This window comes from Cynocephalus volans, chromosome 13, assembly GCF_027409185.1.
Source record: "Cynocephalus volans isolate mCynVol1 chromosome 13, mCynVol1.pri, whole genome shotgun sequence".
Classification (NCBI taxonomy): Eukaryota; Metazoa; Chordata; class Mammalia; order Dermoptera; family Cynocephalidae; genus Cynocephalus; species Cynocephalus volans.
In genome coordinates this window covers 27,636,485-27,708,573 of record NC_084472.1, presented here as the reverse complement: position 1 = coordinate 27,708,573, position 72,089 = coordinate 27,636,485, and the positions used below count along the sequence as shown (strand labels likewise).

Genomic DNA, 72,089 nt, shown 5'->3' with positions numbered 1-72,089 from the left:
CAATGTGCTTAGTTTCTTTGAGTTGGATTTCCTAGAGTTCCATCTTGTCTTCATCTTTTAAGGCCCAGTTTTCAATAACCTTCATACCCCTCTTTGTCTTTCTCATCAGCAGCTCTTTCCACTTCCTGCAGATTTTGCAGGGCAGTGGCCAGGCACTCCTGAGCACAGTCCAGCTCCTCTTCCACCAGCTGGATCTTCTGGTTCAAGGAGGCCATCTCAGCCCGTTTCTGCCCCCCTTTCTCTTTCCAGTCTTCTCTGCAGCATTGGCTGCTGCTGCAGAACCTGGATCTTGGCTTCACCCCCTCAATGGTGGCGTCCTGGCCACAGTGCTCATCTGCTTGAGCCCCAGCTCCTGCCTCCTCTGCTAGGCGTTGCAGCCACTTCTCACCCCTCCTTAGTTCAAAACACCCCTCCTTAGTTCAAAACATTATTTTGTGCAAATAATTTGCTTTAACATCTAGATATGTTTGAAATTGAAATGATGTTTCTGCTGTTGACAGGACTGGCGCCATTTTAAGAAACCCCCTCCATTTTGTAAAAACTCACGCGGGAAAAACCCGGGTGGGAAAAATCTGGGAGGAGCCACGCTAACCGCAAAATTAGCTTATGTACTGTTGGCTTGCTTGCATTGGCTAATAACTCCTAGTGTGGTGATTGGGCGACCAAGTTGCTGCACTTGCAGCTTTAAAAACTGAAAGTAAAAATGGCTCGGGGCCACACTCTGAATTGGCTAGTGCGGTCCCAGCTGCTGGCAATAAAGTTTTATTTTTTTTCCATCTCAGTCTCCGAGGGTGATTTCTCCCAACACCTATAACATTTGGGGGCTTGTCCAGGATCACCATTACCCCTCGGGGACTGACGCCACAGTGCTGGGATTTTCCTCCACACTACGAAGTCTCTAGGGGGCAGCTCCTGAGAAGACGTACCTCAGCCCCAAAGACACAAGATCTTCTGCTGGCCAGCTTAGGATTTTCTGGGGCCTCTAGATTTGGGTGAGTTGACTCTTTTGGTGGGGATCAGGCCAGACTGGATGCAGTCGCAATGCCTCTTCCCGGACCCAGTGAGACGTTGCTGCAGTCCACTTGGTGGCCTCCCTTGGTGGCCAAACTTGTGTATTGTCCTGGTGTTTGTCTTTATATTAACCTCATGAGTTTATGTTATTGTGAGTCTTGTTTTGCATTTGGGTATCAGAGCTCTGATTTAGGGACTTTGTGGAAGGCTGGACACAACACTACTTCCCAAGTCCAGGACTCCCACAAGACATCGTTGGGTCCTTTGGTTTGGAATTGTTTGGAAATTTGTTGTGGCCACTTGTCTTTGTCTTTTGTGTGTTGTTGGGTGTGCATATATGTTTTGTAGCTTTGTATGTCTTTAACTGTGGTCATATGTAATGTAATAGTGAGGCATGATAAGTATCTGCCATCCTGTGTCTCTGACTTTTATTGTGCTAGTTATCCATTTCTATGACACTGGAATCTGAGAGCCTAATTTAATTACTGGCAAAAATTGGAAAGCTTTGGGCACCAGAGAGGATTCCAGCTGCAAGAGGCAAGTGGCCACTAGGATTATTTTGCTCCCATGTCTCTGCTGCTGGTAGATCTCTCCTGGAGTCCCTGGCCTAAATTCTGATAAGGAAATGCTTTTATCTTTCTCTGATTTTCTGAGCTCTCTTCTGTTTGGTTGGATTATATCCACTTCTGTTTAAGTGCACGCTGGAGGGCTCCTGGCTAGGCTTTGTTTTTCTGATTTAAATCTGGTTGGTACTTTTCTTCTTTATGCTGAAAACAGTGGGGAGAACTGCTTTTATCAACTACTGTTAATGGAATAAATTGGCTCTGCTGATTGGGACTAAGCTGAACTGGATGAGCCCACTGCTCCTTTTTTCTCTTTGTTTGTTTGCTTGGTTAGATATTTAGTTGAGTACCAGCAATCTGAATAAGCCCTCCAATCCTGTTGGCATGCAACACAGATGCCCTCTATTCCATGCTGTTGATTGGTACCATAGGTGTGGAGTATGACAAGTTACAACTTAGACCAACTAATTTGGTTGAGACATCTCTTTGGGATGTATGTGTGTGCATATGCATGAGTGTTTTGTCTGTATATATGGCAACTAATTCTGGCTGCTTTTCAAGCTACTACTTAGGGGTCACAAGATCCAAATTGTCCCTTTGGCCTTAAGATCACTGGGAAAAGGCAATGCCAAGGTGCAACAAATCAAATGCTCAACTAAATTACAGCAAAATATTTGGGAAGATTTACTCCGTTTTATCTGGCTAGAGAAGACGTTCTCTGCATTTCTTTGAAAAGGCTTGCTTACTTGCCTTGCAGTGTAAATTTGTCTCCTTGAAAAGTCCCATGTACTTTGCTTTGCAATGTAAATTTGTTACCTTGCTTTCTCTAAAAAGATAAGCTTTGGCATTTTTCAGAAATGCAATTTAAAATCAACTGTCCTTTTTGAACTAATAAGTTTTCTATTTTATCTGTCTCATTAACATTGTAAACAAAACCTATATTAATTAATAAAGGTGTAGCTTGATGTAAAAATCAGACAAATGTAAATGGGTTAAATGCTTATAAATAAAATCATAATTTAAAATTGCTTCTCAGGAATTTGAAATCTTAAAGTGTTATATTAATAAAATACTAAAACATTAATTATTACATAAGTTTATGTTTATATTTTAATGTTTTGTTTTTATATGATACGAAAAACCCCAATATATTTGAATCTGTTAAAATTAAAAACATGTCTCTTCAGAAGTTAGAAATAGTTTTTTATCTACAAATATTAATATAAAACAATTCAAAATTGCTTGCTTCACAGGTTTGTTACTGGAAAATTGGAGCTAATGAGTCAATTATAGTCAATATGCATAATTCAAACTGCTAGGTATAAAGACTTTTTTTTTTTTTTTTGTCTTTTTCGTGACCGGCACTCAACCAGTGAGTGCAGCGGCCATTCCCATATAGGATCCGAACCCGCGGCGGGAGCGTCGCTGCGCTCCCAGCGCTGCACTCTCCTGAGTGCGCCACGGGCTCGGCCCGGTATAAAGACTTTTTAACCACACACACACACACACACACACACACACACACACACACACACACACACACACACACACACACACACACACACACACACACACACACACACGGGGGGGGGGAAGAAGATATAACAACCACAATTATTTGAAGTTGATACGACAAGCAAACAGAAAGGACATTGTTGGGGGGGAGGAGGGGAGGGAGAAGGGAGGGAGGTTTTGGTGATGGGGAGCAATAATCAGCCACAATGTATATCGACAAAATAAAATTAAAAAAAAAAAAAAGAAAAAAAAAAAAGACTTTTTAACAAAATATTTTTTATAAAGATACATTTTGGTAAAGATTGTTAAAAACAAAGGTAATATGGTTTTTGTTATAATATTTTTGTCTGAATTAAAAATAAAGGGTTTATAAGAACTAGTAAAAAGTTTATAATAATCTTGTGTGATCAAAATTCACTGAGATTAGATTTGTTTATAAGTTATGATTAAAATTAGCTGTAATATTAACAGTGCACTGGTACAAAAAGTAAAATTTGTTTTCCTTCTTAAAATTTTCCTGTAATATTAATAACAGATAATAGAAGGTATTTTCTATAGCTCATGGAAACTCAAGATTGCTGCCTCATAACTTTAACCTTTGTTAGAGACCTTTGGAAGTACTTAATAAACCAAGTTTCTGGCTGGAAAAACCATAAATACTTATTTGGTAGAAATAGCTGAGACTCAAACTGGGCTTTGTATAATCTGCCCTGACAAATGGACCAGCATTTACTAGCCTGAATATATAAAAATGTTTTTATCAGTGTACATCTTTGCCTGGGTTTACTAATCAAACAAGATTATATTTGTCTTTGCTAGAGGCTTTTAATTAAAAACCCAGCAAAAACCAGAAAAACCTTTCTCTATGTATAATTTTTAGGCAAATGAGGCCAACTTAATGTTGATAAAAAAAAATAATAATAACAAGTGTGTAAAACAAAGGTGTTATAAAAAGCTATGTCCTCCATCATGTCAAATAGTTCCATTCCACATTAACCCCTACTGCTCCCTGAAAACAGCTTGAAGCAGTCAGATGAGTCGGCCCATTCCATAGAAATGGAAGGAACTGTTGGCAGTGGGGAATTGTTGGAGTGAACAGGACTGAAGCCATGTTGGGACCTAGAGCTGCCTGGGCAGAGGGGGGGAGGATTTTCAAAAGGACAGTTTTCCTCTCCACTCTTGCTTCCCATCCCCTGACTTTCTTATCTTGCTTGCTAAGTAGGAAAACAAGGCCAAGAAGCTAATTAGTACTTTGAAAAGCTGACAGTTCTTTCTTTGAGATTTGTAAAGTTTTGAGAAATGATCAAGACCAAGTGACTGGAAGCTGACCTTGGGCACTAGCCAAGTACACCGGCGCAAATCAAAATCTTGCAGGGTCCTGAGATAACACCAAAGATGAGAACAGAAACCAGATGAGGCCTTGGCGAGACCTTGTACCTGGCTCACAGACACAGACCCCTTGTAACTCACATCTCCTGCTCTCCTGCTTTTCGCCTCCCACATTCCATTCCCTCAGCCCTTCCTTTAAAAAAACCCCTAGCCTACCATCTCCTTCAGCGGGATACATCTGCTTTTCTAACTACAATTTTTTTCTTAAAAAAGGGTTTAATTACATAAAACTGAATTAACTGATAAAAATTATAGTTTTTTACAATTTCTTTATTTTGAAACACTGCTGATTCTCTTAATGTTTTGTTTTCTAGATCTAAGAAAATCTTTTAAGGTATAACAGCTTGCTAAAGTATATGTTTATGAACAAAAATTAAAACACTTACCTTTCTCTCTACTTGATCCCTCCAAGATTAAAAAAAAACCCCCAAAACTATTCACAAGTTGTTTTACAGCAATACAGTTATTTGCATAAGTTCAATAAGAATCTGTTCTTTTTGTAACAGGACAAAATTGAAAACACTGGTTATTTTACCAAGGCTTTGATTGGAATATTATACCTTCAGACATGACCAGACTGCCTTAAGGAATTAAGGTTGACCCTTTTATGGAGCCAATAAAAAGCCCCTTGGAGAGACTGGCCTGATACCTTGTCTACATAATTACAAGGTTCCTGGTCTTCCAGTAAGTAAAGAATGTAACTTTCTGACAGGCCAGAACCTTGATATTTTGGGACTTCCAGAAGAGAGGAATTCACCCAACTCACACAGGTAATCAGAGAGTAAGTCAAATCCTTGGCTTGGCTTCCTAAGACCCGAGTGGCATTTGAAGGTCTAATCTGAGATTCCTTATGAGTGTCCCAGCAAAGCCAACTCAAAAAAAAAAAAAAAAAAAAAAAAGAGCTTACATGATAAGCCATTACTCTTGCTGCACTTTATGCAAATAATCTGGCCCAAAACTAAACTTATTTTGCAAATAAATTCGTTTGTCATAGGTACCTTTGGTAAATTTGGGAAACTTGGAGAAAGAATTATTTTTCAAAAGGAAACACTAACACACCTATTATCCAATTCTAGCCCTGTATTTTTAATCTGTTTGTAAAGCTTGTACCTTCCAGGCTATAGTTCCATGTCAAGATGGTGATAACCCAAGGATTCCAACCCAACCTTTCCTGAGAGGAACTAAGTCCCTATAAATCATTAGATCACCCAGTGAGAGATTTTACACCTCCAAAATGCAGGCAGGGACTACGCCCATGGTCCGCAGGAAGTAGTTTCAGAAGAAAGAGACCTCCAGCCCCCTTTACCTTAAGAATAAGGAGGATAAAATCTCTCAGGGGGGAATGAAACAATAAGGCTAGGCCTGTGAACCAAACTGTTAGGTCTCTGAATCTGAGTGAAATCACTAAAGACAGACTCTGCCCATGGGGATAAAAGCCCAAACTTATGCTTGGTGGTGTGCAAAACCAAGGACTTTATATAAAAACTAATGATTATGAGCTTGAAAATTCTATAACCCTCCTCCAAATTTCCTTGTCTTCCCTTTCCAAGGTAGTCCTCCAAAACCGTAGAGAACTTGACCTCCTGTTTCTACAACAAGGGGGACTCTGTTTGGCATTAAAGGAAAAGTGCTGTGTATATACAGACCATACCAGAGTTGTTAAAGACTGCATAAAAAATTAAGAGAACGCATTAGACAACGGAACAAGACCAAGCTCAGTCCTCAGGCTGGTTCGAATCCTGGTTCAATTTTTCAACTTGGTTAACTACTCTGGTTTCTAGCCTAGTGGGCCTCGTAGTAATTCTCCTCCTACTCATGGTGGGCCCCTGCATCCTCAACAAACTCACAAACCTTATAAAGGAGAGAATATGAACTGTTAAACTCTTAATCTTACAGTCTCATGATCAAATTCCTCTAGAAGATCTAGATGACCTTAAAGATCTTAACTGGGGTCCAGATATCAATCCATGAGCAAGGATTGCTCTCATAGTTAAAAAAAAAAAAAAAAAAACAGTGGGGAATGAAATGATGTTTCTGCTGTTGACAGGACTGGCGCCATTTTAAGAAAACCCCTCCATTTTGTAAAAACTCAGGCAGGAAAAACCCAAGCGGGAAAATGTGGGAGGGGCTGGGAGGAGCCATGCTAACTGCAAAATTAGCTTATGTACTGTTGGCTTGCTTGCATTGGCTAATAACTCCTAGCACGGTGATCGGGCGACCATCGGGCGACCAAGTTGCCGCACTCGCAGCTTTAAAAACCGGAAGTAAAAACGGCTTGGGCCGCACTCTGAATTAGCTAGTGTGGTCCCAGTTGCTGGTGATAAAGTTTTATTTTTTTTCCATATCGGTCTCCAAGGGTGATTTCTCCCAATACCTATATCAGAAATATCCCCCCGAGTTAGTGGTTTACGGAATATGTTGCTTTGCACATACACACAGGCAGGACTAATCTTCAAGTGTTTAGCTCATTAGAATCACCTCTTAATGTTATCTAAAACATACGATTAAAAAAACGGTTTCATAAAGACCAATAAAAGTTAATGTATCCCTTTTCTGCTGTCACCACTTCCGAACTCCCAATACATCTCAGAATTAAAGATCACTTTATAAATTGACAATTCTTGACCAAAGGTCTGATAGACGGATGGCCATTTAATACCAGTGAAAATCCCTATGAGTACATGTATTAGAATTAACATTTGAGAGGTGAGAGCTAAATCTGGTTATTAGTCTATGAAAATGCCTTATCATTAAGTCACAGAAATGTGTGGCTGTTATAAAAAAAGTTTGTCGTGGTTAGGAGGTTTACTCATACAACACTGATTAGCAAAGTGTACATGGACATAAGACAAAATATGAAATACCTCCACGTAGTGTGAGAAGGGCAATAAAAGGAAGAATTTATTTTCTATTTTAGTTTCACTAACTTATTCAACATTTACTTTGTCCCTGTTCAACAAACATTTAATTTGCATTTTAGTGAGGATGAAAAAGTAAATAAGGATTCCTGCATCCAAAGAAACAAGGATAGATACTTATAAAATAATATAACTTTAGTTACTTATAAAATAATGTGACTGCAGTGGTAGAACTATGTGTCAGGTATAATGTGAACAGTGAAGAGTGTCCCAGGCTCACAGTTTGGACCATGGGATTAGAGAAGGCTTCTCAGGAAAGGTGTGGTGAGCTGATTCTCAAAGGATGAGTAATTGTGAACGAGACCTTGAACTTGCCAGCTCAGAGTAATTCAAAGCATAAATGCTGTTGGTGAAGAGTCAGGGTCTTCAGCTTTATCTGTGAAGAAAGCTTTTTATCCCATTGACACAAACAGGGAAATCAGAAGTAAAAACTTTTCATTTGGTGAAAATTTGTTGAATTTGAGATACTAGAACAATATCAAATTAGAAAAGTCTAGTGAGTAGTTTGAAATGAGGAGAACCGGTAAATTTGGGAGTGAGAAACAGTCACCTAATTTTGTTCCTATCTCTCCGGTGGTTCTTTTTCAGTCCGTTTCTTATCCTCTGTCTGCTTTTAAATGCTTATGTCTTTTGAGTTCTATCCTTTCCTTCTGTTCTTCTTACCTGGGAGCAAGTGTGATTCTGTCGCCAATCCCATTGTGCAAATCCATCACAGCTTTCTTTCCTCAGCTTCAAACATGGGACACCATCATTTGGATATTTCATGGCAACCTCAAATGGCCATAATAATTTTGTAGGGATATGAACCTTAACATAGTAACAAAAAAGACTTCCCCATTCCTTTCCTACTCTCCAGTGCAAGTGTGCTACTTCCTCATCTGCCTAACTCAATGAATGGCAGCCTTGTAAACTTGGCCACCCAAGCCAGGACGCTGAGTGTCATTCTCAGTTCTCCTTTCTCCATACTATCCATATCCAATTACTTACCTCTCTTTCAGTTCTCTGTGACCCTGTTCAAAATGATTCATACCAGGTGTATAAGAGCAATCACATTGTGGTTTATGGACGTTTCATCCAGGTCTACTACTCCACCCATTTCTCTTTCTCAAAACTGTTAGCACCTTGAGAGCAGAGGCCATATGATATTCATCATGGGCCCAGCCCTAGTATCCAGCACATATTAAACCAACAATAAACATTTGTTGAATCAAGTCCACACACTGGAAGGAATTAATTGTAAGTGAAAAATGAGTGTTGTAGAGCAAGGTGTTTGGAATATCCACTGTGTATGAATTAATAGTGGATCTGATCATAAAACGTTGGTCTGTGATATGTGTGTGTTTGTGTGTGTGTGCACATGTGCACATGAACGCACACACATGTGCATGTGTTGGTTTGTGTATGTGTGTTTTCCCCCAAAACACTGCAGCTTAGGAGCAGAACAAGGATAGCAGACAGTGGGTGTGAGTCAGGGTTGTAGAGCAGCCTGGCTGATAGTTAGGAGCTGTGAGTATCAAGGACATACGTGGAACTGAGTGTGGCCAGTGGGGAGATGGACAGCGTGAAGCTGGAGGAGTTCAGGGGCCAGGTGAGAACAGAGTTCATTACTTGGGGATGGAGAAATGGGTGGGGATTCCCCTTGATCCTGGAGAAGGACCCATGGTCCTATTCCATGGAAGCCAAAGCATGAGTGACATCTCAAACATTAGGCGTCAGGATCTTGAAATTCTCATGGACTCTCCAGTTAGGTTGACTAAGAGTGGCCTTTGCCTTTGGTGGTGAGAGAAGAGTATTTGGCAGACTTGAGGATGGACTGACCTCTAATAACAGAGTGGAAAAGCTTTGTCGCCTTTCTGATTTAGAATGTATAGAGCGATAATTAAAGCCCAGCAGACTCCAAGTCTAGCACAGAGAAGCCAGCACATTCTAAATAAACAGCCATGTATTCTGGGGTGGGGGGGAAAGGGGGGGCAGAAATCACCCTAAGAACACAGCCACACCCCACCGACCCCCTGCAAGAGTGAGGGAGCCCCAACACAGTGAGTCACAGTGTTTCACTGATCCCCACACACTCCTCCGTGTGAGTCAGTAGATGAGGACTAACTGCTTTGGATGCAAAGCCCCTGAGTCAAAATGTTTTAAGGAAATTGTGAACAGTGTTCATGGAGTAGAGGAAGAATTTGGGGAAGATACAACAGTTGTAAAATAGGATTTGGTGCAGTAGAGAAAACAAAGTGATCTGTTCTTGGGTCTAAGTATAGTGCCAAACAAATCTTAAGCGATTTTTTGGAAATAAGTTACACCAGTTGTAGAATGTGATCAGAATATAATAATGCTGGGTGGAGGGGTGTACAAAACAGGCAGGTTCCTGGGAAACACAGCGAGGCCTCGAGGCCCCAGCAGAGTGCCTCTGCCTCCCACTGCCTAGTGTCTGAATTCCTTTAGCTGCAGGCTCCCTTGGCTGTTACATGCATATTCCTGGGAGGGTGGCGTGTTAATTCATTGTCAGTTGTTTACATCTTGGTCTGACACCACAAACAGACCAGACGTTCGCCACCTCAGAGCCTTTGTACTTGCTGTTCCTTTTCCCCAGAAGGTTCTGCTCCAGAAATGTGCAAGGTTCACTCCGTTATTCTTGACTTTTTTTTTTTTCCCCAAATGTCACCTTCCCAGTGAGGCCCTTCCTGACAAATGATTTCAAAATTGTAATTACTCATCCTCCTTCCCTGTTTCATTTTTCTTCTTGGTACATCACAATCTATAGGACTGTACCCACTTGTTTATTTTCTGTTGCCATTCCCTAGAACGTAAACTTCATGAGGGCTGGGGTTTTTCTCTGTAAACTGCGATCTATCCAGCACCTAAAACTATGCCTGACTCATTGCAGGCCTTCAGTGAATATTAGCTGAATATGTGAATAAAAAAATAAGGGAGTAAGTTTTCAAGGTTATTTTGGAGGATAGGCTGTGTATGTGTGTGTGGTGTGTGTGTGTGTGTGTAAATGAGAATAAAGGGGAAAAAAGCTAGAGAGCATTAGATTCCTGAAAGGATATGAGTAACTGTCCCCAGACTAGGGCTGGGGTGTGGTGGGAGGCCTGGATCCCTGTGGACAAGATTCCCTACTTCACAGTTTTGTCAAGGGTGGACATGGCTAAGACTGCCTGAGCTGGGTGAAGGTGGAGGAGTTCAGAGGCCAGGGAGAACATTTCTGTGTTCTTCCTGTCCTTTAAGACTCCCTTCCTTACAGGGGGAACCGAGAGAAAAAAGCAGCATCGGTATGGAAAACCCCCTTTCCCTCTGGAGATGAACAAAGCTAGTATTTATTACAGGAGTGAGACACTTGGGAATGTTGATTTTATCTCCTCACCATAAATCTATGACTTTGGTTTCACCCTAGGATTTGTTTATGGGAATTCTTGGAAAGATAAGGGGGAGGAAAGACAGGACGGGAGTATTTGGTTGCTAATGGCAGCCCTGGACTGGAGTCCATCACCAGCATGACAGGGCTCTCAGGGTTTTACAGGCAGGATCAATTGCGTTTAATGCGATTGTCACACAGAGACCATCACGCTGACCCAATGTGACATAAGCCTGGGGAGATACATAGAAAGCACCCTCAGAAGACAGGAAAAAAATTTCCAGTTTCTTGGCAGTTATTTTATTCATTTGCACACAGACTAGTGACATTCTTATGTGTAACAAAAAAGTGAAATAGGAGCAATGCAGTAGCTTTGGAGAGTGAACCTGGAAGTAAAATATTAGGTTTAAAGATCTTTCCAATATAATCTAGAATGATGATCATAAATATTTCAGTAGAGAGATGCAGAATCCCAAAAATAAATAATTTCCATTCTAAAGAAAAAATAAGGAGTCAAAGAAATTAAATTATTTTAATTTACTTAAAAAATTAGTCTTTTCAGTGGTATTTTTTTTTTTTTTTAATTCAGTACCATACCAGTTGATGTGATAATTTGTTAATAAGCTTCTGAAATTTGGGAATGGTTTACTTTGTTAAAATGATTGGAGCACACTGAAGGTAATTCAATAATGATGTTACTCATTTGCATTCTGACATCCCCCTCAGGTGGAGAAAGGGGGTGGATTCCATCAGGGAAGGTGGAGGGAGCCTCAGCTGTCTGGGGGAGCTTGTCCACGGGAAGACACGAGCTTGTGAATGTCGTGTCACACGTGTTGTGCAGAAAAAATATTGGGAAACACTACTTTGGAGGACACACTTGTATGAGCTGTGATGACTATAATTATAATATTGTTGTTTGTGAATCTCCAGTTAAATATTATGAATGGCCAATTATTTCTATGTAGTGACTTTACTTTTGTAGCAAAAGTAATTGAAAACTTCTTAACATGATAAATAGTTTAATCAACTCAGTCACATCTCTACACACCCAGGGAATTGGAAAGTTGAAACAGTCTTTCAGGTATTGCAAGAGAAGAGAACAAAAACTATGTCTCTAGTGTCTAACATTTTAGGAAAATATCTTTAAACCTATTTTGTTTGAACTGTACGGTTTTTTGTGTGTGTGTGTGTAGACCTAGATTTAGTTATGTCTCCTAATTCTCACTCAACGTAGAGGTTTTATGAGGAAGAAATATGTCCAAACATTAAGCAAACCAGTTAAGAAAAAGTTTGCTCTGGATAATTCAGATTTAATGATCACAGTGAGTCTTACCAGCTTGTCTGAGGACATTTGTGGATAAAGATTAAAAAAAAAAATCATAATGTTCATTATTAACATTACTATATACCTTGAAAACTAATCTCTTATTTAGCTAGACAATTGTTCGTGTGCTGTATCATGTTTCCTCCCCATCCCACCCCAGTGGACCTCTCTCAACTTCTGTTCAAACAGTATGTGAATGACATCATAGCTTTGGAGAGAGTCACACCCATTTCATGCAGAATTAGCTACAATAAAGGTAAGTCAGTCAACAAAGACTTCTTGTGACTAATTCTCCTATGAGTGTAAAAGAGGAAGAAATTATATCATTGTATTTCTTTCTTAACTTTGGGATAAGAACATTCATCTGAAGTAATCAGTAAAACTGATGACAACTCAACAAGTTAAGCAGAGCAATACTACAGGGAAGACTTAGAGCTGAACGAAGTCAAATCCATATGAAAGCTTAGGTAAAGAATTGCTCTATGGTTCTATAAAAGTGCCATGGGGAGTTTCCATTAGTTACCACTGTGGGAGAATTAGTCTATACCTCAGAATTTTCAATAATTGCAATCTTAAGTCCACAGAGTAGGGTTCATTGTTTTTCATATCCAAGTATGAATAAATCCTCTAAAACCAATCAGTCAGTCAGTCCAATCAGAGGATGATTGTGGCTTCCAGGCTTTAAGCAATAGTAAAATAATGGGACTTCTATAGAGCATTCTTTTTTTTTTTTACTTTATTTCTTGGAGACTAGATGCATTAGGTCAATTGGTCAGATTGTGAGACCTGAGTCCCAGGTGTGTTCATGCACACCGAGGTGGTCCTACATGAAGAGATGCCAAATATGTAATTTGAGGGACACTGGAAAATGCCTGTTCCCCAAATGCTTTACCTCCTGACTTATTGCTTAATGTTAATGAAAATTCACTTTGTTTACTGAGTTAAAAGATAGTCTCAGTATTGAAGACATGCGATACAAGGAGGAGTGATGAAGTGCTTTCTGTGATTTATATCTTACTGTGAATTAATTTCTCAAATGATAAAAAAAAAATCAACTATTTATGGCCAGTTTTTAGAGGGAGCAGACAGTAGTGAATATGAGGAGAATAGGCATATAATGTGCTAGAAATAAGGAAAAAATCATGCAAAGGTAAAGACAAATTTCACTTTCTTCCACTTAAATGTTGGGTCTTCCAGATTTTGCAAATAAACCCTTTCCCACTTGGCTAGCAACTTAGCACCATAAACCATGTAGAAACTGAATGAGGGTGGTCATTTTTTCATGAAGTTAATCACTGTTCTACGAACATTATCTAACATGTATATCCTATTGGAGGCTGGGTTGATTAACATCATTCTTTTTATGCTAACATTCAAGTAACTATTTTTTTTTTTCCTTCAAAGCTACCTACTGCCCTGTCTACTTGGTGGAAATTGACATCATAAGAACTCTCTGGGGAAGAAGACTTCCATCCCGGCCATTACCATGTTGCCAGCAGAGTGCAACACTATGGAAGTAACTTACACTGTCCTGTCACACTTAAATGATCTATACAGGAATGAGTAATTCAAGTCTTCCATTTTAAAGCCTAAATTTACTTTTCCAATAAATTGCAATCACCTGGTGGTTCTGATGAGTTTGGGTATAGAAGAGAAAAATTTGATAGGAATTAATTCATCTCTATTTGACTGTGTATTCACAGGAATTTCTAGTGCAGAATAGAGTAGACTGGATAAGCCTTGTGGCTAAGGCAAAAGATTAGTGAAAAAGAAATTTTATGGTAACAGTTTTGAGTAGCGGAAAGAGGATTAGCCAAGCCAATTCTTAACTCTGCCACCGATCAGCAAATCACTTTTCAGCCTCAGTTTGAGCAGCTGTATAAAAAGAAGGCTTTAAATCAGATAATATAGATGTTTTGAGATTCTATGGTTTCAATAGTTTGTATGTCAGCACTTTTAACTTTTAGTTAAGTTCATTTTGAAGATTTAAAATATTATAATAAAAACAATAAAAACAACAAATATTCATGGGCACTTACTATGTCCAAAATGCATTTTGTAACTTTACAGAAACCCCATGAGGTAGAGACTGTTGTTATCTCCATAATAATAGTACAGAAAGGTTCAGAGAGATTAAGTAACTCTCTCCAAACCGTATAGCTAGTAAATGGTGAAACGAATTTGAACTGTAGTTTGTTTCCAAGCCTGAACTTATAATCATTAACTTAAAACACAAAAAACAAAACAAAAGTTTTCTCAAGTTTAACTTTTATTAATCATTAAAATATAATACATAGTTATTTTTGATAGATTAATAGATGGATGAAATTTAAATTTTTCTCTTAGGTCCTCCTGTAGTAGTTTTGATTTTTTGCAAACTGTAGTCAGCTTTCTGTGCCCGAGAGAAACTCATTATTTCCTATATTCAAGAACATCTCCTGACTTGTTCTTTTAGTGGAGGTAGCCTTTTCTAGCCAGAGTTGGCAAAGGCAGCAATAGCATGCATTGGCTTGTTTCAGAGGCTCTGGGAGAGCCTTAGTTGCATGGTGTGGAAGGTCTTCTTTCATCTTGGCAGCATTTGCCTTCATTGTTGGTTTGCTTTTTTTGAAGGAATATTCAAAGACCAGCAAAAAAGAAAACATTTCCAGGTCCAAGAGAATGTATGTAGAAAGAGTAGCAAGTTAGAAAATGAATTTAGATACCAGACAGCAGCCATAAAATATGTTCTGAGGAAAAATCCATAGCAATTCATAATAGCTGAGAGGAAGAGGAAAGATGTAGAGAAATAAATATTGTCAGAACTTCATAGACTAAGGATTTACTGCACATTTTTTACTAATCAAAAGTTGGGGATGTTAGCCCTGGTTTAGAACAATTCGAAGTCTGGTTAAACAAAGCTTTTTCACTATGCCTTACCTAAAGAAAGTTAGGTGGAAACTCTAGGTGATTATTTAAAAAAAAAAAGAAATAATAACACTAGAGAGCAGGATCCTTGAATGCAGAAACTTTGTATATGTAACACACACTAAGCATTGGCATCTGGTCCATGTATTTGATCATGGAAATCAAATATGCTTCAGCTATGCCAAGCCCCGAGGTTATCTGATGCAAGTGTGTGTGTGTGCGTGTGCGTGTTTTGTCTCTGAGTTAGGACCATATAAATCTTATTATCAACACTACTCAGTTGGACATGGGAAGACACGACTGAAGTTAATCTCAAATTGTGTGTTTAAGTACTCATTTTTGGCTTAGTAACAATGCCTCCTTGCAGGACTAGAAACCATGTCATTATGCTGTTTAAATAACTGCAAGATTACCTGGTTCCTTACTGCTTTATAATTAAGGAAGCTCTTTGCAACTGTCTTTTGATTATGAAAGAACATAAATACTTCTGCCTTCTGAGGAAATGAAGGCACACAGGTTCTTTGAGTATCAACAGTTTGCTTATATTATCATTATTTGATGCTCTGTGTTTTTACATAAAATTCAAGCTTTGCTAAATTAATAATAAATTCATATGGAGAAAACACCAGAAATGTTTTGAGTCATAAAATTGAAAATGTATTTCATGGGAATAAAAGCAAAAATGGAGATGACTTCAAGGAGTAAGAAACTTGTTTACTGAAAAAGAAGTTCCATCTCTTCCAGGTGGCTTCTTTCAGTGTTTATAACATCAGTCAGGACAGAAATTGTAATTTAAATTTAGCTTAAACACTTTATTTTGCCATTGAACCTCTTTTTTATGTGTATGTGTGTTGCCTTTAAATTTTGATTGTTTTTACTTATATATATTTATGGAGTACAGAGTTGACTATCAGTATTTGTGTACAGTATGTGATGGTCAAATCAATATTATTAGTATGTTCATCATTACAAATCGTAATTAAATTTTGCGTTGTTTACACAATTACTCCCTTCCTCTGCCCCCTCCCTCTTTCCACCTCTAGTATCTATAGGTCTGTTTTCTTTTTCTGAAAGTTCAACATTTTATTATGGTCTTTCTTTCTTTGTTTCTTAGCTCCCACTTATGCGTGAAGACATATGGTACTTCTCTTTTTGCGCCTGGCTTATTTCACTTAACATACTTGTCTACAAGCTCATCCATGTTGCTGTGAATGGCAGAATTTCATTCTTTTTAATGGCTGAGTAGTAAGTATATCATTGTGTGTATATACCACATTTTCCTTATCCTGTTGTTAATTGATGGACATTTATGTTGGTTCCATATCTTGGCTATTGTAAATAAAGCTGTGATGAACATGGGAGTACAGGTATCCCTTCGACCTGATTATTTCTATTCCTTTGGGTGTATACACAGAAATGGGATTGTTGGATCGTATGGCAGTTCTGTCTGTTGTTGTTTGAGGAAGCTCCATACTGTTTTCTATAAAGGCCGCACCAATTTACAGTCCCACCAACAGTGTAGAAGAGTTCCCTTTTCTCCACATCCTTGCCAGCATTTGTTATTCTCAGTCCTTTTGATCATAACCTGTCTAACTGGGTTGAGATGATATTTCAATGTGGTTTTCATTTTCATTTCCCTGATAATTAGTGATGTTGAACATTTTTTCATGTACCTGTTGGCCATTTGTATGTCTTCCTTTGAAAAATGTCTATTTAGCTCCTTTGCCAGTTTTTTAATTGGATTATTTGTGGGTTTTTCTGTTTGTTTGTTTTGTTTTGTTTTACTGTGAAGCTGTTTGAGTTCCTTGTGTGTTCTGGATATTAATCCCTTGCTGGATGCATGGCTTGCAAATATTTTCTCCCATTCATTAGGTTGTCTTTTCACTCTGTTGATTGTTTCCTTTGCTGTACAGAAGCTTTTTAGTTCGACGTAATCCCGTTTGTTTATGTTTTCTTTTGTTGCTTGTGCTTTTGGAGTCTTAAAAGTCTTCGCCCAGTCCTGAAGTGTTTCCCCTATATTTTCTTCTTGAAGTTTTATATTTTCAGGTCTTATACTTAAGTCCTTAATCCACTTTGAGTTGATATTGGTATATGGTGAGAGATATGGGTCTAGTTTCATTCTTCTGCACATGGACATCCAGTTTTCCCAACACCATTTACTGAAGAGGCTGTCTTTTCTGCAATGTATATTCTTTGGCCATTTAAATTCTTGCCTTTAGCATTTATTAAATGTGGAAGAGAGCTGGTCATTGTCCCCTGAAAAATAACCTCACATATACTTTAAAATGGTGGCAAATCATGTATTAGTATAATTTTTTCTCTCTTTTTGTCTCTGTCTCCATATATACTGCATACATACACACACACATTTGCCTACATTGTACTGCTCCTTTAATCTTTAGAATTACATTTAGATTTCTAAATGTAATTTTTTTTTGTTTTCATTGTCTTCTTTCTATAGTTTTCATTGTTTTTATAATTTTCATTGTTTTCTTTGTCTTCTTTCTAATTTTTTGTGTTCTCAAGTCTTAGAGCTAAAAATAAACAGATTATCCTAAGAGAGTAATAGTTATTACTATTGCTGAATAACTACAGATAAACTTTTAAATTTGTGCCACTTTACTGTGTGACCTTCAGAAAGTGACTTGCTTCTCTGGATCTTTGTTTTTGTGACCTTAACCTAAGGGTCACTGTAAGAATTAAATTAGAGTATGTACCTCTTCCAGCCATCTGGTAACCCTTGCTAATGTCTCTTTTCTTTCTGCTCTGGTAACCGCATACATTTTCATTTGTTGTTTTAGAAGTGATTCCCTTGAGTTTTAACTACATCTCCATTGTGTACAGTTTTTTTTTTTTTGCTTTGCATTTATATATATATATATATATATATATATATATATATATATATATATATATATATATATATATAAATCTATAAAATGAAAAGAAAGTAAAGACACCAACTGGAAAGTGGCCAGTGTCTTGGCCATAGAGAGAATGAATTTCAGCACACTCTGGACCAGGCAAAGCAGAAGGAGTCTCAGTATTCATTGTGGAAAACATGTGTTTTCTGGCACCTGGAATCTAAATGATTGTTTTTTTCCTTTTCTTATCAATTACCCCCTTTACATAAATACATCTCAGACTATGTTACTGAACAGTGTTAAACCACATAATTTCTGATTCAGAATTCCTCTTTGTAGACCCAGTAAGGAATATGAGAAAATGCTGAATTGCTAAGAACAAGAAGTATCTTTAGCTTTTACTTGTTTTTTAACTTTGAAAAAAGTTAAAGCTAGTCAGTTGAATGTTCCTTTTATATTCTTACCTGATCTTTGAAGGTCTCCAAATTAAGATAAAATGATTTTGCCATTTTGATTCCTTGAACTTTCTATAAATAGAAGAAGCTTGTAATATTTTAAAAATGTATGGACCTGACTTTCATTTTCCTGAAGTTGGTTTGGGACATTTGAGTTAAGCCATCCACCATTCTTCACCCAATATCCCCTTTAATTCAGTTTTTTCTCCCCATACCCAATGTCCAAACCTCACTCTCCAAATTTAAGAAGGAGAAAGGTCAGCCAGAAGCAAGTGCTTTAGTTTCGAAGGGACTTACTTTGTGGCATCCCTTAAAAGGAGACATAAGGACACAGCATTTACAGAGAAACAACCCCACTGCTGTGGCTGATGGCTTTCACCAGTGCTATGGTTCGTAGTGCTGTTGCCATTGTTCTTTTTTTAATTTTTATTTATTTATTTTTAATTAAAAAAGTATATTTTATTTTATTTTTTTATTAGCATATTCATTATTACAAATAGTAATTTTTCTTTATGCCCCTTACCTGACCTATCACTCCCCAAACCCTCTCCCTCCTAAAAAAGTTTTTAGTTCTACATTTTTATGGGGTACAGTTTGCTTTTTCAATACATGCATAAATTGTATAATGATCCAGTCAGAATAGTCTGTGTATCTATCACCTAAACATTTATCTTTTCTTTCTGGTTATAACACTCAAGATCCTCTGTTTTGGCTGTCTTCCAGTAAATAATACAATACCATTAGCTATTGTCACCCTAGGGCACCAGAACTTAATCTTCCTATCTAACTGTAACATTGCAACTTTGTGCCCACTTACCAACTTCTCCCCCTCCCCCAACCCCTTTCCTTCCCTTCCTCTTGTAACCACTATTCTACTCCTCATTTCTTTTTTATTTTTTTATTTTTTCTTAATTGATCCATGATAATTGTAGGTATTTATGAAGTACAATGTGATATTTGCATACATTTATATAGTGCGTAATGATCCTATCAGGGTATCAGCATATCCATCACCTCAAATTATTTGTCACCTCTTTGTGTTGGAAACATTAAAAATCCTCTCAAGTAGGTACTTGAAGTTATACAGTAATTTGTTGTTGACTAGTCATCCTATATCACTGTAGAACACTAGATTTTATTCTTCCTATCTCTCTACAACTTTACATCCATTGACTAACCTCCCCCCATCTGCCCTCCCCTCTCCCCGACCCAGTCTGTAGTAACCACTATTCTATTCTCTACTTCTCTAGATCAACTTTTTTAGCTTCCACATGTGAGTGAGAACATGCAGTATTTCTCTTTCTATGCCTGGATTATTTCACTTCACATAATTTTCTCCAAGCTCATCCATGATGTTGCAAATGGCAGAATTTCATTCTTCTTTTTATGGATGGGAATAAAAGGGTATATGTCCACTGTGTACATATACCATATTTTCTTTATCCAGTCATCTATTCATGGGGATTTAAGCTGGTTCCAAATCTTGGCTACTGTGAATTGAGCTGAGATAAAAATGGCAGTGCAGATATCCCTTTGACGTGTTGACTTTCCTTTGGGTATATATCCAGTAATGGGTTTGCTGGATCATATGGTAGTTCTATCTGTAGTTGCTTGAGAAACAACCATATTGTTTTCCATAAAGGCTGTACTAATTCACAGTCCCACAAACAATGTAAAAGCATTCCCCTTTCTCAGCATCCTCACCAACATTTGTTATTTTCTGTCTTTTTGATAATAGTCAGTCTATCTTGGGTAAGATGATATCTCAGTGTGGTTTTGATTTGCATTTCCCTGATGATTAGTGATGATGAACATTCTTTTATATACCTGTTGGCCATTCATATGTCCTCTTTTGAGAAATGTCAATTCAGTTTCTTTGCACATTTTTAAATTGGATTCTTTGTTTTTTTACTGTGAAGTTGTTTGAGTTCTTGTATATTCTGGACATTAATCCCTTGTTGAATGTAGTTTGCAAGTATTTTCTCCCATTCTTCAGGTTGTCTCTTTGCTCTGTTGGTTGTTTCCTTTGCTGTGCAGAAGCTTTTTAGTTTGATATAATCCCATTTGTTTATTTTTGCCTTTGTTGCCTGTACTTTTGCAGTTTTATTCATAAAATCTTTGCCCAGTCCTATGTCCTGAAGCATTTCCCTGATGTTTTATTTTAGAGCATTTATAGTTTTGGGTCTTACATTTAAGACTTTAATCCATTTTGAGTTGATTTTTGTATATGGTGACAGAGAGGGGTGAAGTTTCATTCTTCTGCATTTGGATCTCCAGTTTCCCCAGCACAATTTATTGAAGAATCCATCCTTTCCCAAATGTATCTTCATGACTCCTTTGTCAAAAATCAGTTAGCTGTAGGTATGTGGATTTATTTCTGGATTCTCTATTCTGTTTCATTGGTCTATGTGTCTGTTTTTGTGTCAGTACCATGCTTTGTTGATTATTATAGCTTTGTAATATAATTTGAATTCAGGGAGTGTGATGCCTCCCACTTTGTTCTTTTTGTTCAGGATTGTTTTGGCTATTTGGGTCTTTTGTTGTTCCATATAAATTTATGGATTGCTTTTCTATTCCTGTGAAGTATGTCATTCATAGTTTGATAAGGGTTGCACTGAATCTGTAGATTTCTTTGGTTATTATGGTTATTTTGACAATATCAATTCTTCCAATCCATGAACATGGGATATCTTTCCATTTTTTGTGTGTCTCCTTTAATTTCTTTAATCAGTGTTTTATAGTTCTCCTGGTAGAGATCTTTCAACTCCTTGGTTAAATTTACTCCTAGGTATTTTATTTTTTTGTTTCTGTTGTAAATGGGATTGCTTGCTTGATTTGTATCCTGATTTGTATCTTTCTTGATTTGTTTCTTTAAGATTATTAGTTTGAATTCCTTTTCCTGCAAGCTGGCAATTTCCAATTCTTTGGGATCAGTTATTGGACCATTGCTGTGTTTCTTTGGTGGCATTGTGTTACCTTGTTTTGTTGCTTTGCCTCCCATGGATCTATCACCCCTTTTCCCTTGGGTGATGGAGCACCAAAGATTACTCAAAGCCCATCTCTTCTGAGCAGTGAGAAGCTCCCAAAAGGGGTTAATCTCCTGGAACCCTCAAGAGTGGGACATTACTTCCATTTGGGAAATTAACCCCGAATTGGGGTTCTCTTCCCACATTTATTCTCCAGGCCAGGAAGAGAACATAGGTGGGGTTTTTTGCTAAGTATAGTTTAACAAGTTTAACAATAGAAGCTGGTAACATTCAGTAAGAAAAGCAAGGTGACATTCTATAATGCAATTTTCAAAAAGTTAAGTCAATCCACTAACAAAAGCTTGATTTTAGCAAACATTCTCTTCTTACAGCAATTTCCCAGTATCTTTACATATCAATCAGTAACCTGTCTGTCTTTGAGCCAGCAAGTCTGCTGTGTTACAATTCTTATCTTACAACAGAGACTATAGCCTGGGGAAAATTTCCTGTCCTTTGCAAGGTCAATATTTGAAACTGTAAGGCTTTGGAAAACCAGGCCCTGTGAAGTACGTTTGCTTTATGCATACTCCACATTGTTTTTTCATGTTTCTTGTTTCCCTGTGTTGATATTTGTGCATATGGTGAAACAGTCACCTCTTTGTGTTTTGTACAGTGGCTTGAATGTGGAAAGACTTTCACTTGCAAATGCATCCTAGGATTTTGATTGGGTACAGTACAATGGCTTTGTTCTGGACAGGAGCAGTGGTGTAGACTGTGTAGTTTCTTCATCTGTAATTCACTTTGGCTTTGTCTATGATTGACTCAGTGGCCTATGCTTGGGAGGCTTGTGACAGTTGTGGCACAGCTATTCTGGGGTAGGTTTTGCTGCATTGGTTCACAGGTGGGGGGTGTACACATGCACACTGTGGGTCAGTCAACTTGGGACATGGCTTACTAGGGATGGAGTTGCTGGACTGATTCTAAGGTGTGGGTGTGTGGCATGTCAGGGTCTCTGTGACTGGTTTGCCATTGGTAGGGTCATTGTACTGGTTCTCTGAGTAGGGGCAGACCCACCAGGGGCCCAACAGACAGGACATTTCTCACTCAGATGCATGTGTATGATGGCTCAAAGACTCCTGGGCAGGTCTTCCGGGGGCAAGACAAGCTGAGCTGTTTCTCTGAGCCAGAGGTATGGATGTGCTTTGGTTTGGCTAGGTGGGTGCAGGTCTGCTGGTGGCCACTTCTTGGGGCCAGATGTGAGGTTGTGTTTTTCTTGGCAGTTCAGGAATGGGTCTGCCAAGGACAGGGCTGGTGAGCTTCTTCTTGGGTGGGGGTCGAGGCTGCTGAGTGGCGCTGCAGAGAGGGGACCTGGCCAGCCACTTGGTCGGTGGGTGAAGTCAGGAAGAGGGCCAACTGAGAGTTTGCCTGGCCAGCTGCTTCTTTGGTTGTGGGTGAGGCCTCAAGTTGGAGCTGCAGAGAGGGGGCCTATTCAGCCACTTCTTGGTTGGTGTGCAAGACCACTAGGCAGACTGCATAAAGGGGGACTGGCCAGCCACTTCTTGGACAGAGAATGAGGCTGTTAGGAAGTCCCACAGAGAGGGGCCCCAGCTAGCCATGTCTTGTATGGTGGGTGAGGCCTCAAGGAGGAGCTGTAAAAAGGGAGCCTCATCCACCACCACTTCTCGGGTGGTGGATGAAGTTTCGAAGCTGGGCTGCCAAGAAGGGGCCCAGCCAGCCACCACTCCAGTGCTGGGCAATGCCTCAAGGCAGAGTTGTAGGGAGGGGTCCCTGACAGCAACTTTTTACGTGGTGGCGGCCACTAAGCAGGCCTGTGGTGAGGCCCAGCCAGCCACTTCTTGCCCCAGCCTCAAGGCAGGGTTGTTGATCCACTTTCTTTCCACCAGCCTGAGGGCATATTCATTAGGGTGGAGACTTGAGAACTGTTTTTCTGGGTTTGGGGGTCAGGTGCACACAACTCAGTCAGCTGGTGGTGGTGGTCCTCAGGAGGCTTGTCGGCCTGTCTGATCTCTGGCCAGAGATGTGGGGTGCCTCAGTTTGATGTGCCTGGGGTGTCTGTTCAGCTTGCAGGACTAGAGTCACAACGGCTGTGGGACCAGGCTTCAAGCTTCTGGGATCAGGGCATTGAAGACTTTCTTGTGCGTGCGTTGGAATGCAGTTGGAATGCAGGAGAAGCCTTAAGGCTGGGGAAAGCTGTGGCTACTTGCCCCTCAGCAGAATGTGCTCCAGCAGTGGCTCAGGTTTCAATACGGTGCTGTACTGCGTTGCTCGTGTCTGGGGTGGGGGGCAGGGAGTGCACATGTGCGCTCCTGTTCTAGAGCGGTGCAGTGCGCGTATTCTAGGCAGTGCCCACACTTGGCTCTGGCCTTGTAAGGGCTGTGGAGTCCTCCTGCAAAAGGAGTTGCAGGCCTCTGTGGTGAGGATGGGGGCTGGTGAAGGCCAAAGGAGAATACATCCTGTGCTGGTCCTGGAGGCCATGTGCCTCTCCCCATGGTGCATTTTGTTTCATCATGTGAGACTGGAAACCTTACCTTCTCTTTGTTCCAACTTTTTTCTCCAGCTCATCTTAGAATGTCACAACTTTTGCCTGAGGATCATTCTGATTTACAAAGTAAACAAATGATTTAAAGCATCTAGTTAGTAAAGTCTTTTTGCCCCATCTCACCCAGCCCCTCATCCAGCAGTATCTCCACCTGAAGTGATCCTGAATCCCTAGATACTTTCTTTCTGCCTGGAAGGATGCAAAAAGGGTATCAGCTAGAAAAAAAAAAAAGGTAAAATCCTGATAAAAAAATACATATGCAAGTCACTTTTTCTATCATATTTCTCAATGACTATTAATTACAGACAGTAGTTTGGCTTTTACTAGTTAAAGAAGTACTCATAAATTTACTGCCAAAGAGTTTTATTGTAACAATGTTACACTGTTTATGTTTTAATACATACTGTTTAAAATATATATAATACATCAAGTAAAAGGACAGTTTAACATTTTTTTCTGTTTAAAATAACTTTCATTTTTGGTGAAAAATGCAGATACATTTTTTACATATCCAATCAATTTTTAGGTCATCTTAAAGATTGATTTTTTAAAAAAAATTTAAAAACATTTAATTTCAATTTTTCCTTATACAACCTTTACTGTTAATAGTGTGTATTCCTCTGCAGTTTAATAAGGCAGCAAAATTTCCATTTCGTGATAAGATGGGTTTTAAGAGGCAAAGTTGAAATGCTTTGAGGATCCTGAATACACCTTTGAACTTCCAATAAACGTTATTATGATTATTAATGAAATCCTCATGAGTTTCTTACACAGAGGCACAAGTCAACTGTGTGGGATCTAGACCTCAGAGCAAGCTCGTGTTGAGAATCTCAGTAATCGCCGTGCAACTTCCGCAGGACTAAGGAGGCTGCTCCTCAGGGTTTAGCTCCTCTCACCTCAAGATGGGCACATTGAAAGCCTTGATGTCTGTGGAAGCTTCTCGGGCTATTCTAACACATGCCTTCTTAGTTGTCATGGGAGCAGGGAATGAAGAAGAGCACTAGGGATAGGGACACTTACAGGGTCTCTTTCCCCCCAGGTATCCTCAGGACTGCACCCTTCTAGGTTAAAACACAAACACTTGATTACTTTGCAATCCATCTGGAAAAACAAAAGGAGGATTTGGATATGGCAAAAAAAAACCCCAAAAACAAAACAAAACAAAAAAACCCCCCAAAAACAAAAAACTAGAAAAGACAATGTAAAACTCTGTTTTTTTATATATAATTAGAAATAATGGAGATAGATGATGAGCTTATAAAGACTCAGCCAAGACAGTAATATCGGTAAGTAGGTGAGGTAGGATGTTCTGTATGGGCTAAAGGGTAAATATCCTGAATGATCAGAAATGACTTGAAGAACTGTATTACCATAATGGTAGCATGCATGAAATAATATATTCTAAATTTTCACTAGCCTAACATTGTTACGCTCAAGCATTAAGTTGCTGTGGCTGTTTAATTTAGAAGTAAGGCTTAAAAAAATAGAATTCACTCATAATCCTACTTGCATATCCCTTTTCAACTTGAAAATTATCTCACCAACTATTTTCCCAAAATGCTGCTTAAAATATATTTTCACAAATTTCACCATGTGTTATTCTAGTCAGTGGTCCCTTTTGCTTCTGAGAAAAGCCATGTTCTGTATTCCCACAAAGTCTGTAAACATCATTAACATAATAAACATCATTGTGTATCATATATAAGTTACATCTACCTCCTAACATTTAAAAAATAAGGAACCATTTTCAAAGACTAACACAGGATTGGTTACTGAGACATGTGTAGAAAGGAGTTCAATGTAAAATGTTTTCTTTGGATAGATCCTTTTAAGGTGATGGAAACACACAAAATATTATTTACACCATACTAAATTTCTACTAAATGCAAAAGCCCATAGCCCTTAGCTTGAGCAAAAGATGCACTTATGGTCTCCCAGCACCAAAAGAATAAAAAAATCAATGGCAACGACTCCCCTTTTTCCAAGCAACTCAAAATAGAAAATACCTTGTGATTCTTACACCATCATTAATGACATAAAAAAGGTGACAGAGACAAGAACTGGGACTCTTATCTCCAAGTGATCAGTCCACTAACCCACACTGCATTTTAAAGTGATCAACTTCTTCCTTGGGCACTGGAAAAGTAGAAGTTTAAAAATGTTTAGAAAATTTTCCCACCAAATATGATTTTAATATTTTTTGAAAAACATGAAAGTTTACTATAATTTGAATAGTATTTGAGAATTCAGGAGTGACGCATATCCAGTTTTGGGGTATGAACCAGAAAATTTAAATTAAAATCACGATTGGTTTCTGAGAGTAGCTAATAAGTGCCCAATTAGCACAATACCGTGAGCTTTGTTATGCTGTTTTGAATAATTTGGTCCAAATATCCAGATTTGACCAGTATGTAATTCCAGTTCATTCTGGTCATATCAGATGGGAATGAGGATCTTCTGTACAGAGCATATTGTGTGACCCTAGTAGCTCTGTCGGACAAGTTAGGTTGCCAGGAACACTGGAAGTGGGGCACATCACCCTTTCAGTCATTATTACATTTTGTGTGAGAATTGGATCAGCAACTGCAGTGGAGGGTTGCACGAAAGAACCAGAAGCTGAGTAAGTCTCCTTTACCAAATAGTTACCATACAGCAGAGGGTCAGGGATGGAAATGGCTGGCTGGACAGACCCTTGACTGCCTGGCAAAATCTGGCACCTACCAGATCCTGACTGCTGCACTTCTATGGAGTGGCCATAGGAGTCAATCCCAGAACCACTGACTTTAGGGAGTGGCTGAGCTTGCTTGGCTTTGTCATCAACACCGAGGGTCATCGCTGAAAGCTTTTTAATGGAAATGGCTGGCTGGACAGACCCTTGACTGCCTGGCAAAATCTGGCACCTACCAGATCCTGACTGCTGACCTTCTATGGAGCGGCCACAGGAGTCAATCCCAGAACCGCCGATTTTAGGGGCTGGCTGAGCTTGCCTGGCTTCATCATCAACACCGAGGGTTATCTCTGCAAGCTTTTTAAATTTGGGGCCAAGCGAGTCCAAGAGGCTGTCATCCAAGTCATCAACAATAAAACTGCAACAACCCAGGGAGCCCACAGGGGACCCAGAGGCATCTACACCTTCACTGTCATAGATCAACAAGCAGTCATTGGCTTCCTGGCCATCGTCTTCCTCTGCACAGGCAAAGGCTTTCTAAAGATGGAGAAAAAGTAGGAAAAAATGAAGTTTAAGAAAGATCCAATTGAACAATATAATACTGTTCAAAGAACTCAAAGTTTGATTACGAATGCCCAAATTAGGTAACCCATAGAAGTTAAGGCATGCATATTCTTACACTAACCATCTTGTTCTAAAAATTATCTGGTGTGTGAACAATAGTATGGGTGACATTCCCTCAAAACTGAGTCTAACTAGGCTTATGTTTTAGTTCTCAATTTTGAAGGCACGTATATGGATTTAGGTCTCTGTAGCAAATATGTATGACCCTTGGAGTTTATTCACTGACTAAGCGTGAGGGTCTCTGCGTATGCTTGTGTTAATGCATGTCCTTGTGTTTGGTTGGGGTGATAGTGGGGGAGGTAGCCCACCATGCACCATCTGAAACAGTCTCATACAAAGCAGTTTATTTTGTATTTCCCATACCATAGAGGATGTTGAAATATGTGTGTGTATATTTTCTGTGCACTCTGCATAGACTCTTCTAAAGTTGTTGGAACCTGATGCATAATGAGTGCCCATACCACACCTTGAAATATCCCAGGAGACCTTGTCCTAAGCAAGTCCCCCTTTACCTCCCCTTTCCTCAAACAGTGTCAGCCTTCATCTGCTTGGGTACAAGGTCAGACCCTCACACTTACCAGTTCTGATACCAAAACTCTACCTTTGATAACCAAATGAGGGGTAAGCACCCTGCCTCTCCATGTCTTCCCTCTTCCTGTATCCTTGTTCTTTCCTGTTCTAGGCTGCCTGACACTTCATTCTTCCCAGCACTGATCTTTAATCCATTCCTTTCCTTTCTTCCCTTTTTAATTTTTGGGTCATTAATTCAGTGGTTCTTCAACTTTTTTGGACATGGACTCCTTTGAAAACATGAAGAATACTATAATCCTCCCTCAGGAAAATATATGCACACATATTCTGACATTCTTTATGGTGTGGGAAATACAAAATGAACTGCTTTGTATTCTTAGAGAGGATGCTGCTGAACCCCAAATACAAAAGGTTTTGTTCTCTGTTGTTTTTCCAGTTGGAGGGATGAGGTGCCACTGTCTGTATTCTCTCACTTTGTGGCTACCTACCCATTCCTCTTTTTGACCAGTGACACCAATTTGACAGGCACCTTAGGTTATCTGTATTATTTTGGCAACCTCCCCATATATATATATATATGCATATATATATATGTATGTATACACACATACACGTATTTATTTACATATATGTGTACATATACACATATTTATTTTTATGTATGTTTGTGTGTATATATATGTATTTATTTTTACATTTTAACCAGCTATGAAAAAATGAACTGCAACACTGAAGTATATAATCAAGTAAAAATAACTCTAATATAAATAAGATAATAAAGCCACAAAATTTTACACCAAATTACCTGAGAAAAGTAGGACTCCAGGAAATTCATGCTTACTGCCCCTTCAGCATAGTCCTTGCTGGTTCCTCCAGTGGAATGCCTTGTTCTCATAGTTCCAGATTGCCCCACAGGGCAGGGGCCAAGTCCAGTGGCTGCCCCTGCTGCAAATCCTGCAGCAGCTCTGGATCCAGCAGCTGCTCCAAGCTTTGTGGTCAGTTCCATTCCTGAAGCTCCTTCCACCACTGTCCCTCCGGCATACATGTTTGTACAAACTTCTAAAAACAGGGGAGGAAATTCTGTAACATCTCATTTGTTGTATTTTTTTAATTGGTTTTTGATATCCGTGAGCAGTTGCCATGTAAAGCAAGTAAATGGGAGAAAATATAATTATGTGAGTAGCGGTGATAAGAACCTCCCACAGTGTTACACTGTGACAGGGTTATCATGTGAGAGTAACAGAGAAGGGAATATTAGCAGATGACAAAGCTCTGAAAACAGACTAATTTAAGAAATGTACAAAGGAACTAGATTTTCAAAGACAACAGCCAGAAATGGTAAAGTGAAGTCAGAATATTGAGCACATAACCATGGAAAGCTTCTAATGCAATGCTTATTTGTTTTCATGAAAAAAGAAATTGTAATTAAGCAGTCATATTGGCTCAATATGGAAACCAAAGAGGAAACGTACATAATATAATCATGCAAATTAGCAGATGCTAATTTGGTGTCTTGGTTACTAAATAAAATTTAATGAATTATGACTATTCTACCTTTACATTATGCTTTCATGGAAAGTTATTTTTTCCAGAGAATTCTGAATATAGTTTTTGCTACATAATTGTAATGAGAGAAGCAGGTGAGGATTGTAGTATCTCATAAAAGCAAATAGTCACATATTTGGGGAAATCTCATGCAGATTTGGCAGGCTGGACACTTAAAAACAATCTATTGCTAAGTATGAAATTAAAAAAGTTTTAATACTGGGCATCAGTTCATATTGTTCCTCTAGTTTATAGCATAGTTGGGCATTGATATAATATGAATAAAATAGGCACCTGGTAAAACCAAAGAAATAAATTTACACATATGACAGCATAAGCAATCATATTGCACTAGAATTAGTAATTGAACTCAAATCAGGATAATGTTAGTTCTGGGGAATTGGATCAAGGATGTGCACACATGAGACTTTAACTGCAAATATGACCAATGCTCAGAATGAAGTTGGGTGGCGGATACATTGATGTTTGTTATATTTCTGTTTACATTTTTCTATATGTGTGAAATCTTCCCCAATCAAAAGATTAGTAATTGATTGCTTGAAAGCCATACTTCAGTTTATCAAAGTTTGGCAAAAGTCTAACAAATCTTCAGATATTAAAAACTGTGGCATCAGTGGATAAATTAACTTATTGAAGCCAGACGTATGTCATAGAATTGACTAATGTAAAAATATTACCAGTGTTTCCCCATTCAGTGGTAACAGTTCCCAGCATGTGCACACATGCAAATTAAGAAAATAATTTTCAATACTTTTTGTTTTTGAATATTTCTCATTTAACCCATCATTGCTTTCAAAAATAAATTCAATGTTCACTTACCAGAATTTTCCATGAAATTGGCTCCATTGGCTGTTACAGATGGCACACAAATATTTGTAATTTCCTGCAAATCATGTTCAAAAAATAAATACATTTAAAAGTGAATCAGATTTCAGAGCAGTATAGGTGAAGAGTGGCCCTTTGCAAATAAGACTATTGCGAGAAACTCTTGCAGGAGTAACCATATTTATGATTTGACATCTGAAGAGCTAAAATCCTAAAAGTCTCCATCCATTTCAGCATTGACTCTCAAAGTGAGGGTCAAGAAGCCTCTTAATTTTATACCCCTCTATCTCTTTTCCTATCTCAGTATAGATCAAATTTTTTCTCTATATGATTGAAGTAAGTATTTTACAAACTGGATCCTCACCTTGTCTTCAGGATGGGCTCCTTCGATTCCCCACTGATGAATTGTTCCTTCTGAACCATCAGGAACTGGAATAAAACCACCTGTCGCTCCCCCAATAGGACCTGTCCCACAGTCACAGGTCAGCAGCAGGAGGGGAGCCACTAGTGAAAAACAAAACAAAGTATCAGGATATTGGAATCACTTGAAAACAAGTTGATGTGAAAATTGTCAGAAATGTTACAAAGAAAATACAATATTTTAAATATTTATGGAACATTCCTAATGGAAAGTAAAATTAGCTTTTACAAAATAAAATTTGGTAAATTAAGCACACTAAAGTTTGATATGGTTATGCTACTGAGGGAGACAGATTGGATCATTTCTTGCTATACGTATATTGTTGTCTTAAAATAGGCACTGTTTGATGAATGATAAAGGTGGCTATTTGGGTTCTCAATTATTTTCCATAACATATTTTTTTGATTATTGCATTTATTTGTACACATTGAGGCTATACATATTGTTTTGGGTGAATATACAGATGAGTATATGAACTGGATAGCCAAGATTTTAGGTGGGCATGATAAAGTTTTAATAATCTGGTCTCTAATGATCTCTTAGTAAACAGCAATTAGTCAGCAAACTCCCTCAGCAACTAACATAATGACCTATTAAATGGCTATCAATGTATTCTTAATTGTGACTTGAGAATCTCTTCATTGTGACTTGAGCTTGGAGGGGTCTTCTTGCCAGTGTAAATACCATTCTTCCTGTGCACATTCTTGACCATAAAGATTAATGTCATTCTTTTTTTTTAAATTTTTTATTTTTTATTATTATTTTTTTTTAAATTTTATTTTGTCGATATACATTGTAGCTGATTAATGCTCCCCATCACCAAAACCTCCCTCCCTTCTCCCTCCCCCCCTCCCCCCCAACAATGTCCTTTCTGTTTGCTTGTTGTATCAACTTCAAATAATTGTGGTTGTTATATCTTCTTCCCCCCCCCCCCGGGTTTGTGTGTGTATGTGTGTATGTGTGTGTGTGAATTTATATATTAATTTTTAGCTCCCACCAATAAGTGAGAACATGTGGTATTTCTCTTTCTGTGCCTGACTTGTTTCACTTAATATAATTCTCTCAAGGTCCATCCATGTTGTTGCAAATGGCAGTATTTCATTCGTTTTTATAGCTGAGTAGTATTCCATTGTGTAGATGTACCACATTTTCCGTATCCACTCATCTGATGATGGGCATTTGGGCTGGTTCCAACTCTTGGCTATTGTAAAGAGTACTGCGATGAACATTGGGGAACAGGTATACCTTCGACTTGATGATTTCCATTCCTCTGGGTATATTCCCAACAGTGGGATGGCTGGGTCGTATGGTAGATCTATTTGCAATTGTTTAAGGAACCTCCATACCATTTTCCATAGAGGCTGCACCATTTTGCAGTCCCACCAACAATGTATGAGAGTTCCTTTTTCTCCGCAGCCTCGCCAGCATTTATCGTTCATAGTCTTTTGGATTTTAGCCATCCTAACTGGGGTTAAATGGTATCTCAATGTGGTTTTGATTTGCATTTCCCGGATGCTGAGTGATGTTGAGCATTTTTTCATATGTCTGTTGGCCATTTGGATATCTTCCTTAGAGAAATGCCTACTTAGCTCTTTTGCCCATTTTTTAATTGGGTTGCTTGTTTTCTTCTTGTAAAGTTGTTTGAGTTCCTTATATATTCTGGATATTAATCCTTTGTCAGATGTATATTTTGCAAATATTTTCTCCCACTCTGTTGGTTGTCTTTTAACTCTGTTAATTGTTTCTTTTGCTGTGCAGAAGCTTTTTAGTTTGATATAATCCCATTTGTTTATTTTTCCTTTGGTTGCCCGTGCTTTTGGGGTCGTATTCATGAAGTCTGTGCCCAGTCCTATTTCCTGAAGTGTTTCCCCTATGTTTTCTTTAAGAAGTTTTATTGTCTCAGGGTGTATATTTAAATCCTTAATCCATTTTGAGTTGATTTTAGTATACGGTGAGAGGTATGGATCTAGTTTCATTCTCCTGCATATCGATATCCAGTTATCCCAGCACCACTTGCTGAAGAGGCAGTCCCTTCCCCAGTGAATAGGCTTGGTGCCTTTGTCAAAGATCAGATGGCAGTAAGTGTGAGGGTTGATTTCTGGATTCTCTATTCTATTCCATTGGTCAGTGTGTCTGTTTTTATGCCAGTACCATACTGTTTTGGTTATTATAGCTTTGTAGTATAGCTTAAAGTCAGGTAGTGTTATGCCTCCAGCTTTATTTTTTTTGCTGAGCATTGCTTTGGCTATTCGTGGTCTTTTATTGTTCCATATAAATGTCTGAATAGTTTTTTCCATTTCTGAGAAAAATGTCTTTGGAATTTTGATGGGGATTGCATTGAATTTGTATATCACTTTGGGTAGTATGGACATTTTCACTATGTTGATTCTTCCAATCCAAGAGCATGGAATATCTTTCCATCTTCTTGTATCCTCTCTAATTTCTCTCAGCAGTGGTTTGTAGTTCTCATTATAGAGATTTTTCACCTCCTTGGTTAACTCAATTCCTAAGTATTTTATTTTTTTGGTGGCTATTGTAAATGGGCAGGCTTTCTTGATTTCTCCTTCTGCATGTTCACTATTGGAGAAAAGAAATGCTACTGATTTTTGTGTGTTGATTTTGTATCCTGCTACTGTGCTGAAATCATTTATCAATTCCAACAGTTTTTTTGTAGAGGTTTTAGGCTGTTCGATATATAGGATCATGTCATCTGCAAACAGGGACAGTTTGATTTCATCTTTTCCAATCTGGATGCCCTTTATTTCCTTCTCTTCTCTGATTGCTCTGGCTAGTACTTCCAACACTATGTTGAATAGGAGTGGTGAGAGTGGGCATCCTTGTCTAGTTCCTGTTCTTAAAGGAAAAGCTTTCAGCTTTTCCCCATTCAGGATGATATTGGCAGTGGGTTTGTCATATATGGCTTTAATTATGTTGAGATACTTTCCCTCTATACCTAACTTATAGAGGGTCTTTGTCATGAATGAGTGCTGAACTTTATCAAATGCTTTTTCAGCATCTATCGAGATGATCATATGGTCCTTGTGTTTGAGTTTATTAATATGGTGTATCACATTTATTGATTTGTGTATGTTGAACCAACCTTGCATCCCTGGGATGAATCCCACTTGATCGTGATGAATAATTTTTCGTATGTGTTGCTGTATTCTGTTTGCTAGTATTTTCGTGAGGATTTTTGCATCTATATTCATCAAGGATATCGGCCTGTAGTTTTCTTTTTTGGTTATATCTTTACCTGGTTTTGGTATCAGGATGATGTTTGCTTCATAGAATGAGTTTGGGAGATTTGCGTCCGTTTCAATCTTTTGGAATAGTTTGTAAAGAATCGGTGTCAATTCCTCTTTGAATGTTTGGTAAAATTCTGCTGTGAATCCATCTGGTCCTGGGCTTTTCTTTGTTGGGAGCCTTCTGATAACAGCTTCAATCTCCTTTATTGTTATTGGTCTGTTCAAATTTTCTACGTCTTCACGGTTCAGTTTTGGGAGCTTGTGTGTGTCCAGAAATTTATCCATTTCCTCCAGATTTTCAAATTTGTTGGCGTATAGTTGTTTATAGTAGTCTCGAATGATTCCTTGTATTTCAGATGAATCAGTTGTAATATCGCCTTTTTCATTTCTTATTTTTGTTATTTGAGTCTTCTCTCTTCTTTTTTTTGTTAGCCATGCTAATGGTTTGTCAATTTTATTTATCTTTTCAAAAAACCAACTTTTTGATTCGTTGATCTTTTGAATTGTTTTTTGGTTTTCAATTTCATTCAGTTCTGCTCTGATCTTAATGATTTCTTTCCGTCTGCTAACTTTAGGATTGGATTGTTCTTGTTTTTCTAGTTCTTTAAGGTGAAGTGTTAGGTTGTTCACTTGCCATCTTTCCATTCTTCTGAAGTGAGCATTTAATGCAATAAATTTTCCCCTCAATACTGCTTTTGCAGTATCCCACAGGTTTTGGTATGATGTATCATTGTTTTCATTAGTTTCAATAAACTTTTTGATTTCCTGCTTGTTTTCTTCTTGGACCCATATGTCATTAAGTAGAATGCTGTTTAATTTCCATGTGTTTGTATAGTTTCCAGAGTTTTGTTTGTTATTAATTTCTAGTTTTAATCCATTGTGGTCTGAGAAGATACATGGGATAATTCCAATTTTTTTGAATTTATTGAGACTTGATTTGTGACCTAATATGTGATCTATCTTGGAGAATGATCCATGTGCTGATGAGAAGAATGAATATTCTGAGGTTGTTGGGTGGAATGTTCTGTAGATATCTGCCAATTCCAATTGGTCTAGAGTCTTGTTTAGATCTTGTGTTTCTCTACTGATTCTTTGCCTAGATGATCTGTCTAATATTGACAGTGGAGTGTTCAGGTCCCCTGCTATTATGGTATTAGTGTCTATTTCCTTCTTTAGGTCTAATAGAGTTTGTTTTATAAATCTGGCTGCTCCAACATTGGGTGCGTACATATTTATGATTGTTATGTCTTCTTGATGGATCAGTCCTTTTATCATTAAGTAGTGTCCCTCATTGTCTCTTTTTATGGTTTTTAGTTTAAAGTCTATTTTGTCAGATATAAGAATAGCCACTCCAGCTCGTTTTTCTTTTCTGTTTGCATGGTAAATCTTTTTCCATCCTTTCACTCTTAGTCTGTGTGAATCTTTATGGGTGAGGTGGGTCTCTTGTAGGCAGCATATAGTTGGGTCCTGCTTTTTGATCCAGTCAGCCAGTCTGTGTCTTTTAATTGGGGAATTTAAGCCTTTAACATTAAGAGTTGTTATTGAAAGGTGTTGATTTATTCTTAGCATTTTATTGGTTGTTTGGTTGTCTTAGGTGTCTTTTGTTCCTTGCTTTCTGATTTACTGTTTGGTTTCTTTGTTTGTTGGTTCCTTAGGTTGTAGATAGTGTTTTTGTTAGCTTGTTTTCTCTTCATGAATGCCATTTTTATTGTACTAGCGGGTTTAGATTTTTCTTAGGTTTTTATGGCAGTGGTAGTTATTTTTCAGGAACCAAACCCAGTACTCCCTTGAGGATTTCTTGTAAGGGTGGTCTTGTGGTAGTGAACTCCCGCAGTTTTTGTTTGTCTGAGAAATATACTATTTGCCCCTCATTTCGGAAGGATAGCCTTGCAGGGTAGAGTATTCTTGGCTGGCAATCTTTGTCTTTTAGTATTTTGAAAATATCATCCCATTCCTTTCTAGCTTTTAGGGTTTGTGATGAAAAGTCTGATGTTAACCTGATTGGGGCTCCCTTATAGGTGATTTGACGCTTCTCTCTTGCAGCTTTTAAGATTCTCTCTTTGTCTCTGAGTTTTGCCAATTTGACTATGACATGTCTTGGAGAAGGCCTTTTTGGGTTGAATACGTTTGGAGATCGTTGAGCTTCCTGGATCTGAAGATCTGTGATTTTTCCTATACCTGGGAAGTTTTCTGCCACTATTTTGTTGAATATGTTTTCAATGGAATCTCCATTTTCCTCCCCTTCTGGAATACCCATGACTCGGATATTTGAGCGCTTGAGGTTGTCTGATATCTCTCTCAGATTTTCTTCCATGTCCTTGATTCTTTTTTCTTTCTTTTTGTCTGCTTGTGTTATTTCAAATAGCCCATCTTCAAGTTCAGAGGTTCTCTCTTCAACTTCGACAAGCCTGCTGGTTAAACTCTCCGTTGTGTTTTTTATTTCGCTGAATAACTTCTTCAGTTCAGCAAGTTCTGCTACATTTTTTTTCAGGACATTGATTTCCTTGTATATTTCCTCTTTCAGATCCTGTATACTTTTCCTCATTTCATCATGATGTCTAGCTGAGTTTTCTTGTATCTCATTCAGTTTCCTTAGAATTATCACTCGAAATTCCTTGTCAGTTATTTCAAGGGCTTCTTGTTCTATAGGATCTAGAGTATGAGATTTATTAACTTTTGGTGGTGTACTTTCTTGATTTTTTGTATTTCTGGTGTCTTTTTTTTGGTGTTTATTCATTGTGGCAGGGGGTTTCACAGTCCACCGGTTTAAGACTAATGACTAACTAGGATGTTGCTGTGGTTGCCAATTTGGTATGGCTCCCGCCATGACTGCTCAGTTGGCCTCTAGTGTCTTGTGTGTGTGGTTGCCTCGGGTCTTGGGCTTCTCCGGGGATCCACCTTTCTGGTCAGCTTGTACTCTGCTGGGCTGGTGGATCACGTACCACAGGGTGTGTGATCTCTGTTGAGCTTTCACTTTCTGTACAGGACTTCTCCCCGTTCCGTGTGCTCTGGCCCAGGCTGTTAGATCGTGCAGTGGCGACCCCACCGGGTGCGTGGTTTCTGTCGAGTCTCCGCCTCCCTGGCCGCACGTCTCCCCCCTCTGTGCACACTGTGGTGGGCTGGGGTGTGTCTTCTGCACCCCTCGTCTATCAGCTGGGCCTTCAAGACCCTGCTCAGCACCGCCTCGCCCAGGAAGTCTACCAGGTTTCTGCTAGGCACAGATGACCGGTCTCTCTGGGTGCCTTTGTAGCACTGTGTAGATCTTTCTCGGGTCTTGTTCACCTTTGTATCCCCCCGGTATAAACCGAGTCTAGTGCCCGCCTGCAGCCTGCTCTCCGGCAGGTTCAAGCGGACCTGGGAACTCTCCTACCACACTATTCCCAACCAGAAATTCGTTAGGCTTTTTTCCAAACTGGTGGTCGCAGAGATGGTATCTGCCTCCCAGTAACAGGAAGTTTACCGGGGCCGGAGTCCAGGGTGTGGTGGAGTGACAGTCGGCCCGCCCGTACTTCCTAGCCCTCCCAAAACTGGTCGGGACGCCCCACACCCCCAGCCCTGCCAGAGAACCGTGGAGGGAGTGGGAGAGGAGGTCGGCCCGCAGGGTCCGGAAAGCCCCGCGCCAGGCCAAGCAAATGGGCTCAGTGATGGCCGAGCAGGGCGGAGCTGCCCGCACCTGGGAAAATGGAGGCAGCACCGGGGCAGTGAGTGGCCTGGTGGTGCAGGCGGGGAGCCGCGTGGGCATCCACCCCCCGAACAGAGCTGTGCCAGGGATCACTCACAGTGCTGTGCCAGGTCGGGCACTCGCTCTGTCTCTGGTTTGTTGCCTTCCGTGTTCTCGGCGCTGCCGCCTCGGGCTGTTCAGTCGCGGCGCCGCTCGGACGCTCCCAGGAGTCTTCTTTAATGCCGGCCTGAAACCTCGAATCCTGGATAGGGCAGCTGGCCGCCCTCAGTGTGGCCCCAGCCTCCGGGATCCTGGCTGCATCCACAGCAGCCCTGGCGCCGTGTTCCCCGTTTCAAGACTCACTTTTGCAGCTAAGAATCAGTTCTTTTCCTGCTCCACACTTCAAAGCTGTTGCCTGTAAATGAGGCAGCCTCTCCTGCCGGGGGCAAAGTGGCGTTGAGCCCCCACGACCGGCCAGCAGCAGCAGTCCTCCCTTAAGAGATGGCCAGAGGAAGGTCCACAAGTTTCCCGGCTGCCTGAGGCCCAGTGGCCACCTTTTCCACCTCAGCTACTCTGCGCCAGCCGCCGCAGCTGCCGCCATCTTAGATTAATGTCATTCTCATGCTCACTGACCAAGAGAGAAATACTCATTCTTGAAAGCAGATGTTTCTCATGCTCTGTTGTCAGTGACCCCACTCCTATCTCTGGCCTTCTAAGGCCACCTGAATCCTAATCCTAACATTCAAACTCTGTTCACTTAGAGGCAGCTCAGTGAGGGGTTTAAGAGCACAGCCTCTGGAATCAGACTTGTAGGGTTTGGATTTTGGCTCCACTACTCACTAACTATGTGATGTTGGCTCAGACAATCTTCCTTGACTCAGTTAACTCATCCATAAAATGGGGGAATAAATAGTATTTACATCACAGGTTGTTGTGAGGATTAAATGAGTTAATGGAGGTAAAGGAAAGCAATGAGTGCTATGAGGATTTGCTAGTGGTATTGTTAGGATGGGCTACATTAGTTATGTAAATTGAGTTGGTCCTATATATAGAATGAAAAAATTAGGCCAAGTATATAAAACAGGTTGGACATAATTAATATAGTCTCTCAAAATTTAATATAATGTTCATATAAATGATACTTCTAAAGGCTTTATTTATTGCTGTTGTCAATTCTATGACTTTGTTAAATGTGTAGGAAAGGTTGAACACATGAGCTAACAGAGTAGTTTGAAAGGGTGATGAATGCAAACCTGTAGTCAGTATTTTTAGATGGATATAATAATCTTTTAGAAATCTTACTATCATTGTATGTGCAATGTGTATTTGGTTTTTATATATGTATACAAAGAAAGTTTTTAAAAGTGTTGAGTGTATATCTACAGTCTGAAAAATATATGTGCTGTTGTGCACAAAATTCAAAACAAGGCATTTCGCAAGTGGTAGGATTACACAAGGCAAATATTTTTGTTTGAATAACAGGATATTTCCTCTGACTGCCATTCTGAGCCACAATCCCAAATATGCAATGGCCTACAGGACATACCACACACTTAAAAGTTACATATTTCAAGATCAAATTCATTATTGCCTCCCTGCACTTCTCTGCTTCCTCTAATATTTTCAATTTTATTTAATGGCTCCAACAATCACTGACTACAAAACCTAGACTCCTGGGTATTATGTGGGCTTCTTATCTGTTCTTCCTATCCATGATTGTCTTAGTCCATTCAGGCTGCTATAACAAAAATATCTTAGACTGGGTAATTTATAAACAACAGAAATTTATTGCTCATAGTTCTGGATACTGGGAAGTCTAAGGTCAAGGCACCAGCAGGTTTGGTGTGAAGGCCCAGTTCTCACAGATGATGCCTTCTGTGTGTCCTCACATGGTGAAAGGGTGCACACAGTCCCCCTCAAGCCTCTTTTGTAAGGGCACTGATCCAATTCATGAGGGTTCCACCCTCATGATCTAGTTACCTCCCAAAGTCTCCACCTTCCAATATCATCACTTTGGGAGTTAGGATTTCAATGCATGAATTTTGGGGGGACACACATTTAACCCATAGCAATTAGTCTCCAAATCTTTTCCAGGTGCCACTGTAAAGTCTCAGGTACCTATCCATTCTTTTCCAGTCTCATGTCACAGCTCTAAATTTGGCCTCCTCCATCTCTCCTGAACTATCACAATAACCTCCGAACTATTTTTTCCTTTCTAATCTACAGTTCACACTGCTGTTGGAGTTAGTTATCTTTCTAAAATATAAATATGATCACGCTAGTCTTTTATCCAGAGCCTTTAGCAACTCCTCTTTCTCATAGCTTACAGCACAAACACCACAGCATGTGCATGTAAGCCTTTTCTAATTAGTCCCAACACATTCTCTGTTTCATCTCATTCACTCTTCACAGTTCCTCTGTGCTTTAGCCTGCTGAGGCTGTGTGATTCCTTCTACATGCTAAGTGTTCCCTGGCTTTGGCTCATGCATTACCCTTCAGAAAGAGCTTTCCCTCTTTTTATATTAATTATATCCCACTCATTCTTCAAGCTCAATTGGACGATTCTCCTATTCCAAGAAGCCTTCTGTAATACCCCTTTGTAGTCACTTGCCTTATAGCTTTATCATGGCATAATTTTTCCCCTATAGTTAGACATGCATAAGTCTATGAACCACATGAAAACCAGAATCAAGTTACCTTTTTACCTGGAAGCTAGCGTGGTGACTCACATACAGGTAATTAAAAAAATTTTTGTTGTTGAAATTGACTAATATGATATTGAAAAACTGAAGCTTTGAGTGTCACTTTCAGCTATTAATATTTCTAAATGATACATGGAAACTTAGAACAGTAAATGCTTTTGGGGAAGGAAGAAGAGAAAAATATAGTGTTTCTGGAAAGCCACTAGCTGTATTTATAGCAATTTATTTCTCTTTTTCTTAAAAAAGAAAAAATATGGCAAAACGTTAATATCTATTAAGTCTGAGTGATGGCTATATGTGTGCTTGTCATGTAATTTCTGTACTTTTTGGTAGTTAAAAAATATTTCATAAATTAAAAAAAAATTAATGAAAATGTTAAAGTGAAATTAATCATTACGAAAATTAATTTTAACTCTAAAAGTCTATGATTCTATAGTAAGTTAGGAAAATGATTGTGAATTTATCAATGATTTCTCTTATTTATATGAGAATTTGCCATGAAGTTCTTTTAAATAGAGACCTCATACATTCTAAATACTATTTGGTTCACAAGATTTTGATTCAAATGCAACTTTTCAGAAACCTATCGATTGAATAAAATAAATGTTGCTTTTATTGAAAAATAATACTTATGTATAGTTTCTCTAAATGTGTTCAATAAACTTAATCATGTCAAGTGTGAAAGTCTTGAAAGGGACGCACCTCCAGGTGGTAAGCTATGCTGAGGAAATGCTGAATAAAACAATAACTTCTTAGAGTCTGTGCTAGATCCATGTGCATTGTAAAGTTCAAAACCTATGATATCCTATGAACTTGTATATTCCCTAAGGTTATTGGACCTGAATTCTCTTTTTATTTTAGAATCTCATGAGACTTGTTAAGGAAAAACTGCTTGAAGTTAAAATAAAATTCATATCAAATTAATATTTAGCAAAAAAAAAAAAAAAAAAAGAGAGATTTGAATATAAGCACAATTTCTTAGGAAGTGCTGCACTTGTGGGTAAAGTCATAATTTTGACCATGAATATTAATGGCAGTGGATAGAGAGTTTTCATGATTTATTTTTATCCCTCATGATACTCTTGTGCTTTTTTCTAAATGTTTGATATATATGACTTGCTTTGCTGTATTAATATAGATTGTTAGCAAGTGATAAGTTAAACATTTCAAATTCTTCCTGAAAATGCCGTTTACCCCTAGCTTTGCCTATCAAATCATGAGCACACAGTTCTTCCTGTGTTGCACAGCTGAGCACAGTCAGCAAGAAGGCCCTTGCAAAGGAGGTCACCCTGCTCAGCACTGAATGAAGTGCTGGTGGTATACTCACACAGCAACAGCAGGAGACCCAGGAGGAGCAGGCCAATGGCAGCAGGACCCAGCCTTCCTGAGGCCAGCTCTCCATACGTGCTCCCAGGTTCTTTGTCCGTGGGAGAAGTTCTACAGGTGCTCCTGTCGTCACACTGGCAGACCTTCAGAGTCAAGCTCTCTGGTGTCTCGCACCGCCTGTTCTGACTGTCCGTAACTATGAGGGAGATACTGTGCTCTCCAGGAGATAACTCTTTCTGGGCTCTCAGGAGTGCTGAGGTAGCTGTAGAGAAACAAACATAAACTGAATAGTAGGACAAGGTGTCTGTCTTAGTCCATTTTGTGTTGCTATAACAGAATACCACAGACTGTGTAATTTATACAGAAAAGAAATTTATTTCTCATAGTTCTGGAGGTTGGAAAGTCCAATATCAAGTTGCAGGTATGTGGCGAGAGCTTTGTACTGTGTCATCTCATGGTGGAAAGTAGAAGGGCAAGGAGAGAGTACGAAAGCAAGAGGGGACTGACTGACCTCACTTTTATAGCAACCCACTGCAGCAATAACGACATTAATCCATTTGTGAGGGCAGAGCTCTCATGACCTAATCACCTCTTGAAGGTCCCACCTTCAACACTGCTGCTTTGGGGATTAAGATTCCAACACAGAACTTTGGGGAACACATTCAAACCACAGCAGTTTCTTTTGCTCTTAAAACCACCTAGTTTTGTTAGCAGAGCTAGAGTTGCCACAGAGATTACTGTCACAAATAGCAGGGCTGATAGGAGAGTGAAGTTCGAGTAGCAATGAGGGCCATAAGGGGTTCAGTTGGGTAAACCTGTCTGCACCTGCGTTCTTGTCCTTCTCTCTGATCCAGGTGGGTCCATTATTCTTCCTTGTGAAACTCAGTCTTACCCTGCTTTTCCTACCAAAGAGGATTGGAGGTGGGCATCATTTAAATGTCAGCCCCCCCCCTCCCGGGGCTTAACTGCTTTCCTGCATGTCTGCACCAGTCCTCGGATTCGTGGCCCTTGAGTGTATGTCTTCCCCCTAACTCCGTGTTCTTGTGTCTGACTTATCAAGACTGAGTTTCAGCTTTGGCTGCTGCTGCCTCAACTGCTCTTCTCAGTTCTCACCCCATGAGCTGAAGGCCTGTTGTATAGGATTTCCTTGTGGTGATGGCTTGTTACCTATCTGACTCCTGAGCATCAAATGTTCTCCATTCTCCATTGCTACATTGGCCCTTTCTAAGTGGGATCCTGCTGCAGCTCTTATAAGCTTCAGTCTTGTGTTGCTTGAATAGTTCTTGACCCTACCATGCCCTTGACATTGTGCCTTGCCCATCCAGCCCAACTATTGTTGCCTTGCTCAGCCTCACTTGAGCAGGTACATCTAGTGCCATGTCCTGCCCCTCTCTGATCTTTCTTTGGAAGCTTCTTCATTGGCTATGTGTCTGTAAGCTCATTTGGAGCCAAATGCTATGTGAACAGTTTGGAGCTAGATCCTTACATCCTCACAGGAACAGAAAGGCCCCAGGGGAGGCCATGGAGAACAAGATCCCCTTGGTGACTCTGGCAGTGGCTGATACCTATGACTGGAAGACACTGTAGAGCACATTCATGAAAGGAAGCAAGATTGCTTCAGAAAGAAGCCAGATGAAGTGAGTTAGTTTTCAAAAGACTTGAAGTGGCCTGGTGGTCACTATAAAATCCAGAAAGGATGAAAATATTTATTAAGTCTAATGTCTGAAGTTTCCATGAAACTTCTAGAAAACAAAGCAAATGTAAAATGAGCATGGTAAATGTTAGGAAAAAGGAAGGGTGGATTAGCCATTCCCCATTGGCTAATGGGCTGATGAATTCTAGCCTACCATGCTCTCAAGGTCCCTGACTAGTGGCATAGACTCAGTGGCACTTCATGTGAATCTTGAGCAGGCCGACTTCTTCAGGGCTTCTGTCTGCTCACAGACTGCCCCATTCAGAAAAATTTATATATTTAGACATGTAGAAAGCTGTGCAACAAAAATAGATGCCTGACTCTGATATTACTTTGATGAACTATGGAGATAGAAATAAACATTAAAATAGAAAAAAAAAAAAAAGAAATGAAAACCAGAAAATATTAAGAACAGAATATTCAGTGGTTCTAATGTATTATCATATCCTTCCTTTTCTCTTCTGAAGAGAGAAGGAATTCACAAGTCAAGAACTATAGCTTCATTGCAAAGAATTTGTTCAATTACTCTTGGGATGGACCTGCTCTCAGCTGAGCTCTCTGACTTTTCTGGAAACATAAAGAAGCAGCAATTTTCATTTATGGAGGCAACTTTACTGTAATTACTCACCATTGAGTGTTGTGATCCTCCACTCAACTGGCAACTTTAGAGATGGCTCATCCAGTGAAAATGTGTAGGGGGTAACATACTTATTATTCAGCACTCTAGCTGAGACAACCACGGAAGGTGAGGAGCTACAAATTACTTCCTTTTCGAGGAAAACTGTTGGACAATTTTCATCAAAATCAGGTACTTGAACATATATGGTGCCTGTAGAAGTTTTACCTGTGTTTTCTGTAAGAATAACATTTTAGAATTAAAGAAATAAATATAAAACAAAGTTGTACAAACAAAAGAATCTTTTAAATCTCTCTTTCTTGCAGCCAAGTTAGCGTGTCTTCTTATGAGAAATGATATTTGTTATTCTCAGGAGTAAAACAGTGTCATCCTATTTCTGCATCTTGTAAAAAATAAATTTAAATTTACCCAATTGGGTGGTGTGTCTAATTAGGAGCAAAGGCTATCAACTGAATATGCTTGAAACCAAAACTTGTAAGGTAATGAATGCACTGATTACAAGTGAAATCAGCACAAAAATAATAGCTTTCTTAAATGTGTATATTTCATTTGTAATCAGTGTGTGAAATATTTTTTCTTCTACGGCTTCAGCCAAAGTATTTGGAATAAACAAAGATTTATTTTTATTTCTCAAGATGTAAAACTTAACTGAAAAATGTTTAAAATGCTGACAACCAAAAGCAACAAAATAAAAATCTCTCAGTGGTGAGATTATGAGTCTTTTCTGTTATTACCCTTAGTGCTCTTTTCTGTTTTCCTAAACGGTAATATTTTTGGTGTTTGTTTGTTTGTTTTGTTTTTGTGTATCTGTTTATTATCTTGAGCATAAACTAATTTTATACTTGGGGAAACACACACTCAATAAATATTATTTTAAAACATTCCAGAAGAGGAAATTTTATTCTTCAATGATATAGGTACTCAGGGTCTCTACAGGTAACTCACAAAAACACCTCACATTAGAGTTGAGCGTCTCTGATGGGCTTTCTCTATGAAATTTGATCCATCCTCTCAAACCCATGAATTCTTGTGGGTCAAAAAAATTCCTGCCTCAACCGCAACAAATCACAGGGACCAAACACAGAATTCAGTGGTCCTACGAGCTCCATGAAGAGTTGGAGCTGTCTACTGGATTCAGCTGCCTCAGACTGGAGACCTGAGCTCCCTGATTTCATTATCTAGCGATAAAGATACTATGTTAAATAATCATAATCATCTATATATAAAGAAATGCCAGTTGGAGAACCATTTCTTTTAAAATGATTGAAATATTTTTCTTACCATCTATGGCCAGAACCTCAGCTGTGATTGTTTTGTTAACTATGAAAGTAGAATCCCGATCTAAGTTTTTGGCAAATTTGATTTGGGCAGTTTTTGAATCAATAGTTAGCAAACCACCATCATTGCGTCCCATGACGTATCTGTTTTAAAATAGAAAAAAATAATAATTTTCTTTCAAATATGGAATATTACATATTTAATGAAAGTGACTCATTTACTATTTAATATATTTATACTTCATATAAGACATTAAAATATGTGTTTATAGAAAGCCACAGAAAATTAATATAGCATGGATGATCCATATTTTATAATCCTCAAATGTGTGTTAGCCTGTTTTTTTTATTTTCTGCTCTGTGCAATAATATAAAAATACCTGTGTCCTTGATCTTTATAATATAGCAATTACTTTGCATGCTGCTCTTATATTTTAGGCATATATGTCTTTTATGTGCTTCTTTATCTGACTGAAACATGGTCTTCTGGTGAACTTCTACTCTTTTGTAAAACTCAGCTGAAAGTTTCCATGAATCTTTCTCCAAATCTCTCTTGGTGGGCGAAGGCATTCTTCTCTTAGTTTCCATGTTGACTTATATTATCTTTGCTCACAGCACAGTATATTCCAATGATTTAGCTAAATGTCTCTTCCTCAGTTATCCATTTCCTTCTTTCTGTCAACTTTGTATCTCTATTCTTGGTACATCCTATTTGTAATAGATTATAGATTAAAACTACACCAAAAAATAATAAAATGTCATAAAACAGTCTTACTTGACATAAGAGGCAGCTTTGCCAGTGTCTTCATCAATGGCTTGATATGTTCCCACGATGTAATCAACCAATTTTTTACTACTTATGCCTTTTTGCACAGTAAATGTCTTGGAAGTGGGACGGAATGTAAATCCTTCTTTTACATTTGTTACCTCAATTGTGACTTTGCTTGGCTGAACTTGATATTGAGAGATTACTGATCGGTGAAATTCAGCTTTGTTTTTGACAGCAATACTAAATTGCACACTTTGTAGTTGTTCATAATCTAGAGCCTAGAGTAAAAATAAAAATAGAAGGAAGGAAGTGTCACAAAAGTACGATCCGGCAAACCTAGCAGAGAAAAAGAGAATTTTATGCAAGATGCTATGAATCGGTCCTTTTATTTCTATATGGCAAAATAGTTTCAGAGATTATTGTAATGTTGAGCTAGAGAAAGCTTTAAAATTCTTGACTAATGAGACCTCATTTTGGTAACTAATATTTACAAATCAGGGTACCTCTTTTTTAGACTAGCAAAATATTATAGTCTCTTTAGCCGTGAAGTGTAGTGGATAGAATCCCAAATTTGGTATAGTAACATCGTTTGATTCTTGGTTCTACTACTTAATAGCTATGTGACTCGGGGCACAATATTCAATTTCTCTATCCTCAATTTTTCACTTCTGAAAAAAAACAATACCTTATCAGGTTGTGATAAGGACTGAACAAATTATGGCCCACAATACATTCCTATAAGTTGTAGCTATGGTCATCCAAGAAATATTCATTGGGTTAATGTGCAGTGATGCCTTTCCTGACTTTTAAAGTGCCTAGGTGACAAAGGCAAATTATCTTAATGACCTTGGTTGGCAAAGAGACCTTTGCAAAGCAGTGAGTGGGTGGGTTACAAACTCTTCGTAGAACCATTTTCAGATGGTCTTGCATTAAAACTGCTTGTTTGACCTTCTTATTGAGGTGGCCCAAATCAAGGCCTGAGGAATTCCAGGATAGATTTTTTTTTTTCATTTACTTTTTTTTTTTTTTTGAGGATGATAAGAAAATGCTCATTTTGGTTACATTTGCGTATTACTAAAAATAATGAAGGTATGAGATCTGGATTTGAGTTTTAACTTTGTAATGACTAGCTCTGTGTGCTCAAGCATTTCCCAGTGGAATGGAAGAGAAAGATGTATAAACAGGTAATTATAATACAAAGGGTAAGATACAAAAGAAATTATAGTGTCTATGTGTGAAAGTGAGGAGATACTTCTACTTGGGAGAGTTAGGCAAGGCTTCAGGAGATGTTTTCATCTGAGTTGAGTGTTGAAGGATGTTGAGGAGTTTTCCAGACATAGGTGCAAGCACTTGTGAATGCCCAGAGGTGCAAGAGATCATAGGAAGTGGGCTGGCTGCAGTTGAAGGAAGAAGGGTCTTGCCTACAATTGCAAGGAGAATGAACTGCATTGCAAATGCCAGCAGGTGGTTAACAACCTTGGCTGAATATTAAAGTCACCCAAGGAGACTTTAAGACCTGCTGCTGCCTGGACTTCTCAACAAGCCAATTGAACCAATAGTTCCTACATCCTCACTGCCTAGGAAAAATTGCAGGTGACTTGAGTGGGTAATCAGGGTTGAGGGCCACTTTCTCTGCCAGTAGAGAGCCAGGAAAGGCTTTAAAGAGAACACTAAATGATCCAAATTGTTTCTAAAATAACGTGGTGTTGGGCTGGTGACAGTGAGGAAAACAAAGGTGAGTAGAGACAAGAGGTAGGGACATCTCTAAGGAGGTACTGCGATCATCTAGGAGAGAAGAGGCAAAGCTGGGCTAGAGGACAAGCAGTAAGGACATGGAGGAAGGTCTGACTTTAAAGACAATTTCCTGAGCAGAATTTGATGGATGGCTGTATGTTGTGAGGAAGTGGCACGACTCATGAGTAAGGCCAGGTTTCTAGTTTGAGAGACTGAATGACACCAGTGTGTGAGACAGGCAGTATCTCATTTCCAGGCATCGCTGGGAGTTTATAACAAAACCCTTGCCAGCGGGGATGGCCATAATGCCGGCTGTGAAAAGTAGAGTAACAAGGAACTACTTGCACAGCTTCCAGCAGTCCCCTTGTTAAGGGAATGCTACGGGTCTGTCACTCCACTGGACTCATGGAATTAAAGAAAGAAGCTCCCATGAAGTCCAAAGTCCTATGCTACAGAATGTCTGCAGAGAGTGGCTATTTCTTCTAGACTATACCATATTTGGGCAGTAATGTCTGCACATTTTTCCAGATGGGGAGTCCCTCCCAGCCAAGCACATTAAATGGATGCTTTACTCAATTACTTATTTTTTATCTTGTAGATTTTATTCATATGTTCCCATTTTCCTGGAGAAGTTGCAATTTTATCTCTATTGAGAGTAGCTAATCTGTTTAAAACATACTGACAAATTCATAGCCACAATTCCCTGTAACTTCAATTTAATTGTAGACAGTGAATGAGATTTACTCAACAAACGTGTTTTGCTTTCTTGTGCTTAAAGCACGTACACCCATAAATACACGTATATTAGTGTATTTGTGTTTACTATAGAAGGTATGATAGTTTAGATGGAAATAAACTAACATGTCGTTAGGTAATGGGGCTGTGTGGTATTTTAAAAAATTCTATCTACTTTTATGTGCTTTGTAAGTTTTCTATAATGAGTTGATATTATCATTAATAAGTGCATAAAGTTTATTTGTAGAAATGATAGTTTTTGTTAATATAGAATATTTTTACCAATGAAGGGAAATCATGTCTTACCTTAACCACCTTCAGAATGCCTTCATTAGTTCTGGGATCGGTTTGTATTTCAAACCAATTCCCTTCATTGCCAGAGGTGAAGAAATACACAGCAAGCCAATTATCTGTGTATTCTTCGTCCCAGTCTATTACTTGAAATCGAAGTAACTCAGAACTTAAAGTATTTTCCTCAATTCGTGCTGAATACTAAAAAGGAGAAAAGCAGAATTTAAGCCTTAATGCCAGGTTTTACCTAAAGAGATTATAGTTATTCTAAATGGTTTTAATCATTACTTCTCAAGTTATGTATTGCCTACTTGCTGGTTACTGAATTCTTATATTTAAAAAAAAGCTTATTTTTTAAGAAAAGTGCAAAAAACCTAAATAAAAGTCAACAAGCAGGCAAATACTGAATTAGGATAGCAAAGTACTAAATGTGTGTAAAAATGATTCTTCAACGAGAAATGGGTGTACCTGAGAGTCCTTAAGCATTGGGAAGTTATCATTGACGTCTTTCACTCTAATGCTACATTCACATTGAGTTGATAGTCCTTCTCCGTCTTTGTCTGCACCGCTCACAACCAGACGATAGCTGCTAACTTGCTAAATTTGGAGAAAAAGATAAAATAATTAATCTCTAAGAATATGAATGGCAAGTAAGGATAAGGAAATGAAGATATGCAAATCCGTGGTTCACTGGCTGGAAGGACTACAGGCACTGTTCGCTGTCCTTCCAGGGGACGTTTGTGGGGCTCTGGATGGCTGGGTGGAAGTCTTCAAGGGGCTGTAATGGATTTTCTCTCTTGTAAGCTGCTGCTGCTTTTTTATCTTGAGGTTGGCCGGTATAGGGATCTGAAGCCTTGACCTTGGTGTTATTAACACTGTGCTCTAACCAACTGAGCTAACCAGCCAGCCCTTTCTGAGCTTCTCATGGCAAGGCAGTCTACTTAGAGCAAAAGTGGGCAATGAGTGTGGTGGGATAATGAGCTCACTATGGAGCTTCCTTGTTAGTCTATTGGGAAAACCATTTGTGCAAAAGTTACAAGGAGTCTGACAGGGTTGCCTGTGGTGACAGAGACAGATGGTGGTGGTGACAGGTGATGGGGAGAAGAGAGGAAGGGGGTTCTCTGTGTCATGGAAGCAGAGGTAAAATTTAAAAAAGTTTACAGAAAAGGTGTGACATCAAAGAAGGCTTTATTCCAGATAGAAATTTCTCCCCGCATTTAAGAAATTTCCTTTTCCTCCATCATGTGAGAAATTAGTCATAGCTGAGTACTTGTCCTCATATGCCAATGCTGTCTTTTACTTTCCCACTTTAACTGCCACTGGTATGTTTAGGGTACAATTGCTTGTTTAATTCCTGGTACATATCCCACCCCACCAGAACCACACTCGAGAATGCAAGCAGTTTCCCTAGATTTGCCCAGCTGAATACTGAGAACTTCATTTCCCTTCTCCTTGTATGCTCAGGTGAAATGGAGCCTCTTCTCTTGGCTTTCTTTTAATCAAACCCTATATTATTGAATGCTCCCAAATGCCTTGCCTTACCTCTCGGTCAAGAGCATTGGTCAAAGTATGGACTTCCCCAGTGTTTCTGCTTATGAGGAACATGGGTGTGCCTGCAGGTTCCTGAGAGACAATTTTGAAGGCAATTTTAGAATTCAAATGGTTTGGTTCATCTGCATCTGTGGCATTTAGTTTCATCACCAGTGAGTCTAGAAATACAGGAAAATGTTCATTAAAGAATATGTAAAGATTGACATTAAGTTCACATTAAATATTCAACACAATTTTACATGAATCCTTACTTTTTATTATCTTAAAACCATGTGTATGCTCAAAAAAATTACATGTCACTTGTGATTCTTTCTGTCTCTCTCAACCAGGTACAGCTGTGCTGCTTTTCTTTAAAATCCTCCAGTTCTCCATAAGCCTTGGCTTTGTTGAAGTTGAAGGTATTTTCTGTTTTTACTTTTTCCCTTGATGGATAGCCTTGTAATTTTCTGCCTTTCCCAAATTATCCAAGTAATATGAATATGTCTCTGTCCCTTGTAACCTAAAATAGTCCAGCTGATGCATCCAGGCTTCCTAAGGCTTTAGCTTTGTCCTGATACTCATGTAAATTATCTATAGAGAATAAGACACTATTGACTTGATAGCCTAGAAATACAATAGTAGTGGATAATTAGCTCAACTGCAACTTTTATGAAGAAAGACCCAATTTAAATAAATCATTTTGCAAAACTACTGATGAAATGAAGAGAAAAAATCAGTTTATAAGAATGGTATACTGTAGTGATACTTATATTTAAAAATCGGAAGTGGTAGGTATTGTAAAAGACTTACTTGAAGCACTATTTTCTTCAATTTCACCCATGAATACGCTTTGTGAAAATACTGGAGCATTATCATTAACATCTAAAATTTTGACAGTTAGTATAAGCGGTTTTTCTACATCTTGTCCTAGGCTATTTAGAGCCCGACATGTGATCTAGAAACAGAGGAAAAATGTTAATTATTATTCTACAAATTTAGTTTGCACACCATTAAAACTTGTAGAAATACGGCCTCTGTGGCAAGTATGGAACTTTTGCACAAAAAAGAAAAATATCTTTCCAAAGGGTAGACAAAGTGGAAAAAGGGGCCCACTCTGGGCAGAGCAATTGGACGAGTTGCCCCTCCCTCCAGGCTGCTGCTGTCTCATGGCAGGCTGAAGCTCTCGGCAAGCTGCCTGCTGGGTTTCGACCCTCATGCATCACCAGGTGTATTCCTTCAGGTGCACAAACTGCTAAGTTGAGGCTGGTTGTGGAGGGACTAATGTTATTTGGGTTGATTCCTGTGTTGATCTCACTTCTAAATTCACCAGTAGGAGTGTCACTTTCGCAAGCCATGGTGTACAAGGGGAAGGGGGGGGCCTATGTTGGGGACATAAACTTACCAGGAAGCTTGGGGTTTCCTCACGATCAACTATGGCGGTTATGTTAATATCTCCAGTGTTTGGGTCAACAACAAATATTCCAAAAGGGGGCCGATCAATTCCAACCCCAGAAATTCGGTAGGTAATTTTCTGGGTTGCTTGGAAATCTGATGTAATCTGCAGCCAAAAATACCCAAAATGTTAAGGTGAACTTCACTTGGGCCTCTTCCTCCCTGCCTACTGCCCCCTTCCATAATCCAAAGTCATTTGATTCCCTCTTTCAGACACTGTGCTGTTTACTTTATGCCTTGATAAATACTAAGAATATAAAATAAAGACAAATTGCTTGGACTGATATGTGTTAATTATTTTGGCTTTAGAATATTTACTCACATTGTGGCCACCCTGGTGATGTTAAAATGTTGAAAGAAAGTCAAGGGCACTTAAAATTGACAAGGCTACTTCTGAATGCTCTTTCCTTATGTGACAACATTAAAAAAATTTCTATTTTAATTAGGGGGAAATGGAGAGGAAAAGGGGAAGAGATCATATAGTAGGTGTTAAGCTTTTTTAATAGGGAAAACTTCAAATGTGTATAAAATTAGAATAGTGTAATGAACCTGAAACATCTCATCACCCGGCTTCAACAATTATCAATATGTGGCCAATCCAATGCTTATTCCCAACCATTTTTTCAACTGTCTTATCCAAATATATTTTTTCTATTTGTTTGCATAATCTGCATCCAAATAAGGCTTATATATTAAAATCGGCCCATATGTCTCTAAATTCCTTTTTATAACTCCAGAGTTTTTATAGTTCCTCCATCTCTCTCTTATGATGATGATTATTGTACTGTTTTTGTTGACGATACCAGTTCATTTGTTCTGTGGACTCCCTCCCCTCCCACAGTCTGCATTTTGCTAATTGGAACTTCCACATTATTTTAATTTACAGCTTATACATTTATTTTTAAAAATTAAACTGCTCCTGTCTACATGACTTACCTTGGCAATTGGGTTTCTTTTTGAGTTGTCTTCTCTTTCTCTGCAGGGTTTTGCAAATTTCACCCATTCACGTTTATACCTTCTTTTGGCTTGTTGCACTGCTGTCCCATCTTCTTTGTGTTGTCCTTTTGTCTTACATAAAAAGGGATTCCATTTATTATGCACATTGTTGGCAATTTTTACTTTGAATATTGATCATACACACCTAGGTTGAGGAACCTCTTATGTTTCAAGATATCTAAGACTTAGATATCTAATTTGCTCTACCTGACACTTTGTCAAGCCAGGAAGAAATGTTAAATAACTAGAAAAATTACAAAACTACATGATTTTTAATATTAGTATTTATGAGGGTACTTCAAAAAATTCATGAAAAAATAGAATTAAAAAATAATGTGAAAAAAAGAGATAACACGAATCTTTCCATGAATTTTTTGAAATACCCTTGTGGTGACAAAGCTATATGATTTCTTATATTAGCATTTAATCACATCTTATATCATATTTTATATTTCCTTTATATATTCTGTAATATCTGAGTGTTCTCGGCACAAAGGATTTCACCTGCTGATTTATTTACGAAGAAAGAATGCATGAGATAAATTATAATAATGACATTTATAAATGACTGGTTTTTAAATATTGTCAGGTTAGTTACTAGAGTTTTAATTTTATATATTTTCACCATTAAATAATCAAATAATTTTAAACATTACAAATTTATGTTTTTCTAAACTCAATTTTAATTTTTTAAACTAAACTATTTAATTACAAAGAACTTTTTCATACTTTACCTCTATCTGCAATTCTCCATGAACCAATACCACCACCTGTAGACATTTAAATAAAGTCAAATTAGATGTGAATTCTTCAAATAGGTAATTACATAATGCTAATAAATCCTGATTATTTTATCTGTTGTTCATATTGTGGCTTGCTTGTATTTCAAAAGAAGTAGGTTTGGAGAAGCAATATTCATAGGGTAAATTTCTACCGGGAAAAGGAATATTGCTGTCCATGTAAACAAGTTCTTCTAGTTCTTTAATCTGACTACGGAATTCTAATGATCCAAAGAAGAACTTATTAGACTTTGCAAAACTATGCCTAATAGCTGGTTGTAGCAACCTGACACTTCTTATCTGGCTATTCTATAAACAGTTCCCAGAAGCTGTGGAAGTCATTGCTTTGGGAAACAATGGTGAGCATCATTGTGATTACTCAAAAAGTGGCCCTAGGGGATTATTAAAAAGCCATCACCTACCCAACTGATTTGTAGGAAGACAATCCTGTATTAGTTAGCTGCAATTATAGGTCATGTTAGCTGTACAAGAGTGGACAGAATGGAATGGAACTAGTTTGGTTTAGATAATGAAAAATAAAAGATGGAAGTATGCTATTTAAATCACAAATACTATTTGCTGTAGGACATGGGTCTGTGAATCCCTGCCTCATTATTCAATTCAAGTACTGAACTTAATTTTCATACTGGTATGAAAAAATTAAATGAGGGTAAAATGAAGTCAGGCTGGCTAGAGTCTTAACTTTTTCAAGACTATGTGGGACCTTCAAGAGCTGTGTCATTTTCCATCTTGATTTTTTACCTGGAATGCGATCCTCTTTTCCTTCCACCAACTTAAATATTACTCATCCTTTACAATCTGTTCATGTTCCAACAACTCCATGAAACTCTCTTTACCGATGTCTCTTTTTCTGAGTTTGTACAACACATACTCTGTACCATGTAATTTAGTCCATGATTATTTACCACGATTTAACATTTCTTACTGTTTTATGTGCATTAAAGAATTTCTGTGCTAAGTCAGGAGAATTTGAATAGGTAAACTGTTAAAATCAGTGCTTTTATATTATTTTTTTTCTTGCAACCTTTACAATACCTGTCCCTCACCAGGTGTTTAACAATGATTTACTGATCCTCTGATTATAGATCTAAAGAGAATCTATAGGAAAATGATTGTGGAAAATAAATCAGAAGAAAAAAATTAGAGAAACAATAATAGCTAATGTTTATAATGTGGTTTCTGTATCAGCTGGTATTCATAGAGCTTTATGCTTGTTATCTCATTTAATATTTATAGCAGCAACTGAAGGAGATTCTATTATTATAATTCCTATTTTATGGATGAAGAAGTGGAGACATGAGAGACTGGATACCTTGCCCCAGTGAATAGCCCTGGTAGAGCCAAGATTTGAGCCTCAGCAGCCCGACTCCAGAATGTGCATGTCACCACTAGCTTTTAACCAAAGTTGACACAAATAAATAGGAAAACAAACAAACAAAAACAGCAACAACACACAAACACCAGTGATAGGAAGAAAGTTACATGACAGTCAATTTAGATTTCTATCTGACTGAAGGCTGTGGTTGCTTTTGAAACAACATGCATTCATTACATTGTTTATTCCCTAAGGTTATAATGAACAAACAAATCCAAGTCTGGACCAAAGGAGTAAATAACATCAGGCATAGAATGTCAGGACCCTTCCATTCTAAACATTTGTGCTGAATCTTATGATGTCAGAGAGCCTGTGTTTAAATTGTCATGAAAAAGAACCATCGCCTATGGTTATACCATGTCTCAAAGTGACTTCACTATGTTACTTGCCTTTATTGAGCAATACCATAAGTTACTTGAGAGGAAAGACCAGGGCAGTGCAGTAAAGGTACAACTCCTTTCCCAGTTCACAAGAACGACTCAGCCACACGTGAGGGGAGGGATGGGTCAGGCATGATCCTCTTTACGGGAAAAGTGGAAAAAGTCATCCAGAAAATATGAATCATGTCTGTACTAGCCCAGAGAATGATTCTTCTAATAGACGTTAAGGCACAATTTCTATTTTCCTGGGAAGCAAAGGAAGAACAAACCCTAAACCATGGAGAAAGTCGTTTCTTGCTTGTTCAATCTTTTCATAGAATCAGAGCCCTTATAGACGATATTCAGTCTCAGTCTTTACTCTTCCCTACTTTTTCTTCTAAAGTCAGACCACCATGAATGTTCCCTAACTTTAGGAAACATTGTGAAAGTGTGATTTTTTGTGTGTATGCTTCTAGGAATATGGGGTAGTAGATAAGAAACATTTCTGAATATTGCAATGCTCTTTAGATATTTAGAAATATAATCACAGCCTTACATTATTTTTAAAACTATAGTTATTTTAATACTTATGTAATGGCTGCCTATTTTGATTAATTTGCTAATATAATTATTTTGAATATTCTTTAAACAATTTTATTTATTTATTTAAGGAGATAAGTAAAACACATATATTTATCATATAAAACATGTTTGAAAATATGTATACTTTGTAGAATGGCTAAATCAAGCTAATAAATATTTAAATAGTTTTCTGACTGTTTGAATCAACCTTTTAATCTTTTTTGATGGCCCGAGTTGGAAATACCAATGTGGAAAAAGTGTCCCTTATCTTGAAAATTTTTGTACTTTTCTTTCTTCTTGTTTTCTGGTTATTTTAAAATTATTATTATTTTTGTTGTTGTTATGTAAAGGATGTGACTTTATTTTTTAATTTATTAAGAATATTCATGAGATACAAAGCTAATTGTCACCCCTCCTGCCGATGATGTGAGGGCCAGATTCATACTGGGGGCATACCTATTACCAGAAATTACTTTTGTACCCCTTGTTCCCACCCAGTTATCCCCCAGCCTCCCTCCCCCTCCACCCTCTGCTCCAACTCCATTTTGTAGCCCTAGGAATGTTCCCTCCCTCTGTAAGACCATGGCACTACTGTGGTCTTTCTTTCCTTCCTTATTTCTCTCTTAGCTCCCACATATGAGTGAGCACATGTGGTATTTATCCCTCTGTGCTTTGCTTGTTTCACTCAATGTAGGTTTCTCCAGGTTCATCCATGTTGTTGCAAATGGGAGTATTTCATTCTTTTTTATGGCAGAATAGTATTCCGTAGTGTGTATATACCACAGTTTCCTTATCCATCATCCATCGATGGACATTTAGGTTGGTCCCATGTCTTGGCTATTGTAAACAGAGCTGCGATGAACATGGGAGTGCAGGTATCTCTTCTACGTGATAATTTCCATTCCTCTGGGAATATACCCAGAAGAGGGATTCCTGGATCGTGTGGAAGATCTATGTGTAGTTGTTTGAGAAACCTCCATACTGTTTTCCATAGTGGTTGTACTAATTTACAGTCCCACCAACAGTGCAGTAGTGTTCCCTTCTCTCCACACCCTCGCCAGCATTTGTTATTCACCATCTTTTTGATTATAGCCAGTCTAACTGGAGTGAGGTGGTATCTCAATGTGATTTTAATTTGCATTTCCCTATTTTAAAAATTTTGATTATAATTTTTAATGCATTGATATAGCCTAAATGCCTTGGTATAAATAGGAATTATAAATATTTTATTAAAAGTAATCTGATTATTAAATTAAAAGAAAGCATGTGAAATCAAGTAATCTGACATCGAACTTCCCCTATTTGTTTTTTTTTTCCAGCTTGCCTTATTTGTTAATAAAAATGTACATAGTTGTATCATTAAGGGTACTTTTACTGAATATAATAGATACAAAATAATTATAACTTGAGGATATGGGTGGTTAGATTTTTAAAAACCATTCGTAATAACACCTGCTATTTTACTTAATTTAGCCAAGATTTTGTTAAACGTTACCTTAAACTCTCAAGTGGGAAGGGACAGACCATTAGACTGTGGATTGGACACAGACAGCTTGTCCCAGTGGGCACAGGCACAGCCACCCTTCTCGTCTTTAGAACGGGATGAGAGTGGGCCACACCCATTGGGCTCTGGGAAATTTGAAGAACGAATTAGGTAATTTAAACAAATCATTACGAATTTTAAACATGGTTTTGTATTTATTAATATTGGGAGGGAAAATGTCATAGAATATATAAAGGTTAGTGATACTGTTCTTATAATTGGTAAGTGTCAGATCACTGAGGTCATTCAATATATGTTTGAAGAATAAATTACATATATACAATTCAGAAAAAAATGAGTGATTTATCTTTCATTATATCCCATAGTTTTCTCTAGATATTGAATTTTGAACTTAAAAAAAGCCCCCAACATTGTAATAAACTTTGTATTTATCAAGGCAAATCCCTTAATGGAAGAAAAATAATATATGTCTAATTACTTGGGCATTATTATTTAATTTGGGACAATTTTCAATAATTGATTTTTAGAAAACAATATAGAGTTAAACCTTGTATTTTAATAGAAATGCTAAGAAATACAAATACCCTTGTATATTCTTAAATTTTCATTTCAAATGCTGTGTAGAATGCAGACAAGTGTAGTATATAAAGTTGGACACTGGATTCTGAATCCCTAAATTTAAATCCCAGTCCCAACTATGTACCAGCACATAACTTGGGAACATTACTTAATCTTTCTGTTTCCTCATCTGTAAAATAGGGATAATAATTTTACTTATCTTATAGATTTACTGTGAGGATTAAATTAATAAATAGGCATAAAAGGACATAGATGAGCCCTAGCCCACAGTAAGTTAATTTTATTGTACTAACACTTAATAAAAAAGTAGTCACTTCTGTCACCAAACTTTAAAAATAGGTATAAAAGAGCCACTTTGACTGATATAAAATGATCTTCTATTATTATTATTCACTGTCAAAGAACATAAAAACTTTCTCTTTCTTGGGCATCAGAATGAGAAAAGAAACAGTATTCCACTGTACAATTGTGTAGTTTGCTCCTTGCACAAGTCTAGTGGGCATTGTTTCCACTGTAGTTTACATGAACGCATGTCCTGAAGTTGTGCAGTGAACAGCCTGGCCAGCCGGACAGGGCCCTGCAGGAAAAATGTGTGTTAGACAGATTCAATCATTCATTGTATGATTATGGTTAGTAACCAATTGTCTATATAATTTTCTTGTGATGAACTTCTCAAAGCAAGCCCTCACCTTAGGCTATCATATTGACTCTTAACTGGAAAGGAAGAGCCAAAGGCTAAGAGATTTATGGGAAATCTTATGGGTACTGAGTGTTTCAGCTTCAGATGAAAACCGGTTTTAGGTATTAAGCAAGTGGGAATGCTAATTGGTAGAAGTAATTACATCTTTCCTAACTTCTGCCTAAGTCAGGCAGGGCTGGGCAGAATCACTTGGCAAGGTTATCCTCATTTTAGAATGTTAATTTTTGGAAAGGTTCGCTAGGAAATTTACTTTTCTATACTTATTAGCACTGGAAACTGGATCAATCAAGAGAAAAAAGGATAACTCAAAGATTTTCCTTTTGTTCAAAATTTGGGCCATTTAGCCTAAATTAGCCTTCACAACTGTTTTTGCTGTGCTCTTTAGCTCAAGAAAAATGTAGGTTCTTATTAGCTAGATTTAACCATTTTGCAATGTATATATGTACTTTAAGACGTCATGTTGTACATGAAAGATCTGTCAATTAAAAAAAAACTAGTGTTGGTGGTTATTTAAGATAGGAGGGCACAATATTAAGAAGTTATCAAGGATCATTGTTACTACCAAAATATTGCAAATGATAAAATTTAGAGTCTTACAAAGCACTTTATATTTCTCAAGGCACTTTTTTTTTCACACACGTTGCTGCTTTATTCTCACTATGGCCATTTTAATTAGGCGGAGGGTGGGGTATGACTATTTCTATTTGACAATTGAGAAAGCGAGTCCTGGAGTGAGTCAGTGGTACAACTATGGACACAAACCCATGACTTTGCCATTGTGTCTCACCTCTCTAGGCAGGCCTTGTACGGTCATTGGGTGATGGAATTATTTCAAAACCTCCAAACACGTTTTCCAACTTTCAGACCCCACCCTTCAACAACAAAAGATGTGCATTCCCACTTGACAATGCTTTTAAAAACATTGCTTTCCCTGAATAACCACACTATTTCAAATAGTGGCACCCCATTTCTAAAGGGATTACACGAGCCTTCACAGAACGCACTTTGCAATCTGACCCTCACCTGCCTTTCCAACTCATGTCGAGAGTCTCCAACGCAAACTATCATTTCGATCAAACTGGTGTATCATTTGCCCCTAAGGAAATGCCATGACTGTGCCCGCTGGTGCTTATGCTGGTCTGATATCCTCCTTTGGCCCATCCATTCTTAATAAAAAGCAGCTCAAATCTCACAAAATCCACGAAGGCTGTTTGCCTCCTTTACTCCTGACTGACACTGCCTTCCACTAATAGCATTAATAGTAGACCAGCACTGTCCAACAGAAATACAGTAAGAACCACAAATGGGAGCCACACATATAATTTAAAATTTTCCATTAGTAACATTAAAAAAGTTGAAAAAAGTTGAAATTAATTTTAACAATATATTTAATTTAATCTAACATATCCAAAATACTATCATTTCAACATGTGCTTAACATAAAACTTAATGACATATTTTCTTTCTTTTGTTAATACTTAGATTTCAAAATATGTATATTTTACACTTAGCACATCTCAATTTGGCCAGTCACATTTCAAGTGGTAATAGCCATATGTGGCTAGTGGCTACCACATTGGACAGAAGAGGCCTAGACCAGTTAGTTTAACAATTATGTATAAAATTATATTGTTTAAATAGTTGTGTGTGTGTAAAATTTTCTTGAGTGGAGTGAAATGTCTGATATGTCACAGTTTCCTTCATAACTAGCATTACAGGGGCTGTGTGGGGGGTTTTATAGTTTAGAGATGCTTCATCCAACCACTCATCTATTTATTTTTCAAACAGTTGGGTGTCCACTGTAAGACAGATATTATAGTAGGTAGTAAGGATACAGAGATGAAAAAATAGCCCTCAGCATAAGAATCCTACAGTCACTTTAAAATCAGAGGGATAATTGAGACTGGCCTATAAGTCAAAGCAGGGAAAAGAGCTCCCCAAAGCTTGCTGTGGTCCAATTCTATGTCCTCATGCAACACTATTCCGATACCACTTGCTGTGCATCCCCTGGTCTTCCAAGCTTGGCTATTGGCTTGGACATAGGGGTTTTCAGTCTACCTGCAGTTTAGCCTAGAAATTTTCCATCTGGAAAGATCAGAAAGTCATACAGCTATCACATTTCGCTTTACAAAATTTTTATTTCAAATAAATTCATTAAATAACCAAAACAGTTAGTTACATTATCATAACAGAAATATAATCTTAGGACCGGATGGTACTCATTTTCTGTTTGAACATTGTCTTGAGACAGAAGGCTAGGAGATTCTAGCTCACAAGGAAGCCTAATCTAACATTAGACAGCTTTAATTTTTATCTTCATGTAACTGGTAATATTGAGACATAGTTTTTGTTCACTATAACAACAAAGTTAAAGAATAAACTAGTCAGTAACATCCAGGCCGGTGCTTTGCTCTTCAGATTCGACTTCTCTTTTAAGTAATACTGTATAAAACTTTCCCAATCAACAGAAGTATCACTCTCCTGAAAAAATGGCTTATAAAATACTGTATGTCTTTTTTCCCCCCAATACTGGATATATATATATTTTTCTTCACATAATGGCTAAAGATGAATACTGTTTTCTTAATAATCCTCCCAACTTCTCCAAAGTCATACACTGCTTTGATTTAATTCAACAGTCTTTGACTATTTTAAAAACATGTCAGGTATCAAGACCAGGCACGTAGAGATCTTAGCCGTTTGCTTAAGAGACATGTAATCTTGGAAAATAGAAGTGGCTCTCTTTTATGCATTTTTAGTGTTAGAAAAATGAATAAAAGCATAACTTTGAAGAAAATAAAGACGATGTGAAAAACACAATCTGGGATTAGGGTTACTAAATTAGCTAACTAAAGAAATGCTAAATGGTTACTTTAGAATTTATTTCTTTCTGATTTATTTTTCTATGTAAAATACAACATTAAAAAAAAAAGGAGGAAATTGGTAATCTTTACCATCTCATTTTTCAATGTTTATTTCCATTCTACCCTTTGAATTTATAATAGGGATTTAGCAATCAAATATAATATTCAGTAACAAGGAAGAAAACAGGGAAAGTTTGTGATTATTAGAAAATACAGGACTTACCATTAAAATGGCCAGAGCCCCTGTGGTTCTGGGAAAGAGCCAAGTCATTGTGTCTGATTTCCCTGGTGAACAAATCCAGGAGAGCCGCTGCTTCTGTCCCCTCAGCGGCTTGTGTATGATGTCTAAGAAAAGCCGTTCAGCAGCGTCTCTTTCCGCAGGAGTCTACAGATGGCCTGTTATGTGTTTCCTCCCCACCCTAAACCAAGGATTGGTCTCACCAGAAACGCTTGCATCACTTTTGCTCCCAGGTAGAAACTTAGACACGCCTCAGTTCCCAAAGCAATGAAATCCTTTGTTGGAAGCTGAAAGAAAAGTTCACAAGCTAAAGACAAAGTTTAATGGGAAGGTACCAGATGAATAATAAATTAATCATGATGTAGAAGTGCAAAAGCTAGCCCTGACCACACTGAAAAAGAATCTAGTTGTCTTCCTGTGGTTATAATTGAAACTGAAAAGCAAAGCAAAACATACAAAATCCCCCAAAATCTAACTTGTGGAAGAGCGTTTATTTTCAGCCTGAGTATGCGTGTGTAGATCCAACATTAAGCAAAATGTGGTTAAGCAATAATATATTTTATCAAAAGTGACTACAAATACAAAAAAGGAAAACACCCCACCCAGCAACTATTAGTGCAGGTTTGGAATAAATATAACTAGAATTAAAACTGGTGTAAACAGTTATGTAGTGCCTTGGATATTTGAAATACATAAATTATCATTGCAAAATCAGATCTTTGATCATACTCAGATGACATCTTTCCTATTGTATTTCTTTTTATTTATAACTTTTTTTAAAAAGAAGAGTAGATTGCTTAGTAAGGTAGGCTATGATTGTGCTCTTTTAGTTACTCAAGATGTTTCCCCCAGAACAGTCAGCCTGCTTGCTGCTGCATACTAATACAAGCCTAAATATTTGCACTCTAACCCAGGTTATAAGATGGAGGGAAACCAACACCACTGTCGTCAGTTTGCTTATAAGATTAGAGTTAAAAACACTTTTTAAAGTTCCAGAATATTCAAAAAAAGGTTTGTATAGGAGCAATTTTATTTCTACAAGTATTTATGCATCAAGTTCTAAGGTTTTTAGTTTCAGAAAACCCATTTAATCACAGGATATTGCAAGCAGAAAGGACTGTGTAGTCTAGGAGTTGGGAAAAACACCTTGTAGGCAAAATTTATTTTTGTTTCTTTTCTTTTTTTTTTCCTTAATTTTATTTTGTCGATATACAATGTGGTTGATTATTGTGGCCCATTACCGAAACCCTCCCTCCTCCATCTCCCCCCTCCCTCCCAACAATGTCCTTTCTGTTTGCTTGTCGTATCAACTTCAAGGAATTATAGTTGTTATGTCTCCCCCCCACCCCCGGTTTGTGTGTGTGTGTGTGTGTGTGTGTGTGTGTGTGTGTGTGTGTGTGTGTGTGTGTGTGAATTTATTTATTTATTTTTAGCTCCCACCAATAAGTGAGAACATGTGGTATTTCTCTTTCTGTGCCTGACTTGTTTCACTTAATATAATTCTCTCAAGGTCCATCCATGTTGTTGCAAATGGCAGTATTTCATTCGTTTTTATAGCTGAGTAGTATTCCATTGTGTAGATATACCACATTTTCCATATCCACTCATCCGATGATGGACATTTGGGCTGGTTCCAACTCTTGGCTATTGTAAAGAGTGCTGCGATGAACATTGGGGAACAGGTATACCTTCGACTTGATGATTTCCATTCCTCTGGGTATATTCCCAACAGTGGGATAGCTGGGTCGTATGGTAGATCTATCTGCAATTGTTTGAGGAACCTCCATACCATTTTCCATAGAGGCTGCACCATTTTGCAGTCCCACCAACAATGTATGAGAGTTCCTTTTTCTCTGCAACCTCGCCAGCATTTATCGTTCAGAGTCTTTTGGATTTTAGCCATCCTAACTGGGGTGAGATGGTATCTCAGTGTGGTTTTGATTTGCATTTCCCGGATGCTGAGTGATGTTGAGCATTTTTTCATAAGTCTGTTGGCCATTTGTATATCTTCCTTAGAGAAATGCCTACTTAGCTCTTTTGTCCATTTTTTAATTGGGTTGCTTGTTTTTTTTCTTGTAAAGTTGTTTGAGTTCCTTGTATATTCTGGATATTAATCCTTTGTCAGATGTATATTTTGCAAATATTTTCTCCCACTCTGTTGGTTGTCTTTTAACTCTGTTAATTGTTTCTTTTGCTGTGCAGAAGATCTTTAGTTTGATATAATCCCATTTGTTTATTTTTCCTTTGGTTGCCCGTGCTTTGGGGGTTGTATTCATAAAGTCTGTGTCCAGTCCTATTTCCTGAAGTGTTTCTCCTATGTTTTCTTTAAGAAGTTTTATTGTTTCAGGGTGTATATTTAATTCTTTAATCCATTTTGAGTTGACTTTAGTGTATGGTGAAAGGTGTGGGTCTAGTTTCATTCTCCTGCATATTCATATCCAGTTCTCCCAGCACCATTTGCTAAAGAGGCAGTCTCTTCCCCAGTGAATAGGCTTGGTGCCTTTGTCAAAGATAAGTTGTGGTAAAATATACATAATGTAAAATGTACCATATTAACAGTTTCTAAGTGCATAGTTTAGTGGCATTAACTACATTCACATTGTTGTGCGATCAGCTATTACCACAATCCATCTCCAGAAAAGCCTTTTACTTATAAAAGTTTTTGTGAATAAAGTTTTATTGAAACACAGCCATGTCCATTTGTTTATGCAATGTGAATGGCTGCCTTTGTGCTCCAGTGACAGAGTTGAGCAGAGCTGAGTAGTTGGGCAGAGGCTGTATGGCTACAAAGCCAAAAATATCTTATTCTTAACAGAAAAACTTTTTCTTGATCCCCGATGAAAATACCTTAAATCATATTTGTAACAAATCTGATGGGTGTTGATTCTGACAGAGAAATAATTAGTGAACCTTAAAACTCTGCTTTCACTTGGAAGAAAAATTTCAGAAGATCAGATTTGATGTTAGTTGTAGAGTTCCCTCTCAATTCCAGAAATCATATTTTACGCACTTTTTGATTAGAATTAGAAAGTGAACTACTACTGAATTCTTCCCAACATGGAAAGACCGAGACATAAAACAAAGTCTTTTCTGAATTAGGAAGCTGTTTCTCTGAGACTATACTAGTTAGCAAATGCTAGTGGGTAGAAGCTAGGATGAGCATTATTGAATTTATTAGTGATTTGCATGTGGAATTCAGTGCCCAAAATGTTGGTTACCTTTCCAAATATAGTGTCTGAATTTGCTTAAACGTGGTGAGAGTTTGGGGTTTATATGCACATATACGAGGGTACTTAAAAAGTTTGTGGAAAGATAAAATTAAAAGATAATACAAATCTTTCCACGAACTTTTTGAAGTACCCTCATATTGGTTCTTTTTTCTTATAGCATCATGAAAAGAAATACATGAACATTGGCAAAGTCTAGAAGGAACCACTGTAATATACTACAGCTTATTTTTTGAATTAGGAAACTATAGATGTATTTTATTTTGCTTTATGACACCTTTATATATTATCTGATTTTTGTTTTGTAATGAGAATGCATTGATTTTATAATTAAAAAAGAAAGCTATTTAAAAAATTATGTGAGGAAAGTAAGCCTTTACGAATAACACTCTAAACTTTGGGGCAGAGAAGAAGAGAAAAACTAAATAAACTTCCAATTTTTTCCTTTCTCTTTTTGTGCCTGGCTTATTTCACTTAACATAATTTTCTCCAAGCTCATCCATGTTGCTGAGAATGGGAGAATTTCGTTCTTTTTTATGGCTGAGTAGTATGTAGTGTGTATATATCACATTTTCCTTGTTCAATCATCCATCTATGGATGCTTAAGGTTGGTTCCATGGGAGTGCAGGTATCCCTTCATCATGATGATTTCCATTCCTTGGGTATATACCTATAAGTGGGATTGCTGGATCATATAGTAGATCTTTCTGTAGTTGTTCAAGAAACCTCCATACCATCTTCCATAGTGGCTGCACTAATTTACAGTCCCATCAGCAGTGTAGTCCCCTCTCTCCACATCCTCGCCAGCATTTGTTATTCCCTGTCTTTTTGATAATAGCCAGTCTATCTTGGGTGAGATGATATCTCAGTGTGGTTTTAATTTGCATTTCCCTGATGATTAGTGATGTCGAACATTGTTTTTAGTGCCTGTTGGCCATTTGTATGTCTTCCTTTGAAAAATGTCTATTCAGCTCTTTTACCAATTTTTAAAATTGTATTCTTTGTTTTTTACTATGAACTCATTTGAATTCCTCATATATTCTGGATATTAATCCCCCTTGGGATGTACAGTTTGCAAATATTTTCTCCCACTCTGTAGGTTGTCTTTTCACTCTGTTAAGCCAACACTTTTCTTTCTTTGGAACACTGAGAACGTCAGCAAGTAATAAAGCACCCTGGAGTGGGGCCACACTTACATGGTGGTAGGAAGATGATCTGGAGTTTATTCCTGCGGGGGCAAGGGGGTCATTTGCACAGTGCCCTCCAAACTAAGCAGTGCTTTCACTTGCTGTTTCATTTATGTTTAGATAAAGGAAAAGAGGAAGATTTTCCAGGCGTTTCTGGTGAATAGTTATGTTGTTATTCTCTGGATGATGGTTCTGGAAACCTAAGCCTAACTTGAAACTGGCTCTTCCTTAAGAGACTGAAATAAAAATAATAATTATAACCATAATAATCATAATCATTAAAAGAGAGCTTCATTACACGGCATATTGTGCTTCAATTAATGCGTCATACTTAAAATATGAGTTGGATAGGAGGCTTAAAAAGCCAAAGAAACCATTTCTTTCTTTGCTGGAAACTGAACCATGTTATACTGTGGCATGAAGAGCAAAGTAATAAGAACGAATATTTATTGAAATGGGCAGTGTCTTCAGAGGTTTCCATGATGTTTCTAATGCTCATTGTCTACAGCAATTTTATTGTCAGTCAAGTAGAGAATGTTAAGTAAACTCTGCCTTCACGGGCAAGCCTTCACTGGCTTTTGTTTGTTTTGACTGGAAACGTGTATGTAACATATCTTACATGTCAGACATCACTGTTTCTTGATATTTAATTGCTTTCAAATGTCTATAAATTCATGAATTGCGATATTAGCTTTATTAATCATCCATTAACAAAATTATACACACATCTTGAAACGGTATGCAAAAGTAGGGAGCCATTATTCAAGATAATGGAAATCATATACCTCTGCCATTAGCATCATTACCTGAAGGCATCCAGAAACGTCAGAAAATGTAATAATTGTGCATTTGTAAACAACAGTCTGTACCTTAATAATTAGTAAATAGACTGTTGGTCCATTTTACTTTTAGGTGATGTGTAACATGGCTCACCATGCTTCTGTGATTCCTGGAATGATTTCTTTGAAAAGTTTTGCACAATTTTTATCATATACTGATTCCAGCCCAGACTTCAGTAGGGTAAATGTAGGTAAATGTACCATTTAAAAATTTTTACTTAATGCTGTGGACCAGGATCAACCTCTTTTTGCTCTGATTTGATCTGATTCTATAACTGATTATTTGTGGGAGTATTTTTGTAACATAATAAAACGTGCGAATGAGGAATATTCCAAATGAAACTTAACGCTCACTTCAACAAAGTGTTTCATTTAGAGAAAACTTTTCTTTAGTTCTTTTTTATTGGAGGTAAAACAGACAAGCTTGGATCTACTTACAAAATGTATTTTGAATCGATTTAGTTCCCTCCTTCTCTGAGCTTCCTCAGTAGCCAAATTCCTAACATCTCTCTCATAGCCCAGGTCATAGTCTTATAACTGAGTTCTTGGTTCTTTCTTGCCTCTCCTCCAGTTCACGCCTCATTCAGTAGCCTGAGTACTATTTTTTAAAAGATCATGGCTTCCAGTGTACTTGGAACAGAATTGAAACTGCCTGTCATGGCTTATAGGGAACTGACTGATCCAGTCTACATTTTCCTCTTACCACATCACACATTCCCTCCCTCTCACAGGCACCTTCTTTTGTCCTTCTAAAACTCTAAGCTCTTTGTGCCTCAGGTCTTTGCTCAGTCCCCACCCCCCACACCTCTTCTTTTCATTCATTAAGTGGTAGCTAGTAAGACCTTCTCAGAGAGGTCTTTACTATGGACACTTGGGCACCCTCATCCCCATTATTATTATTTTTTTCATCATTCATTCCAATGGTTTCCTGTGTAGTACTGAGTACACATGGCGTAATTTAGTTCTCAGTTGGATTGCTTATATTGCCTTTCTGCCCCACTCGACCGTGAGCAAATGGAGTTCCATTTACTAGAATGGAAATGTCTGTTCCATTTACTAGAATATTCTCAGGACTTTACAGAGTGAATAAATAAAAATATCTTAAAAATAATCTGTGTAAGTGTATCTGTTGGATCATATAGTTCTAATCTTTAATAGGTTGTTATCCAAAATGCTGTCAATTTACATTCCAATTGATAACATGAGAGAACGCCTGTCCCTCCTCTCTGTTCCCCTTCCTCTCACAAAAATTGTTATTTTTAAAAGTATTTTTAAGTATTGTGGTAGCCATGACCTCTGTTTTTCTAGTAATCAAATTGTACCAGTATTATTATTGGTAATTCCTGAGGAGGAATTGTTTTTATTGTTTTAATTTAAATCTCAACCCAGCACTCTACGCATGGGCAGAAATAACACGTGGAATGCTCCAGTAGCTTCTCAAACCACGTGCCAGGAGATGTGGCTGCCACTGGAAATGCTGCGTCATGTGAAGCAGCATCTGGGTCCCCTGCTATGTCACAGATGCCACTCTGTAGAAGGATGAAGTCTGAAAACAGCATGGAACATTACGAAAAATGATCTCTGGGGATTTCAGGGATGACTGCAGTTGAGAACCACTGGTTCTGGCGCGGTGAAGAAGGGGGATGCTTCTTAAAGCGAGCAGCCCATCCCTCTTTATTTTTCAGAGCATTTTTTCTGCCAAGGATTCATGTATCGCTGGCTTTTTACCTAGTGAGGCATGGTATGCTGATACTTCTCTGATTAATAAGTTCAAAACCTGTAAAACTTGCCCAACTTATTGTACTCTGTGTTTTACTATTGATGTCCTAACGAGGAATGACAAAACCTCTTGAAAAGATTAATGAGAGAGAACAGAAATCTCAAGTGTATTTTGTTGCTGCCAGTTTTTCAGGGGGCAGAATAACACTTTCAGCTCACGTGGATCTGTTTTGTATTCACCTATTTCTTAGGAAAGCACTGGACTTTCAGTTTAAACAGACGAACGTGTTTTTTTCTGTAGCTCTGAACATGTCTCATTGACCTTCCTTTGAATAAACACCACAATTCTACTCACTGGCATTAAGAAGTGGGTTAGAATCCATTACACACTTGAATTGTCAATAAGTCTGTCTTATAGCAAAATGTTGTTTAGCCTATACATTTTTTTTCTATATTATTTCACATTAACTTTTTTGGAACATCATTTCAATATATTTCCCTGAAACTTCTTCAGATCCCTCGGGGCCCGTTTAGTCTGAACTCTAAATGTGTTTCTCAAGGCACAATCTTGTATCAAAAGCAACATGAATTTATGTTCTTTGATCCAAGGTTGGCACAGTTGCAGCATATTGGCTCTTTTTCTGGAAGATACACCAAAAGAGAGAGTAAAGGTAGAGAAAACTCCACCTCTATTCTGCCTCATTAGCACAGCACACCCATGAGTCAGTTTAGGCTTTACTGTTGAGATGTTAGATACAAGGTCAGTTTTAAGGATGTTTGTGCACGTTGCTCAACTTGTGCAACATGGTGACAACGTCAACCTTCAGTTCTACAGTATGAAGTCAGGATTGACAGATTCTTAAGACACCCTTGTATTCTTTTAGACTTTGAAGTGATGAAATTTATGCTAAATTAAGTTGGTCAGCCTCCATTTGAAGGAAGTGCTTTGAGCTTATGAAATTTTATCTGTGGTTACTAAATTTCACTATACCAAAGCTCCCCAACATTCAATTGCTCTATTAAGACTTTCCTTTTATTTTTATGTTTTGGCCACATTTGCATGCAACACTTTTCTTAGAAACTTTAAGGTGATTTTTACTGAATAAATGTAAAAATCAGTAACTTTTCTTTTTTCCTAGTAGTAAGGATCTCGAAAGTGAACTGAGAAAAAGAATCTGTTCACAATCTTAGTTAAAAATTGTAAAATATTTGGAAGTAACTTTCTTCAGGATGCACAAAAGAATATTAATGAAGGTCATAAAACAAGATCAAAGAGAATAGACATTATTATATTCCTGGATAGAAAGAATTACTATTATTAAAAAATCAATATCTCAAAAAATGCAATTCTCAGTCTTGACCCATATTCTAAGTGGACGTTGAAGGTGGGAGAGGATAAAAAAATTTGAAAGTCTAGATGAAAGGACAAACATCCCTAAGAGCTAATAAAAGAATAATCAAGAAGGGTATTGAAGGATCTTGCCTAACCAGATATCAAAATTTACTATAATGATACTATGATCCAAAAAGCAATTGTTAGATGTAACTGTTGTTTCTGGACTCACGTTTCTATGTGGGGGATTCAGCGACGGTAAGGCTGATGTTGTTCCCCATCTCTCCTTTGCTCCTGTTTGTGGGTGGAGGGAGGAACCAGCCCAAATGTCCATCATCAGATGAGTGGATACGGAAAATGTGGTACATCTACAGAATGGAATACTACTCAGCTATAAAAAAGAAAGAAATACTGCCATCTGTAACGACATGGATGGACCTAGAGAGAATTATATTAAGTGAAACAAGTCAGGCACAGAAAGAGAAATATCACATGTTCTCACGTATTTGTGGGAGCTAAAAATAAATAAATAAATACACATATATACACACACACACACAAAAACCCTGGGGGGGGGGCGGGGGGGAGGAATAAAAAAAAAAAAAAGAAATCATCTATTTGGTGAGCTTAGGAGGAGGAATTAAACTTGCTTGGTTCAGCTCCCTGTCTCCTCCTTCTGCCCATGACTCCTCACCTAGGGTTTTCTCTCTTTCGGAGCCAGCCTGTTGACAAGATGCATCTTGTGCTTATTCTAGCTCTCGGCTCCCAGGGGCAGACTTCATTTATTTGGTAGTGGTAGAGAGAGTTGTCTGTGATGGGGTAAGCAAGTTTAATTCAGAGATGAGCATTAGCATCATGATTGTCTTCTCAACCACATCATCCACATCTATTATGTTACTATTGATGACACTTTTTTTTTGTCTGTTTCCTATACCTTATTTCTCAACTGCTTCCAATATAAGGAGGTGAAAAAGTTGGTACCTAATGCTCTAACAAATATGGTATTGTTCTAGGAATAGATTAATAGAATACAGAAAATAGAATATTCTGCAGATAATAAAAAGCTAATTAGAGATATACAAGTTGACTTAGAGGTACTTTTATGTGATACTTTTCAGTGAGAACACTCAATGTAGAAGAGTGTATATAATATTGTTAGGTGTGTGTATCTATATGTAGGTGTATATTATATATGACTGTAAGTGATTATTTTAACATAGAGAAAAATATGAAGGATAAATACTAGGCTGTTAGAATGGGTTTCTATGAAAGAGAACACTACTACTATGTGTTTAGGGGAGGGAGAGGTAATTAAGCTGAAAAGGAAATGGAAAAGAAAAGTTTTCACTAAAAACTTTCAGTAGTATGCACCATAACATCACATTTATTCATCTAGGTCAAGTTAAATATATATGCACAAAAAATTAAAATTAAAAATAATATTTTGGTTAATTACACATTAATATTTGTCCTTTCAAAGCATTGACTCTTGAGAAAAAAGGGATTTATTATTTGGTATTTAAAACCATTTAGAGAAAGATGGACTTGGACAAAAACATGAAGAGGTATACATAATCATTACTTAAGGTCTTTCTCTAGTAACAGAAATAACATAAAAATACCGAGCTATTAAATCCCTTTGGGCCATATGTTTCACTCTAAATGAGAACAATGTGGAGAGTGATGTCATCGAGATGGCAGAATGGATGATCCTTGGCTTTACTCCCCCAACCCCTACAACTGATTCATTTACAACTATTAAAATGCAAAAACAGCCATCCTGACATCGCTGGAGCTTGGGGGAAGAGGACAGACCTGTGGAGTTTGTGAAGGTGTGAAAGGCCATGGCAAGAGGAAGGAGGGACCACTCTGACCATTCCAAGGCCCAGTTCCTACTAGGGCTGACATAGTACAAGGCAAGGAGCAGTTGCCAGCACTGGGAGCAGATACCAGGAGATGGCAAAGCTGCAGCAGTGCCCTTTGCATGAAATTACTTGGAGTCTGCAGGGGAGAAGGGAACTTCATAGTTTACCATTCCATCTCCCAGGCCAGCAAAACAACTGGCAAACATCTCCAGGACCCACCCTAGAGTGATGGTCACAGCTGTCAGGAGAAAGGAACCACTCAGAGGTTCATGAGTTTTTGCTGGGGACTTGTGTATGGTCTGCCCCATGGGAAACATATGGTGTGCAAGGGTGGGGAGAGGCTGACGCATCAAAGGAGAATTGGGCACAGCATAGGCAGCTGATCTGCTTTCCAATCTGCATGGATGT

At 38.0% G+C, this 72,089-nt stretch overlaps 1 protein-coding gene and 1 pseudogene across 1 annotated transcript; both read right to left on the bottom strand.

Moving 5' to 3' along the window:
* Positions 1–8,161, bottom strand: part of LOC134361612 (tropomyosin alpha-3 chain-like) — an 8,590-nt pseudogene extending 429 nt beyond the window's left edge.
* Positions 8,162–24,344: 16,183 nt separating this feature from the next.
* DSG3 (desmoglein 3) lies at positions 24,345–61,608 on the bottom strand. Its single transcript, XM_063076828.1, has 16 exons — positions 61,497–61,608; positions 53,245–53,280; positions 52,451–52,582; positions 51,465–51,620; positions 50,873–51,017; positions 50,075–50,241; positions 49,001–49,129; positions 48,548–48,733; positions 45,779–46,050; positions 45,008–45,147; positions 43,718–43,942; positions 41,398–41,658; positions 30,406–30,545; positions 30,036–30,099; positions 28,456–28,709; positions 24,345–27,032 (listed from the first exon to the last, which is right to left on the bottom strand). The coding sequence occupies exons 1-16, from the start codon at positions 61,542–61,544 to the stop codon at positions 26,259–26,261; spliced, it is 3,129 nt and encodes a 1,042-aa protein (XP_062932898.1). The 5' UTR covers positions 61,545–61,608; the 3' UTR covers positions 24,345–26,258.
* Positions 61,609–72,089: the final 10,481 nt, after the last annotated feature.

Excerpts from the sequence above, each read along its gene's own strand:
- DSG3 (XM_063076828.1), bottom strand. The coding sequence starts at position 61,544 with ATGACTTGGCTCTTTCCCAGAACCACAGGGGCTCTGGCCATTTTAATG. Across the intron at positions 53,281-61,496 it reads GGGCTCTGGCCATTTTAATG|GTGGTGGTATTGGTTCATGG; the intron begins GTAAGTCCTGTA and ends AAATGTCTACAG. Across the intron at positions 51,621-52,450 it reads AAAGAAACCCAATTGCCAAG|ATTACATCAGATTTCCAAGC; the intron begins GTAAGTCATGTA and ends TTTTGGCTGCAG.